General features: G+C 45.8%; 9 protein-coding genes across 11 annotated transcripts; 2 read left to right on the top strand and 7 right to left on the bottom strand.

The window, feature by feature from the left end:
- The first annotated feature begins 3,163 nt into the window (after positions 1-3,163).
- LOC117837725 (protein LURP-one-related 11) lies at positions 3,164-4,667 on the top strand. The gene is made up of 2 exons (XM_034717467.2): positions 3,164-3,901; positions 4,054-4,667. Exons 1-2 carry the CDS (start codon positions 3,551-3,553, stop codon positions 4,420-4,422), a joined length of 720 nt encoding a protein of 239 aa, XP_034573358.1. The 5' UTR covers positions 3,164-3,550; the 3' UTR covers positions 4,423-4,667.
- A 651-nt stretch (positions 4,668-5,318) lies between these two features.
- Positions 5,319-17,503, bottom strand: LOC117837724 (uncharacterized). The gene is made up of 28 exons (XM_034717466.2): positions 17,228-17,503; positions 16,935-17,112; positions 16,685-16,851; positions 15,010-15,126; positions 14,801-14,932; positions 14,448-14,625; positions 13,867-14,047; positions 12,910-13,031; positions 12,723-12,814; positions 12,433-12,469; positions 12,105-12,165; positions 11,676-11,824; positions 11,462-11,532; positions 11,204-11,374; positions 11,041-11,109; positions 10,220-10,318; positions 10,038-10,127; positions 9,183-9,258; positions 9,003-9,102; positions 8,835-8,910; positions 8,478-8,657; positions 7,835-7,957; positions 7,665-7,748; positions 7,343-7,527; positions 7,084-7,222; positions 6,940-6,999; positions 6,641-6,745; positions 5,319-6,028 (listed from the first exon to the last, which is right to left on the bottom strand). Exons 1-28 carry the CDS (start codon positions 17,396-17,398, stop codon positions 5,915-5,917), a joined length of 3,327 nt encoding a protein of 1,108 aa, XP_034573357.1. The 5' UTR covers positions 17,399-17,503; the 3' UTR covers positions 5,319-5,914.
- A 3,472-nt stretch (positions 17,504-20,975) lies between these two features.
- LOC117839979 (ATP-dependent Clp protease proteolytic subunit-related protein 3, chloroplastic) lies at positions 20,976-26,177 on the bottom strand. The gene is made up of 10 exons (XM_034720431.2): positions 25,751-26,177; positions 25,150-25,254; positions 23,262-23,384; positions 23,016-23,075; positions 22,432-22,528; positions 22,257-22,330; positions 22,011-22,064; positions 21,842-21,925; positions 21,456-21,578; positions 20,976-21,324 (listed from the first exon to the last, which is right to left on the bottom strand). Exons 1-9 carry the CDS (start codon positions 26,066-26,068, stop codon positions 21,483-21,485), a joined length of 1,011 nt encoding a protein of 336 aa, XP_034576322.1. The 5' UTR covers positions 26,069-26,177; the 3' UTR covers positions 20,976-21,324; positions 21,456-21,482.
- Positions 26,178-26,864: 687 nt separating this feature from the next.
- LOC117841034 (rapid alkalinization factor 23) lies at positions 26,865-27,909 on the bottom strand. Its single transcript, XM_034721599.2, has one exon. The coding sequence runs from the start codon at positions 27,524-27,526 to the stop codon at positions 27,071-27,073; it is 456 nt and encodes a 151-aa protein (XP_034577490.1). The 5' UTR covers positions 27,527-27,909; the 3' UTR covers positions 26,865-27,070.
- Positions 27,910-28,759: 850 nt separating this feature from the next.
- On the bottom strand, positions 28,760-32,775 carry LOC117838307 (uncharacterized). 3 transcript variants are annotated; one of them, XM_034718274.2, is made up of 9 exons: positions 32,611-32,770; positions 32,262-32,511; positions 31,776-32,027; positions 31,539-31,654; positions 31,013-31,077; positions 30,730-30,941; positions 30,301-30,448; positions 29,298-29,338; positions 28,760-29,212 (listed from the first exon to the last, which is right to left on the bottom strand). In XM_034718274.2, the coding sequence occupies exons 1-9, from the start codon at positions 32,713-32,715 to the stop codon at positions 29,088-29,090; spliced, it is 1,314 nt and encodes a 437-aa protein (XP_034574165.1). In that variant the 5' UTR covers positions 32,716-32,770; the 3' UTR covers positions 28,760-29,087. The 3 variants fall into 3 exon arrangements, with proteins under 3 accessions (XP_034574165.1, XP_034574167.1, XP_034574166.1); XM_034718276.2 differs by lacking the exons at positions 29,298-29,338; positions 30,301-30,448 and having other exon boundaries at positions 32,611-32,772; XM_034718275.2 differs by lacking the exons at positions 29,298-29,338; positions 30,301-30,448 and having other exon boundaries at positions 32,262-32,775.
- Positions 32,776-32,921: 146 nt separating this feature from the next.
- Positions 32,922-34,720, top strand: LOC117838310 (small ribosomal subunit protein eS21). The gene is made up of 4 exons (XM_034718282.2): positions 32,922-33,048; positions 33,557-33,639; positions 33,729-33,861; positions 34,448-34,720. The coding sequence occupies exons 2-4, from the start codon at positions 33,590-33,592 to the stop codon at positions 34,508-34,510; spliced, it is 246 nt and encodes an 81-aa protein (XP_034574173.1). The 5' UTR covers positions 32,922-33,048; positions 33,557-33,589; the 3' UTR covers positions 34,511-34,720.
- A 165-nt stretch (positions 34,721-34,885) lies between these two features.
- LOC140220030 (ferritin-like catalase Nec2) lies at positions 34,886-36,638 on the bottom strand. Its single transcript, XM_034718277.2, has 3 exons — positions 36,130-36,638; positions 35,738-35,963; positions 34,886-35,594 (listed from the first exon to the last, which is right to left on the bottom strand). Exons 1-3 carry the CDS (start codon positions 36,540-36,542, stop codon positions 35,190-35,192), a joined length of 1,044 nt encoding a protein of 347 aa, XP_034574168.1. The 5' UTR covers positions 36,543-36,638; the 3' UTR covers positions 34,886-35,189.
- Positions 36,639-40,614: 3,976 nt separating this feature from the next.
- On the bottom strand, positions 40,615-43,073 carry LOC117838309 (ferritin-like catalase Nec2). Its single transcript, XM_072290832.1, has 4 exons — positions 42,878-43,073; positions 41,624-42,794; positions 41,293-41,518; positions 40,615-41,172 (listed from the first exon to the last, which is right to left on the bottom strand). The coding sequence occupies exons 2-4, from the start codon at positions 42,031-42,033 to the stop codon at positions 40,798-40,800; spliced, it is 1,011 nt and encodes a 336-aa protein (XP_072146933.1). The 5' UTR covers positions 42,034-42,794; positions 42,878-43,073; the 3' UTR covers positions 40,615-40,797.
- Positions 43,074-52,985: 9,912 nt separating this feature from the next.
- On the bottom strand, positions 52,986-54,732 carry LOC117839283 (uncharacterized). The gene is made up of 3 exons (XM_034719592.2): positions 54,576-54,732; positions 54,396-54,471; positions 52,986-54,278 (listed from the first exon to the last, which is right to left on the bottom strand). Exons 1-3 carry the CDS (start codon positions 54,723-54,725, stop codon positions 53,275-53,277), a joined length of 1,230 nt encoding a protein of 409 aa, XP_034575483.1. The 5' UTR covers positions 54,726-54,732; the 3' UTR covers positions 52,986-53,274.
- Between the last annotated feature and the right edge of the window lie 5,821 nt (positions 54,733-60,553).

The following is a 60,553-nucleotide window of genomic DNA, read 5'->3' as shown; positions in this document are numbered from 1 at the left end:
ATCGCTATCATCTTGAGCACATCCAACTTGAACTAGTGACGTAAGATTCCCCATCATTAATGATAAGATATACTTGAATCCTTAAGTCACTCCATTTTATCAATCATAATAGATTAAATGCATTGCTTTGCTTTCCTTGGTAAGGCTTAGATATGATACTTCGAAACTCCCCGAATACTAGCCACTTCACCTTAGCAAAACGCACATGGTCCAAGCTGTCGTTTAACCAAAAGCTTGCTTAGTCCCTTGCTCTAGTATCTCGCTTGATTTCTTCACCTATTCATGCCACATTAAGTTTAGCTTTGCTTTTAACATCAACAATGAATTCCCATTTGAAATCCTATTCAAATGCTTGTTCTTGATTGGTAAAGAATATCCCATGAATTGCAAGCTTCCAATAATAAGACCAATATGCACCACATAAGCTCATACCCTTTTATTATATACAAAGAAGTCTTGCAATGTCCGATTGTGAATATCACTATTCTTTTCTTCATGATCCTTCACTTGTCAATCAAGCTATCACATGATTTGGAGTTATAGATTAACCATCATAGAACATATTCCCAAGTTTCACTTCACCCTTGCTTGTCATTGATCTTTCATTTGCATTATGGGATCACACACTTGCTTGCTATCTTCATTGTGAGCCATATAATACACATTCAACACATGAGACAATGTTACACCATGAATATAAGAATAAAATACTGCTCACAATCTTAGGCAAACAAGTTAGTCCTTTAATCATTTTGTCATTCAATTCACCAAAACCGACTTAGAAGCCTAGATGCACTTTCAATGATTCATTTCAAATAAATATTTTTTTACATGAGCAATTTTATTTCAGTTGAAGTTGTAGCATTTTTCTTCTCTAACAATTCCCTCTTTTAGTGGGAACGATTCCATTCTCAACATCAAACATTTTTCTTATGAGCAGGATCAAAAGGTTAGTTCTTAAGATTTTAGTTTTTCATGCTATTATTAATACGTAGATTAAAATGGCTAAAATGAAAAAAATTAAAGGACAGCGGTTACTAGGCGATAAACAGCTCCCAATCCCACATGTGTTCCACGTTGCTGATGAATAAATCGATTGTCTGGAGCCGCCTGTCTGTCCTATGACGATCCGGGTGATTCGCCGCCTGTCTCAAAGAATGTATCGTGTTCGTGTATCTGATGTGGATCACAATCAAAATCATCTAGAGATATGCTGCGGAAACGCAAGAGTTTAGGCCTCAATAACTACCAGAACACAAAAATAGCTAGCTAGTGACAGAAAGTTGAAGGAATGGTACGTACAAAAAGTTCACGATCAGGTCCTTGGATTGTACCATATATTTGTATATAATATGGGCATGGTGACGACATGGATATGCATGTCTAGTCGAGAGACGAGAGTACCTCCATTATAGTGTTAGGTCGCCGTACGGCTTGATTACATTGCCATTATCCTGATGTGACCTGGATCAAAATCAGACTACCCCTTAATGGCATGCGCTATGCCTCGCTTTGCGCATTCTTAATGCGCAAAAGTGCAAAAGGAGTCCTTGAGAAAGTGTCATCAGCATACAAGTACCTTTTGTCCTTTCTCACGGCCCATCTGATGATCAAAAGCGTGAGAGTTCAGCTTTGCTCAAAAAAAAAAGCGTGAGAGTTCAGTAAGGTGTGACGTGATCACACAACTATGTCTTATGTTCTTAACACCGGCATGCTTGGGTGTGTTAGTTTGGGCCAATGGTTTCAGCGGGTTTTGCTCGGATAAGAGTAACTAACTTGGCAACTGACGTTGGAGTGTTCAGTTCGTCAACGTCTCAAGCTCCCCTAGTTTAATGTGCCCAGATGAAGATACCGCCAGAGAATTAATCTGCTACATGAAACCGGGCACCCCCTGAATTAGCACAAAGTATATACATGCGTAGAGCGTGTCTGTGAGACTCCGAGCTATGTGTACTGTGTACAGCAACGCAATAAGAATTTAGTTTGCCTCTTTCTAGATTTGTGTAGATGTTCTCTTTTTCACCTATATTCATATAGATTGATATGAATTAATAATATCAAGTAGAAATATCTTTTAGTGCAGTATCACATATTGAAAAGAATGATCATTAGCATAATATATATTTCATTAACAGAAAAAAAACATAACACATTTGTCATCCTTTAAATTAATGAGCTGCACTAACTCAAATGAATACACCAATCTCTATACGGATCCAATGTCTATATATATAAGAAGTAGTTTTCTTCAAAAATAAGTTTGGTGCTTGCCGGCCGGGTGCTCGTAGCTGACGCTTAATGATATACTGCTGTCTATTGTGCGCACGACGAGAGCACCAACTTCTTACCGTACCAGAATTATAAGTGGAAATGTTAGGCAACTGAATCAGCATTTGACCATTATTCGCGCTTACGAATTGAATAAACATTCCCCACCCATCAAAATAAACACACGTCATTCCGGTATCGAAATTGTATTTTAACACATAATTTTAATCATTAACCAGTTTCTATATATGGTACTATATCAAATAGAATGTTACTCCATTTGTCCTGAATTATAGGTCGTTTTGATACTATATACGTAAACGTGCATAGCAAAATCTATAAACTAAAAAACTAAAATGACTTATAATTTAGGATGGAGGAAATACCTAATAATTTAATAGGAATAACTTTGCAGGCAAATACTTGGTAGAACGACGGAAGCATGCATGCAAGGCGCTTCTTTGGCTTTAATTTGTATTACACTTATGTTGTGAATTGTGACGAACGAAGTAAGCCTAGCTCAACTGGTTAGCGTGGAAGGTGTGATCGTGCACTGATTAATCAGGTTCTGGTTAGAGTCCTCTCTAACTCGAATTTGGGTGCATATTTCTTCTTCTTAATGAAAAATCACTTAGCTCCTTCTAGGTTGTTTGTGATTAGTGATGAAAAGAGAGAGCGGGTGGGCTCTTTGCTCTCCGTTGATTCCTGGAAGAAATGACGAGAGGGCGGCAATAATGCCGGCATATATCTATGCTTTGCAGACGTCTCTGAATGGCTTTCAAACACTGCATCTGTGAGGGGAAGCTGGTTTCCAATTTTAAAAGGCTGTGCTGCTGCTTGTGCGTGCATGGTCATGGTTTCAGTTACCTCATCGTTTTCTCCGTCTCGATCGCTCAGCCGATGTGATTGCGCAAAGCTGCTGCCAAAACTGCACAAGCTTTGACTAAAAGCCAACTCGATCGATAAGCATGGAAGCCTAATCAGATGCGGTAATTCAGGTATATTTAGTTTGTTAAGAGCCAATGAGAGCGATCTCCTGGCTACCCAAAAAGAACACATTATTTTTAACTCCTCGACGTGCATGTCAATGTCATCCATCTCCCTACAAGTCTACAACTACACTTTAATCAAACAATAACTTTGTAAGCGTGTGCGTATGCAAAGCGCAAAAGCTCTCTTCCTCTCTTGTTCCTTGTATATATACAGATAGTTGCAAACTTGCAATGGCCCCGGCACAATCAGCTGCTACAAGTGGTGGTTCTGAGACTTCTGAGGCGGCGCAATGTGTTGTAGCGGCGTCAAGCTGTGGAGGGCGATGGTGAGGGTGCACTCCGCGTCGCAGGGGCTCGACGCGGCCGGACCGGCCGCCGCCGTTGCTCCCTCCTCCTCTGATCAGACAGCAGCGACGACCAAGATGGCGGCGGCGGCGGCAGGGTCGTCGCAGGGGAGCAGCGAGCAGCCGGAGGTGTTCACCATCTGGATGAAGTCGCTGGTGCTCAACGGCAGCGGCTGCACCGTCTTCGACTCCGCCGGGAGCATCGTGTACCGCGTCGACAACTACGCCGCCCGCCGCGCCGACGACGTCTGCCTCATGGACCTCGCCGGCAACGTCGTCCTCCAAATACTCAAGAAGGTAAGTCATAGTAACAACTTTAGTTTCATAAAAAAAATAGTAACAACTTTAGAATTTATAAAACTATCAAGAATGATTAGTGTGAACAATAAGCAGCTGGCTAATCTGACACGCGAGCTTGATCTTTGGTCGTTGATCTGGCTGGAGTACAGAAGCTTGGGTTCGGGAGGAGGTGGGAGGGGTACAGGTGGAGCGACCAGGAGCGGCCGTGGTTCAAGGTGACGAGGGCATGGGCGTGGCGCGGGCCCTCGCGCTGCACCTGCGAGCTCATCAGGGGCGACGACGCGGCGACCGTGGTGCGCTACAGGATGGACGACGGGAGGATCGCGACGGCGCGCGGCGCCTGCAGGATCGTGGACGGCGCCACGGGGCTCGCCGTGGCCGAGGTGAAGCGGAAGACGACGGCCGCCGGGGTGGCGCTCGGCGCCGACGTGCTGACCCTGGCGGTGGAGCCCGGCGTGGATCGGTCCATCATCATGGGGCTCGTGCTCGTCCATGGCCTCATCAACCGCGCCATGTGAGACGACGAGATGATGATCAGCTGATGAACTCTGCTAACTACAGTACATACTATAAGCAGGAGATAAGAGGAGACTGCTCTCTGTCGATTTTGTTGTTCCACTGCGTTTTGAACTTAATTCGTAAGGACAGGAGAGGGAGTACGTATAATTAGTCTCTTAGCCAGAGATAGGTCTCGTTCTTCAGTTCCTTGTACAAATGGATGGAGATGATCAAACTAGCAAACAACGACGGCTTTTGCAGTTTATTATGGCAGTTCCATTTTCCTAGCACTGTTGGGTAGACATTTGCAAAATTAAAAACACGTGAAGTGATTGAGGTATTACATGGGTTGAATTGGATGGACATAAACATGAATGCTTATCATGCAACGACGACTTTTGCAGTTTATTATGGCAGTTTTATTTTTCTAGCACTGTTAGGTAGAAATTTGAACAACTAAATGAACTTCAAGTGATTGAGATATTACATGGGATCATATTGGATGGCCATATCCCTCAGAACATGAATGGTAGAATTCTATATCCATCCTTGTCCTCTAACCAAACGCACCCTTCCCTGGTGCTCAAACTTATTTCACAAGGGCTGGTTTCAGTGGGTTGAGATCATCACGGAAGAGTGCCAGCAGGGTTTTTTCCCCCGACAAAATGCGGAAAAAGGGGTATCAGCACATCATGCTAGTGCAAAACCCGGAAGGTCAACGAAAAAAGGGAAATGTGACGCGATCGGCCATGCCAAGAATGCAAGAACATTACAACTTTCACCCGTGGAGCCATGGACCGGCCGGACACGCAAAGATATCGAGCAACCACGCAAGAATGAACTGTTTACAACTTGCAACCATGTGATGCTGCCAGGCTCCAACAGACCACAATTCATGTTGACCAGGCTACCTGGATTAACAAACTTACTATGATAGATTAAGAGGATCTTTAATAGGTCGATACAATATAATCCTCAAAAAGGTGATACTAAATCCATATACAGAATAATCACGGGACATACTAAATGATTCTAATTAATTAATAAATTGAATTAGACGCTGACTGCAACAATAAGTTAATAGGCCTGATGCTCATACTGTACAATTGCACAGGCTCTACACCTTGCAATCTAATGATAAATTGTTTTTTAATGATGGAAAATGATGGTGGGCCAAGCTGGATCCCCAGGTCATCTCCAGGCTTCAAGGGGGCTGAGTACAACAAATGTGATCTGTTTTTAATTCTTTTTTCTGATGAAGTCCACTGCAGTCAAAACTCAGGGCAACCGCGAACCACACCAGCCGTTCTGTCCAAACCCATGGTGCATGGTCAGCCTGAAGGCAGCAACGAGATATGTATTTTCCCCCATTGTGCTCGACCTTGATTCTATTATCAGGACATGCATGGCTCTCTCACACAGCTGTTTTCGAATTGCGCTGAACCTGCACCACATGTTGCCTCCAACCTTTGTTGCTTTGCACCATGGCTCATGATGTATGCGCAACATCAGCTACATAAAGTAGCTTAGTGTTGTCTTTTTCCTTGATCCACCATCTCCATACAGATCATTCCATTGCACAAGCTCGTTCATGTTAATGGAATCTGAGGAAACACTCGCACAGACCTACAGGAAAGACACCACATATGTTGTGAACAATGTTACTAGCTCACATGGGTATGATGCAGGATATTTCATATCTCGATATGCTACTATCATAGACAAAGAACCATCGGAACAACTTTAAGAGCAGATAGGAGATGGAAATATGCCACAAACCTTTAGTGTGATTACGCCAGGTTATGTGTTCTATTCTTCTTAAGAAAACTATTATACTACTACATTTCAAACTGTTATACACTTTGCCCATGAATCAGTACCGTCATTCTAGTACTCCCTCCATTTCAAACAATAAATCGCTTTAATTTTGTCATAAGTCAAACTTCTCTTCTCTAACTTTGACCAATTTTTTAGAGAAACATGTTAAATTCTATAATACCTAATAAATGAGCTAACAAGACATGATTCAAGGTGTTTAACGAAACTGAATAATGTTGTAGATGCTGGTGCATTCTTCTATAAACTCAGTTAAAGTAAAAAAAAAGAAGTTTGACCTATGACAACTAAAATCACTTGCAACAGAGGGTACTAACATTTAATCATAAGAAAGCACAACTAGTGACAGAAGCACATGCTAGTGTATCGAAATAAATGAAGCAAGAAAAAATAAGGACATACCTGCTCATGCGCATGCATGAAATCACTTGTTCTTAATGCGCGGACATCACTGCTTGAGTGCGATGGAGGCAACGGCCTATTTGCTGCTTCTGCTGCTGCTCTTTCCTGCAGGTGGACAGTGCACATGAACCTCAAATGCATTTCATATTAAACAAAGCATCCATCAGTGTATACCAAACACCACCACTCCACCAGTATCAAAATAATCATGTTCTGTTGATTCTATTACTAGAACTCGAAGGATTAGAGACCGCAAGAGAAAGGGAAAATCTACAGAAATTCAAGTGGTTAAAACAAACCTTCTTCTCCTTTTCAAGAATCTCTCTAATAGGACGATGAGCAGCAGTAACACACAGATTCTGAAAATTAATTGCAGTCAGCAATCAATATTTGGTTGTAAGAATAAGTACCGTAACAAATTTTTAACATTTGTAGTAACATACCTTGAGATCACTACCCGAGTACCCTTCTGTCAAGTTAGCTATAACTTCAAGATCAACGTCATCTGCCAAATCTTCCTTGGCTAGTATTACACTAAGAATTTTTCTCCTATTTGATGCATCTGGCAAATTCACCATCAACCTAGAAAAACCATTGCTCAATAAGACTGTGTGGCTAACAGACTATTTACAGATGTTGTATTACATTATAAAATATAAAATACGGTAATCAACTAATCATACAAAAAAGAAGGGTAATCACCTCCTGGGAAGCCTCCTAACAACAGCCTCATCAAGATCAAATGGCCTGTTAGTTGCAGCAAGTACTAATACTCGTTCTTTCTCCTTTGTTCTTAGACCATCCCAGTTCACCATAAACTCATTTTTCATCTTACGCATGGCTTCATGCTCTCCAGGGTTCTCACGCCTTCCCAACATGCCATCAACCTAAAAAGAAAGGGCAGGAGAAGATGAGCAGGAAAGCTTGCACCACTATGGTATTGAGGCGAAGTACCGAACTACAGAGATGGTGCCATGGTATAGTAGAAATCAATAAAAAATGCTGTTTAACAGAATATACTTACCTCGTCCACAAAAATCACACTTGGAGCAATTTTACTTGCCAATGAAAACACAGCTTTCACGAATTTTTCTCCTTCACCAAGCCACTGGAAAATTGGTGATTTAGATGCAATAATGCAGATACTCAAAATTTGCCAAAAAAAAACATAGTGGACTATCTATCTGATGGTACCTTCGAAGAGATGCTCGACATCGATATGTTTATGAAGTTAGCACCAGCCTCAGTTGCCACAGCCTTAGCAAGCATTGTCTTTCCCGTACCAGGAGGGCCAAAAAGTAGAATTCCTTTACATGGCTGGTGTAAAAAAAAGTGTCAGGTTGCTATCAGCTAACGGTAGTGTTCTAGCATAGCTGGCCTAACATAAAAAAAAAAAGAATCTTGATATCATAAAAACATTTCAACATAACCAACAAAGAAAAAATAATATTTCACCATAGCCAACAGCAGAAAAATAATTAGTAATAAGTAGCATGCCAAAACATGCATTTGCTCTTCCTTTTTTTCAATCCAACTTGGAACAAGGCAGTCTATATTAGGTCCATCTGATGCACACAAAAAATGAATGCCCCCCACAAGCACAAGATGGTTAAAGATATGACAGTTTAAATTGTCCCATCCCAAATGGTAACAGTTGCAAGACATGGTCAATTTTGCCTCATTTGTTAACTGTTAGCAAGGATTGGATGGGTCTTATTCAAGACAGCAAGATGGAAAAGTAGTGAAATATAAAGAAGCTTTACAGAAGAAAGAATCATTCACAAAAGGTGCTCAGAATTGCTGCAGCTAAATATTACGAATTGTATCCAATATCTACCTTCATAAGTTGTCCTCGGTTGAAAAGTTCAGGTCTTTGCAAAGGAAGCATCACTAGCTCCTTCAGAGTATCCTTGACACTTTCCAAAGCTCCAATGTCCTCGAAGGTAACACCAATTTCATGTGGAGGGATAACATCAGCAAGGAGCCTCTTTTCAAATTCGTTTTCCATAGCAATGTCCTGACAATTTTAAGAGACAAGAACAGAAAGGTCAATTAAAAAAACAATTTTCTAAATTATGAAAGGCCAACATGGTCAGAAATAGTTTATAGTTTCGTATTTTTTTCACTGGGTGGTTGCAGTTACAGTTGCAATAGAAACTGAGCTGGATGTAATATATCAAAAGAAAGTGGCAACCTTGAGTGACTTCCTTTTAGAGTTGCTCTTTGAGCCAGATTGGATACTTTCAAACATGTCAACTCCATGCTTAAGGCTGCAAGGTAAATATTAGAACAATAAGCATTTTTGTGCAGATGAAGTAATTTTATAGACAAGTTGGTGAAGCACTAGATTAAAATCTGAAACCTTTCGCTGGATAGGGTAAACTGCGCACTACTTGAAGGGTCTGGAATTGTACAGTTCTTAAGTTGATGGCTCAAAGCAAAACCAATTATTTTATCAATACCTGAAAAATAACAATGAGGCCATCATGACATTGGGCAACTTTGATATATTTCATGAACATGAATATAAAATGGCACTCACACTCATTTGTAAGAATGCGATCCTTAACCAATATTGCCTCAAGATCAGCGCATTCCAAACCAACCCTCGTTAGAAACTGAAATCAATGGCAGGAGGATAAGTTGTAGCTAATAATATGACAAGTTCAATGCAGTAACATGTCCAAGGTGCAGCTAACCTCTGTTACAGATATACAAAAATGCACTTCATAATACGATCTTTCTCAATCCAGGATATCATTAAGAAAAAGTCACATTCATGTGGTTCTTATAGAGTTTGCACATGTATGACACAAATAGGGAAAGAAAAAATATAACACATTGGACTAATCCCTCAGGTCAACAGTATTTTACATTTTTAGTTTCTGCGATCTCCTAGGTGTGCAACTTTGACCATTATTTGCTATTAGCATATCTAATAAATTGATGAGGCTATGGAAGTACTTTTCTAATAAATTGATGAGGTGGTTGAAGTAGTTTTCAAGACAAATCTACACCTATGATTCAAAATTGACAGAATATTATCCAAAATGTCAAGTATTCTAGACCAGAGGGAGTAAAGCTCATAGATTCACTGTATTTTATTGTAATACACAGATAACAACATAAGATTTCTGTCCAAACCCTGAAGGCCTTGCTTGGATAGAAGGGGATTGGAGTGGAATGAAGGGGATTGAATTTAAAATGAACTAATGTCCCCTCCAATCCCTCCCATTACACTTCAATCCACTGCTATCCAAACAAGCCCAAAAGAATAGGTTATGCAGTGCCTAGAACAACCATGTAAACCACAAATTACTCGAATTCATAAATGATAATAAATAGATAATGCATACATAGTTTATAAATAAGCAAAAGCTTTAGCACTAACACTTACAGAGCGTATTTTTGAAATGTTCGCATTTCCTTTAAGAATTTCAATATCTCGGTTTAACATCTGGTTCCACCGTGAAATCTCCATTTCATCCTGTAACATTTATCCCGGATATATTAAAAATGAATGCCAGAAGAGCTACTTTAAATTAACCATACTCTTGGAACTACTTTCAAATAACATACTTGTGGTGCCTGGAGTGTCACTTTATTCGGGAAAAGTTTGGTCAGATGCTTCATTGCCTTCGAAGCTTCTTTGGTTTTATCATTTATCGAATCAATGTCCTGCATTTCCTTATATTAGGTTGTAACAAGAAAATGCACAAATAAAGTGGAAAACATATGATTAGTGCAAATAACAATACAGCACCTCTAGTTTAACAGTAAAAATCAGTGGAAGATAGAAGAGAAGACAACCGAAAAATAAGAGTATAACCCTAAACAGGGTGTGCAAAAATGATCGTTTGAGTACGACATGAAAAAAAAAAGTATTTAGGTTGTAAGACTAGTATGACAGTATACCAACAAATGGTCATGCATAATGCATTCTGGTCAGAAAACGTAATAGCCGGTGATCATACAGTATCTCCACACAAGCATAAGGTCGCAACTAAATTGGTAGGAGTAGATGGTCCATCAGAAACCTTATAAAACTAATTAAATACTTGGTCTGGTAACAAATACTTAACGTTATGAACAAATCAGGTCAAACTTTTGATACTTGGACTATCAGTATTTATCTTTTCAAATATTTAGTTTGGAAAAGATGAAAATAGTTTGTGTTGAATTTTTTTAAAAAAAAATACTTCTGTAATCTCACAATTTTATTGGATTGTACAGGATTAAAAATACAAGAACCATGACATGTTCAGAACGCCAACTACTTTTGAATGTGTATAATCCAACAACTTTATTGGATTGTACTGGATTAAAAATATAAGAACCATGCCAAGTCCAGAACGCCAACTATTTTGAACAGAGGGAATGTTAGTATAATAAAAAATTACCTGTAATGCAAGGTCAAGTATAGCTTGGCTGTATGGGAACTTTGAAAGAAAAAGAGAACCAGCATTTGCCTGGAACATAGAACTCACACTTTGTTAGGTACAAGTGTTACGTAAACAACATGACAGGCTTACATAAGCATCCAGTCTAAATTACAAGACGTACCTTCTCTTTGCGATTGTCAGGCTGGATTTGAGATCCAATAATAAAAGCACCGGCGGGAAAATGCGTGAGCTTGCTCTTCAGACCATGATAGGAGTCATTATTCCCACAAATTTTGTCTGTGTCCTTCAGAAAAAGGATTAAAGGGCCATGCTGAATTTCTTCAGAGATAAACTACACAACAAGCACAGTAAGTGTAAGGAAAGCAAAATAGCACAATAAATAATAAACCCTGAAAAAAAAAATACAACTGTTAAATACCTCAACTATCACGTCAAATGGATGTTTGGATCTAACTTCCCATCCTGGACTGTCAGAGCATAAAGAATCAACTGAAAAAAGCAACAGGTAAGAACATTATCTAAACAATTCAAGTGTGGCAATAACCATGAAACAATTAGCATAACTGCATAAGTAACATCATGCAGTTGGTTTTCATGACAACATTTGTTCAAGACACGAGCCAAGTACTAACCTGGACAAAACAAACCATGATCAGCTTCACAATTGCCTCCAAGATCGTTACCTCCTTGAATTTGTTTATCAAACCTTACACCAACCTTTGATAATCTATTTTCTTCAAAAGGAAGACATATTTCACCCTGTGAACCAAAATCTGGAGGGCTGCAGATTGAACAATTTAACAAAAGAAAGAGGCAGATATTAATACATCAAAATAGTTGTAATACGAACAATAATAAAGTTTATTTGATTTCAGCAACAAAATGACCCATATCTTTGCCAAGTCATATGTCGGACAACTAAATCAGATAAAACGGCAACCACCTTTTCTTCTACTTGTCAATAACATTTAAATTCAGGCAATATCATTCGAAATAAATGGCTTATTAACTAATAATTGTGATAAGCACATATAGAATTGATCTTAGGCAGCAAGTTGTACCTCTGTCCATCAAGAATAATGCTTGCCGAATGTAATGAACCAATGTACCTCACTCTATCACCTGAACAAATGAAAAGAACAACACCATTTAGACAGCACTGCAAAACATTAGAACCTTATCACTGTATCAACTAGGCTAGTTTGCGGGCCAACATATAAATTTGATCTGCTCTTTTCTGCATTGCCACTGGTACACTGGCCAGTGTTGTGGAGAAAATGCAAGTCCACTAAGATTGCATTAAAACTGAAAGGAGATTGCCGACATTCTAACTGAAACAACTTAAATTTTAACTCAGCATTTAAAGTTACATAGTATCAACATTCTCACCCTTTTTGTATGACTCTGATTCCTTGGAAGCCTGTCCCTGAACGACAAAATATAAATGAGTACCAAGTACAAGCAAATATCCAAAGTACTCTCCGAGTGCACACTCGAAGCGAGTTTTTTTAAAAAACAATAAAATAGAGGAAGACAAAAAAGACCAACTGTATAGATAGAGGTCAGATACAGAAAATATAGCAGTGGCATGATGTTTAAAACTTTGGAAACATATTAGTTATTGTCACAAGAAGTAGAACACAGAGAAAGAAAATGGAGGTATATGCTCAGGGTCTTACACCAAACAGCATGGAAGAATCTACAGTGAGCAACCTAGCACCAAAATACTTTGCAAGTGCTTTCACCAGATATTCTTGATAGATCTCAGTTCCTATAGAAAGATAAGTTACCACGCTTAATAAAGAAACAGTCACGATAATTGTGGGTTTTAAAGCTGCAATAAATACAATGTTTACGCATACATACCTGTTGGGCCAGATAGCAGCACTCGTTGACTCAGAGAAGATATCTCTTTTGTAAACTTGAAGTAGTTCTTGCATTCCAAATGTACATATGCTGATGACAGGAGAGCACATTTGGTATGCTCGCTGCGAGGACAAAAAGTTATTAGAAAGCAATTCTTAACAAGTGGAGAATCACCCGTCGAACTTAAAAGACTGGAAAAAAGTTAGTCCTAGAGTGCAAACAGTAAACTTAAGATATCAAAGTATTTAGACATCTCACACGAGGACAATATTGTAGATTTATCATCAAAAGCAAACTCTATATCATTGTGATTGACTATTTTCAATCATATATACTTTAGTAATATCTGGAATACTGTCTGCATCCTAAATAACAAGCAAATCAGACCATAGACAGTAAAATACTACTAGTCTACTGCCATGACCAGCATTATCAGAGTGATGTTAAGTACGACTATTATTTTCAGCATTACACTTACAAACTTCAGATGACTAAAGGAATTGGAATAAGCTTGCCAATTGTGTGAAATATACTGGAGCCATGAGGTCAGTGTACAATTTTTGTTCAGAAGGCAATAGCATGAAACATAGTTATTTTGTAAAGAGAAAAGCAACTCAAACAAAAAAGAGCTAAAATCTACCCATTGCACTTGTAGTCCAAACAGAATATCATTACAAAGATTATTCAGAAACATATTGGCTGTGCAATTCTCAGGTACGGGAACGGGCATATAACTTCCGAGAAGAAATGATATAAACCACGCAACATTAAAAATTTGTGTTGAATGAGCAACCATCTTGTCAAGAGTTCAAATTATGGTTTGCACATGACACATTATTCACCAACTCAATGCCCCTATGCAGGGAGGACTAGTATCACGTCTCTTAGCCAAACAGGTTATGACAAATCAGAAACAACACTCACATGAGGCAATGAGATTGCTGAATGTATGCTCACCTTAGATAATAGGGGCAACTATCAAATGACTCAGAGATGTTACTCGGATCAACCGTTGCATTTATCAGATCCTCCTTCAGTAGTTGCGACCGACCAAAAGATATATTATCTTCAGAGTTAAGCTGGCTCTGTTCGTCCATTGTTTTACATAAATTAAGTAGAACTGGGTCTGCTGATGATCCTGCAATAGTGTTTCAATAAAAAATGTAATCAACTGCAAAAAAAAATCATTTGGTAAGTACTCCCTCCATTCCAAATTGTAGGCCATTTTGGCTTTTCTAGGTTCATAGATATTATTATGCATCTAGAGATGCAATATATCTAAGTGCATAGCAAAAACTATGCACCTAGAAGAGCCAAAACGACCTACAATTTGGAACGGAGGGAGTATGAAAGAAGATCAATGAGAAATAAAAAAAAGGACTATGTTTGTACCATCCTGTATACGTGATCATCTAAACAGCTGTGAACTATAACTCAGGGCTAGCAAGTAAAAATTTAAAAACAAGTTTGACAAATATAAAGGCTAGCAAGTAAAAGTTCAAAAAGACGCAAAGATGACAAATATAAATAGGTCTCACCATTAGGCATCAATGAAGACCGGCCTTTTCCAAAGTAAAAGGTTGAGACTTTGCGTCCTTTAGAAGATAAATGATCCTGGACATCTTTTAAATGTGAATGTTGGCCCTGCTGGATACTATTGCAAGTAGAGGATAACGCGGAAGTGCTTGATTTCTCCTGCTGAAGTTGCTCAAATATCTACCATCACATTAAGGACGTTCAATGCTAAATGTTTACTTGTCTAAGCATTATTTATACATTATATATACTACAAACAAGTTCCATATAAATCAAGCTTCTTCATCTGTGCATAGTCCCAAACATAACTACAAGGTATCCATTAGATAAAGTAGTAGGCAATAGAAAAGGATACATAAGCATGCCTCACGGGTGAACGAAAGATAATTTCATCTCCCCCATTCAAAGTAACTTTGGTAGCCTTGTCCGGAGATTTCCCATTTACGCGAACAACTTTGGAGTCAAAGATTTCAAGGAGTGCACCTCGCTAATACAAGACGTTAGAATTGAAACAATGTATAATGACTACAACTACAGAGAAGAACAAAAAAAACTTCACAATACCTTAGCCTGCTTCAGTCTACAAACAGCTGAGGCGGTGGATGACTCGCCCAGTCTCAAATCATGATGCGCTCCATGACCAATAGTGAAATGTGATCCATAAATAGGAAGGGTAGGATGCTGTGGAAAAATAATAATGAATTAAATAAAGAGCCATCAGCCTTATGAAACTTTTCAAACAGTTTAGCTGCACCTAGGAGCTTACTCATTGAAGGACAAGCTTAAACATGTATATACACAGCATACGCACACAAGCACCAAAATAGAATGTTAAAATCTCCGAAACAATCTAGCCAACCATCACATCACACATAACCTAGCAAATAAAGAAAAATCAAACACAAAATGCAAAAAGTTTGTTATTTATACAGCTTGATTGAGGTTTTAATTGTTATGTGACTTGCTGAATGATCAAGGCTCATTCAATGGCCAGAATATACTCCTTCCACTTTTTCTACAAGGCGTGTTTTGTTTTTTTAGGACAAAGCCTTTAACAGACAGTTACTCCACTAATATTTCATTCATATGCAACAAAATTACAACCATATGAAAGTATGTTTTAATACAAAACTAATAAAATCAATACGTGTAACAAAAATTATGCTCCCACAGAGTAATTGTTGGTCAAAGGCTTGTCCTAAAGAAGCGATAGCCGAGTAATTTCAACAGAGACAGTAGCCACCAGATAATCAGACAATTGCACGATCTGTTAACGCCCTGACTGAAACCGTAACTTGAGTGTAAAATAAAAACTTACGAACCAATCTATCAAAAAAAAATCAGCATAAGAGCATCCACAAGATCATATGAGAAGATATGTAACAGTTATAGTGAATATCATATATATAGCTAGTAGACTCAATTCACTATGCAACACAGCTACACAGATCGGATGTCTAAAATTTATTCTGGTGTCAAGGATCAGGACTAAAAGTCTAAAATGCTGAAATGATTAACATAAGATGCCTAAGCACATGAACCTATGCCTGCAATATCAATCATAAAGGAGATTATGGGGTTATCTGTCCTGACAAAGTCCATTAAAAGAAATGCAATTTAGCATATTGTCTTGACCTAATCAACAATACGCCTCATTAATAAGCATATAGAATATAGTAAAGGCATATTTTCTTGATTTTACAAATATATAGCTTCAGAAGATGGTGATTGTTGTACAAGTGACTTGTTGCTTCCATACCAAGAACTAAACATTGGGCTGAAGACAAGTAACTAACGAACTCAATACCTACTCATGAAGTTACCCTCTCGATTCCATGCTGTACAACAGGTATGTGTGCTTAACTAGGGTACACTGACTGTACACTAATCAAAAAGTCAGCCCTGCAGTGACTTTGCTTTCTAGCATAATAGCCTTGGCTGTAAGATAAACTACATATGAAATTACTTTTCCACAATCTCTTGAGCATAAAAGTGCACATTGGACGTTGCTTTCTTGTTTAAGATTAGAAGAGTTGGGAGCAGATAGGTAGTACCGTAATAGGTTAGTATATTCCAAGGTGTACTACGAATACTCTCGAGTTAGAAGATGAGGTTTTATAGTAGTTACACAGAACAATTATCATGTAATTGTTGGTAACTAAGGTCTCATCCGAAACAATGAGATGTCATGATTGTACAGATTGAAGAAAGAGTGAAAAGAGCATCGGAGAAGGCGCACCGAGGCATATTGTGAAATTAGCCTGCACCAGGGTTCCTGCCGCCTGCTGGTGGCCGCAACCTGCCGCTTGTTCAACATCCCGGCCATCTTCTCCGACAAATCCTTCAAATCCTTTGCTTTCTTTATCTTCGCCGATAAATCCTTATCGTTAGCGCCGCGCTTATGCCCTACATCAACAGGGGGAAACTCAATCATACCCCCAAGGCCCCAACCGGACCTGCTGGGCACATCGGAGGGAGAAGGCTCGTACCGGCAGTATTGGACTGCGCCTCCCTTGACCTCAGGAGGGCCTCCAGCTTGTCCATGGCGCCGTTCAGCGCCTGCAGCCCAGCCGTGTTGGGCAGCGTCCCCGCCACGGCGCCGGCGCCGGCCGTCTCGGCCCCGGCCGCCGCCGACGGCTTCGCGCTATCCGCCTCCGCGCCCGCAACCTACCACCACCACCGAACGGAGGCGTCAGCAACAACTACGACGAGAAACAGATCAAAGCCAGAGGCCAGAACCCGGGAGGCCCGCATGCACGTGGGGGCGGGGGGAGATCCGGACCTTGGCGCGCTTCGGGGGCTGCGACGACGACGCGAGCTCGTCCCCCGCGCCCGCCGCGGCGCCCTCCGCCGGCGCCGGCGCCGGCGACGCCGCGGCGCCCTTCTCCTCCGCCTCCTCCTCGGCCGCCGCCGCAGGGCGCTTCGCCGCGGCGCTCCGCCTCGTCTCGACCATCTCGACGGCGACGCGAGAACACGCGAGGGGGAACGCGAGGGAGAGAGAAGGCGAAGGGTAAGACGAAAGGAAGCGGAGAAGAATACAAAACCGAAGGATTCGTTGGATGGATTAGTACTACTAGCAATTAGCGGGGGGACGCGGAGTGTAAATAAGGCGGCCGCCGCGACCACCAATCGCAGGGTAGCGGCGCGACAGGTGAGACCATGCTGTCCAGCCGATAGGGAGGGAGAGGGGCGCCTCCTCTCCTCGTGCAATTTGCCCACGACGGAAAAAGGAGATGGGGATCGCGTCTTGGGCCGCCTGGATTCCGTAGCACGGCACCACGCTACGAACCGACTGTTTGATGAGAGAGGAAATACTAGAATTGGTTCATGACGTCCGACTACAGCCCACAAACTAGCCTCGCCCTTGATCCCCTGGATTAACACGTCTAGACTTTCCTCTTTGTCATGGAAGGTCCGCATTCCTCTCCCTCTAGATGCTCTTGATGATAGTTCCAACAATATGTTTACCTCCATATGCTCTTACCTCTTAATGACAATTCCAATATTATGCTTCTATATGCACTTTATGTACATCAATTGGTTCATGACGTCCACTTATGTCATATTGATTCATATGTATTCCTTTGCTGATATTTTTTGTTTCACTAAAATTAGAAGTAACGTCATATAAAAATGTCATATAATTGTCATCTATAAGACGCTATATATTGAGTGAATTTAGAACACGTTCAAATGGGATAGAGATTATAACAATCTAAGATAATATATACATATAGATTATGAAACACAAATTATATACTATAAATAAAATAGCTACGGTTGGTGAAGAGACATAGAGGGATTATACAAGAACTAGCAGAATGACCGTGCATTACTACGGTGAAATGATAATCGTATTTTTAAAACTCGTAGTTTTTTTCTATTTCTATCACTATACATATTTTTTGCGTTTCTCTTAACATATATCCTTATACTGAAATAATTATTCATTTCTCGACAATAAATCAAAATATTTATTGTTTGATGCTATGCTGAATCGATCCACATCCCACCAATTCTGAAAAATGTAGCGAGGATACATTCAAGCAATGGAGTAATCACGAATCATGAAGCCTGCTGAACAGTTTGTGCACGAGTTCGTGTTCCATTTACGACATCGCCAGCAGCTGCCGGATCTTCTTCAGCTTCTCCACAGACTGGGCAAAAACCTTACTTGCTTTAATATTAAGTAGAGATCATGATTAGTCTCTGGTATTTAGAATATACTATACCTTAACTAAAGACCGAAATTAACTAATGAGAGAGTTTTGTGGTGTCCCAGTTCAAATCCCGAGCGAAGCCATTTTTTCTTTTTCCTTTTTCTTTTTTCTTTTCTTTTTTCCCCTTCTTCTTTGAGAGTTGAGATGCTTAGGTGGTGCGCCTGGGTGTCGACGAGCAGATGTGCTTGGGTTGATTCCGATTCTCTTCTTCTTTTGCTCTCCAATTCCGATCCTGATTCCGATTCTTCTTTTTCCTCCCTTTCCCATTCCTCTTTGCCTCTCCCCGTCGGCACCTCCGCGCCGCCTTCCTTGCCCTCAGACCCCGCCGCGTTTCGCTGCTCGCCACGCCCGCCCCAGACGCCACCACCAACAACCCCTTCGCCGCGCTCATCGCTGCCCCCCGCACGCTGTGGCGCCGCACCCTCTAGCCCCTTGGGGACTATGGCTTCGGCAAGCACAGCGCCTGGGAGGGCGGTGTTGGCCTTTTCATGGTCTTTGGGGCCGCGCTCCTCACCCTTGCCCTCGTCTGGCTCAGGGGATTCAGCTCCGCTCCCGATTCCGCAAGTACAACACCGTCTTCGAGTTCACGCAGGCCTGCGGGATCTGCGTCGGACCTGCGTGCTTGCCCATATGACCAAGGTCGGGAACGCATCGCGGAGGAGCCGTCCACCAAGGCTGAGCGCGCGTGCGTCGAGGCTCGAGGTGGAAAGCTGGTGGACGTCATGAGCGCCTTTGCGAAGGTGCTGCCGCGAGCGGGAGCGCCTCCATTGACGGCGGATGATGGAGGTGTTGCCGACGGGGGCTTGGCTGGTGGGACCGGGTTGGCGGCGGGCGCGGGCCTCGCCGGGGTCGGCAGCGGGTTCACTGGCACCGGAGAGGTGGAGGGGGGCGTGGGCGTCGCCGGTGTGGCGGCGCGGCCGGGGCCGGGGAGGGGCGGCGCGGTCGGAACGGGGACCCCCGCCGAATGAGAAGCTTTTTCCCCTTTGACCCCCTCCCTTCCCTCCTTTTTCCACCCGAGCCCTCCTCTCTTCAGAATATGGATTGCAAAGAAACTTTTTTGCAAAATGACCACGGCGGCCGAGAAAAACTTGGCAGAAGCATTACTTGCTTTAATATTAAGTATAGATATAAGTGGTTCACAGACGGCTTCGTCAACCAAGGCTGAGAAGCAACCTTCCAAAATGCAAGTTGTGCTACCACGTCGGACCACATCATATGTAGAATTTCAAATTTTTTTACTCCTTTTGTCATTCATTTTCTTATTTTGCACAATTCACATTTTAACCGCTTTGATTAAAGCATCTGATAATGCTAATTCAATAATTTGTGAAAAATACTTTAAAATTTAACGTATGAATTACTAAAAAATATATTGAATTGTTGAAATAGTATATCCAAATACTAAATTTTCCTTACAAAATAAACACATATATATACTCGTATCAACTAGCCTCGTCACGATTAAAAGCGGTCATGAAGATGGACCACCCACGGTTCGAGAGAAACATATGTTTGAAGCTATTCAGCCTAGTGAATCATTCATACTTGTGTCCGGATAGCTCCAATTGAGGTTAACACGTGTGCATACTTAGCAATCGAGTATGGGTTAACACTTGGCACATCCAAACCTTAGGTCCGTGTGTACAGTACACCCACAATTGCATAACGCGTCCTATCATTTCGACACCTACAGAATATACCACCCATCGCACGCCTCGTAGCCAATTTTTTTAACTTTTATATACCTGTGTGAGCCGCAAAAGTTCTCGCTTCTCTCGGCGTTGCGGAAAGCGTCCACCGGGAGACGGTATCCTGGCGTTACCGGAAGCAGAAGCCACGGTCACACCCAACACCAACAGCAGCAACCACAACGGGCACTAGCTCAGCTTGCTCTCTCCAGTCTCTCTGCGTCAGCGTCACAAGTTAGGCCTGGATCTGTCTCTGATTTTGCTGCAACTTGGGGAAGGAAAGGAAGGCCCTCTCGCATGCCCAAAAGCCAGCCACGCTCACCACCCTTGGACCGCCAATAATGCAAGAGCTCGGATCAACAAAAGACTCCTTTTAACAAAGACAAGCTGCAAAGCCATGACGTTGCCCATCACTAGTCAAGAAACAGCTGCGGGCGAGCCTTGTAGCTTGCACAAAACAACGTGGAAAGGTTCAAGGAGCACATCGAACCTAATTTAGGCTAAAAAATAAAGAGGTGTCCAGCAGAGCCCAAAAAAATGTAGCAGAAACCAAGTGCACTGGATACCGATCATTGTAGGTGGCTCGTAGATCGGATTCGCAGACGTCCAGATCATAAGGGCATTCTGGCAATGGAAATTTCTAGGTAATATATCACATCCCCAATCGTCATCTCGTGCTGATAATACTATGAGCTTGGCTAGTTCAACATTTGGGTCGATCAAAATGGGTGGACTATATACTAACAGTAAATACCAAAATCCGGCCTGATACTAATGAGAGGAACAACAATGGCTTCGTGGAAAGCTCGTCCCAGCTCTCATCCAGACACCATAATATCTTGATGGCCCGTGCTCTAATCTACACTTATCTAGTAATACAAGTTCCCCTTGGCTCTTGCCGACAGTCGCAATTGACAACCGAGCGTTATTGTTCAGCGACAGCTGTTTCCGCCCCCTTGCATGCTTTGAGCCTAACATGCACAATGTGTCAATGTCAAAATAGAAGTCAATAAATATTCACAGTTCAGGTGATGATATGCAATTTGTATTGAAATAAAGACTCATATAACAATGCCATCTACTGAGCAGTGAAAAATCTTACTAAGTACTGATGTTCCAGTATGCAACATCACATTAGATCAGGGCGTCTGACTCCAGCAACTTTGTCCCACTCATCTGGGGAGAGCGTATCAGCCATGTACTTCTCCTGACCGCGCCAAAGGATCTGATAATCACACAACCTTAAGAATCTACCCGTTTGGACAAAACAAGAGCCTGTATGTAGCCAATACCTTTTAGCACATACCGCTAATAGGCAACTGAAAGTTCATCTTCTAATAGGGGACAAATTTGAATCACGATTCTGTCTTATGCAAATGTATAATGCTGCCTAAACAATAAGTAGCAACTATCTGTCCACACTTCAGATATGCCAAGAACTAGAAAAAGATGAAGGCTACAAAAATCACTGACAAAGAAATAAATTACCTTGTCAATGACTCCAAACTCCTTTGCCTTCAAGGAGTCCATGTAAAATGGCCCTCTCATTACCTTGTCTATTTTCTCTGGTGGCTGTTATAAAAGATAATTATGTCCCAGCTGTCAGAAACATATATCAATACAGATACAGAGTAGCATAAGAAATACACAAACATACATTTCCCGTATGCCTTGCTAAAAGCTTGACCAATGTGTTCCTGTTGTGCACGACCTACAAGAAGCAAATAAGAATGTCAATATTAGGTCGTGATTAAAAATGTGTTCACCTTTCACAAAGCTGTAAGTAGGAAAAGTGACCGTGCGTAACCGAGTGTATGGATACATACATGATTAGCATAAACCAGCATAGAACATAGTATTCAAGAAATACAAGCTAATAAGAAACACAAATCACAGCTCATACCTCCTTTGCTCGAATAACAACATCTGATGCTTGCATCATCCCATATGATGGTATACGAGGTTGTTGAATCATAGCTGGCATGCAAGTAAGAATCTCAAAAATTAGCAGAAAATGACCAGCAAAAGAGAGTATTTCTCAACAAACTAAACTGATGTGGAAGTTGACATGTCGATACCTTTAGCATGAGGGAACATATAGCGTTTGCCTTTCTTTCCAGCTGCAAGCACAAGACAAGCATGACCAGCTGCAGCTCCTATACAGAGTGTGTGGATCTGCACAGCAAAAAGTAACTTCATCAGGAGAACTATATATAGAGAAAATAGATAAAGTTTGAACAAAATTCACACTGTAGACATTGTAACTTCATTCGCTGCAAGCATCCCATCCTAATCTTGCATTGATAAAAACAGGGATCCACCAAGTTCAAAACGTCATTTCCCAGTGCAAATACAAACAGGGTTGTTCATGACCACTCTCTTGTTGAACAAATAAATGCAGAAAGAACAGTGAAGACGATCAGTTTGTCTTTGCGTGTGCCATCCATTTCAAACAAATGATAAAAAGGCTATCCACTAATAATCTCTACCAAACAAGACACAGCGAGACTCCTATATTGCACGCATGGTAAAAATTTTCTTTGAAAACAACTATATCTTCTTTGCAGACAGTAAACATTTTCAAGAAGATTTTACTGCACTTCAGTCTGTACCAGATGATTAATATTGAACTAATGAACTGCAGATGGTGAATGTAGAGCACCTCAGCTTTCATACGCATCATTGCATCGTAGATGGCAAAACCTTCACTCTCCATCCCGACCTGACAAATGTTGACAATAATATTAAAGAACAATTTGGCTATCATAAGATTCATAACAATGAGCAAATGCTACATGAGACCTCATAGTTCATCCAATTTAGCATGAATAAGCTGTAGTCTACAGATACTTAACCACAATGTTAGAGACACTTGAGAGCAAGCCACCAACTGAACCATTTTACTTACCGGTTCACCATCATCACGAGCTGTTCCTGTTGAGTTGATGTATATATAAACAGGTTCTTTACTGTTCATCCATTCAAGGTACATCAACTGGGCAACAACAAGCTCAGTCACTGCTGGCACCAACTAGAAAGCAACAAAAGATAATCTTGTGAGGTCATGGAATATGCTTAAAGAATTATCAATCCAACTCTTACAGCATACTGTATAGAAGTTTTGTTTCATATTGAAGAAATAATTGTTATAAATTTATAACGAAATGAGTAGATGTATACTGAAAACAAAATTTGTCCAACCATCAAAATCAGTGATCTTTAGCAATTGATTTGTACATAAGCAAGGTTCCTCTGCAGTGTTGACAAAACACTGTGCATATTTACTGGATGTGATTTGTGAACTAGAGCTGAGTTAAAAGTGGCAATAGATAAATTAAAGAGCATCATTTTGTCAAAGTATCGAACTGAAAGTATGTGCCCAGTGTACACTATGTGAAGGAAATGTTTCCTTGTACAATTTACCAGTAAAAATAATATGGTAGAAATATACTAAAGGCGGTATGTACTCAGATATCAAAAGTATCCACTCTGATGAACGAAGCACTGGTGGAAAATAGTGATAAACATATGTTGGACATGTGGTCGCTATTAATCCTATTATACACACACCACTGATTCATGTGTTGAGATGCATGCCTGAAGGGTGGGCAGCAAGCTTATAACTGTTATGGGCAGGGATATTCGTGGCTGGGATATGGTGCAGGGTGTATTTGTGAGAGGTATATGGACGTGGCCCTGGACCTCGAGGCCGCAGCTTGGGTGCTGTGATCGACGCCGCAACATGGAGGCAGGGATAAAGAGAATAGATTGGGGAACTAGATTGATTCTATTACTTGTTGTTTCAGATTACAATGGCTCTCATATTTATAAGCCAGGCTTTTGCCCCACGCACAAGTACAAGATAAATATCTATCTGCTAGTAAACCAAATCCTAACCAAAGCTAACAACTTAATCCCCTGAAACCTGGACTCCTAACTTATCTGACCAAACTGAAAGCTAATCCTATGTGCATAACAATAACCAGGAGTAAGAAGGTAGCACCAAATCAGAGATATCAATGCAACTTGTGTGGTGTAGATAGAAACAGAGGTCAGGTATACAGCTGTATACTTTGCATGTGCACTCCTAAACTAGCACTACCAAAATTTGGCTAGCCAAAATTTCAGTTAAGGAATTAGCTGCCCGTACTTGGCCAAAGTCTGGCAACATTTGTACAGGATATGACCGAGGAATTGGGATTGCCAAAATTTTGGCAGGCACCGGCTAGAATTGAATTAGGTGCCAACTGCCAAAACTTCTTGGGGCTTGCCGAATTTTGGCAGGGTTGGTTTCAGCACAAACCAAACAACACCAGTCTTTTAATGTCAGGCAAGGAAACTATCACAAAGGTTTCTTCGCATGCTTTCAGATTTATGCAGGTAGCAATCTGAACCTTTGGCACCTAATTAAGTAATATGAACAATCCTTTACAAATGGCATCTTGTTGTAAAAACAATGGTACAGAATGAGAAAACACTGTTGAGGATCACTAGCGAGCAGCTTTTGTCCCAGCAGAACCCAATGGTACCGCACTCTCCCTTGCTTATACCACTATACGTCGAGTGTGGAATGAGGTAAAGTTCAAACTATGAACTATGGTGCACTGTCAGGTGGAACCAAGCTGTTGTTGTTTTACAGCTCAGAATTTTGCACTGAGTCAGATTGTTTATCCAGCCTAATAGAGCCCCATAAAGTTTGTTATCTTTGGAAGTAGCAAATGCAAAGTAATGAAATGAAATGAACAAAAGTTTCCTACTGAGAAGTGAGAAGTGAGAACCACGGTCCAAATTCATACCGGCATTCCAATATAAACAATTCGACCATGAAGAAGCAATGAAGGCAAATCTGGTGGAGGCCTTCTAGGTCTGTGTTGACTGTAAGAACTGCTAGAACGTTCCACCTGTCAATTACAAAGCATAGGTGAGTGATCATTATGTAAAATGTGGTGCAAATGCCAAAAGATCAAGACACATTTAGCAAAGATTGTGTATCCCAACCATTTCAGAACCAAAGGTACACATGAAAATACTAGTGGTAAAGTTCATAATGTATATAACGCGATTGATATCTTCATGTGATAAGATTATACTTCCCAACAGAGCTAGTGGCAAATACCAAACCTAGCATGTCAGCTAATGCTGAACCATAGCTGAGCATACAGCTGATGTGTATTGAGCTTCACGTGTACGATTACAAACTTAGAGCAACTTATTATCAGATAACTAGGAAAACGGAACGCTAAAACATTCTTAATTTGCTGCTAGAACCTAGGAGTACTCGAACGAGCATCAGCGTCTCATACTCGAGCCATCGGTTATTTCCTTTTGCTGGGACCTGCATCATATTAGATAAAAGCCGCTTCGTTTCCCCAGCCCAAACAAGCGCGGAACCCTCACCTGCGCGGGCGAGGCCATGAGCTTGGCGTTCTGGAAGATCTCGAGGAACGGCAGGTGGTCCTCGCCGCGGCGCTCGCCACCAGCGGCGGCCACTAGGTCCTCCGGTGATGCAGCCGCGAGGGTGGACAGGAAAGGGTCTCCCCTGGGGTTGAAAAGCGGCGACGGAGCTCCCGGCGCCGCCCGTGCCACCAGAGCCGAGGACGCCGCGCCGCCCCGCGCCTGCCGGAGCAGGGGAAGCGGGAGGGAAGGCGAAGAGGCGGCGTGGGCAGGGGATGGGGTGGGGATCCGCATCGAGAGGAAGGTGGACGTGGAGGCCATGGCGGCGGCGGCGCTCCGCCGCGGCGTGCGTGCGAGCTCGGGGGAGTGGGAGGCGAAGCGTGTGGATAATTTGGTCTGCAGATGAGTCGACAGCCGTCGAGTGCTTGCCGTTTGCTTGTCGTGGGCCTCTTGGGCTTTGGGAAGGTGTACAGTTATTATATGGGTCGCTGGGCTTTAGGTGTATGAGGCTCTAGAGCAAATTACCTTTCCATTACCCTGTCAGGCAAACACGTCGTTCGAATCATTTTTTTACGTCATTCAATCATTGCCCAGTGCAATTAGCACTACAGAATGCCCAATGTGATTTCAACTTAGGGTACGTGCTTAGCATTGAGTTAGGTTTTAACGCTTTAGTAATTGGAGTATTCAATGTTATCATCCATGTATAGCGCGACACACCATACTTGTTCTTTGTTCCACCAGGAAAAAAATGGTTGGAAACATTCAGTTTTTGTAGTAAAATTAGGAGCGAAATGAACAACAAAGAAAAAAAACGAAAATGAGTTGATTTTTCGCCCAAACACACAAAACAGGCATTTTCGCGGCAGAAAAACAAGGAAGATGAATACAGTAAAACAGTTAAATGCGACTGGTATCATTTCTGCGGCGTGTCCTTCGCGATTCAGTTGTGTAGAGGAATGGGATCCAACACTGTATTGCTAAGATCGTTGCAGATGATGGACAAGGCTTAGCGGCCATGAGCAGAAAAAAGCAGTGCAGCGTATCACACAAGTGATGAACACAGACAGTCAAGAATCGAATCAGGGAGCTGACACAGCAACAGACAAAAGGAAGAGAAAAGGAACCTCCAATCTATCTCGTTTAATCAGTTTCTTTCATCCGCATAATAACAAGCATAGCAGCAGGGGGTGAATCACCGAGGCACTCCCAGCTTCCCCTTGGAAGCAATGAGGCCATCAAGCAGATGGCCAGAGAAAGGCGAGAGAGAACAACACAATCACAGCAACGGAAGAGACGGCGAGCTGAGGCAGAGGCAGGTAGCTAGCCGCGGCACTGGGTGATCTCGGAGCAGCCGCGCGTGTAGGGGTTGGCCTCGGCGCCCGGCTGGCAGTTGTAGTAGGACGCGCCGGGGATGGAGCACGGCACCGAGTCCCGCATCAGCGCGCCGTAGCTGATGTACTGCGCCGTCGGCAGCAGGGTGGCCGCCGTGTTCACGTCGTAGTAGTACGCCTGCTGCAGCCGCATCCGGGCCCTCGCCGCGGCGCCGGCGCCGGCGCCCTCGGCGCCCTCGGCGCCCACGTCGTGCACGACGGGGCACTCCTCCGGGGAGCCCCAGCACGAGTCGTCGTCGGACGACGACGCCGCCGACCACGCCCACTCCGCCGCCATGCGCGCGTGGAGGGCCGTCAGCTCTGCGCCTGCCGTCGCGGACCCCACGAGCGCCGCCACGGCCGCGAGGAGGAGCAGCAGCGGCACAGCCTGCCGTGACGAGGCCATGGGTGGGCGTTGGCGCTGGCGCGGCGGTGCTTCGAGACGTGCGATGCGGCGAGCCGGCGACAGGCCGGTGCTCGGTGCAGCTGGTGGCGAGTGAGCGCGGCTTGGGCGGTGGAGGGAACAGAGGGAAAAGGCTTTAAACCAGAGGGAGTGCTGGCCTGCTGGGAACTGGAACTGGAAGTAGGAGTATGTGGTGATGCGCTTACGTTGACCTTGCTCCAGAATAGTGTAGTAGAAATTAAATTACACAAGGAAATGCCATGTATATAAACCTGCTTCTGATATGCATCGAGACTGCGTGGTCGCGTGGCAATGCACAAACATCTAGCAGTTCTGCTCCTGCGCGCGATTCTTGCTGCAGGTTGACTTAGAAATCTTCTCCCAGATTTTTTTTTTCTTTTGTCACGCACCATCAGTAATCGGCAACCGCACGGTTTCCTGCAGAAATATTAGCAGCACATAAACTCAAAAAATCCCGTTTTCACAAACTGAGATTACCTATTTTTTAGAGAAAGGAAAGAAACATTCTAAGCCTTTGCACTCAACATGAGTATATATAGTCAAAACTGAGATGACCTATGAGTATATACACTCACGTTTTGCCAAACAGAGGTATTCACACAAAACCCGTAAAGAAACATACTCCATTTAGGTACCTAACTGTATACAAATATCTATGAATCTAAAAAAAGTTAAAATAACTTACAATTTGAAACGGTGATCAGTAAATGAAAGGTGAGGAAATGAGGCCATTCATTTTGGACAATCCAGCGGGACAGCATGCGGATTCCAATGATGGCCAGGTGAGCTCCGCGCCTGCACCAAAACATGGCCCTGATGCAGGATACTCGGAAGAATCAAAACTTCCATTAGTAAAAGGAAGCAGTTTCCATGCCAGATCTCAGTTTCTTTTCACCGTCTCCCAAGGGCAGTTAAAGTGAAAACAGCACATTGTTTAGTCGCACACTGCTACAGGAACAGTCGTAAACAAACTAAATTGCCACACACAACAGAGCTCCACAGGTGATGATGAAAAGGTAGCTACGCTGGCCCATTGTATAAATAAACTCCGCGGAGATGTTGGAATATGGGAAAAGGATCGGCTACAAAATCCTTGACCCCTGAGGTTTGCAGCAACGCGATGATGGGCGCTGCACGTGCTCACGCACACAGGCACACCGACATCATATCAGTACATGAGCAAGTAGATGCTGCTGGTTGCACACACAAAAAGCATTGGGAGAGGAGGAAAACTGTGAAGAAATCTGAAGTATGTTGTTTATACAAAGAAGAAACAATAAACAGTCCACCTACGCGCGAATCAGAACAAATCACCTTCGATGTTTCTATACATAATGGAAAGAAATGGAAGCCACACACTCATACTTGATACAGAGAGCTATCACTGTGTTACATGACTGGGAAAAGTTAGTCGAAGTCGTAAAATCCTGCCCTCCAGGAACTACGAAGAGCAGACGAATAGCCTCTGGCTAGTTCCTAAATCGTTCATCCACTATTGGCTAGGCTGAAATGTGCCTACATGTTTCAGAATCAACATTTATCCTCAGTCCATGTAGTGAGGTGTTGTTTGGACTAGAAGCTCCTCGTCCTCATTATCATCGTCGTGATCATCAGCACCTACCCAGTTGCTCGGGTGATGCTGCGACCTTGGGATAGCACTGAGAACTTCTGCAACAACATAAAAGCATGTTAGCAAAATATTATCAGTAACAGATGACGTAATGTAATGAATGATTGTGTTGTGATAATTAACCAGGATGCTCTTCCAAGTGATCCATTTGCAAATGCTGCATTCTGTGGTACAAGTTAATTAAGGAAACACAAAGCAAATAATATCATTCCAACATCTTATAGCTAGTGAGCTACCAAGTTATGATTATGAACAAATGAGGTCTGTCAACATCAAAACACATGCATGAATTCAGAATGTTAGATACAATAGATCACTTTTTCTCAGTAACACAGTAACTGATATTTCCCCACATAGTTATTGGCTATGCAAGTTTTATGGAATCAACACATTGTCCTAGAAATTTTCCATTAATCAAACCCAGCGACTGTATATCAGCATAGCTTCTTCAACTAGACCACTCAGTGCAACTATACAAATAGAACTAACATGATTGTAAGTTCATTCCTACTCCCTCCGTTCCAAATTGTAGGTCGTTTTGATTTTTCTAGGTTCATAGATATTATCATGCACCTAGACATACACTATATCTAGATGCATAATAATATCTATGAACCTAAAAAAGCTAAAACGACCTACAATTTGGAACAGAGGGAGTACCTTATAAATTTGGCACAATCCAAAATGTTTGCAACAAATTTTGCTTCTGCAAGCCAGAGTGTACAATAACTTTAACTGGTGAAGGCGACATTAGTATAAACACATTTACTATGATGAAGGCAGGCATGCCCACATAGACTATTAGGCTTTGCTCTGTCAAGATCTTTAAAACACAGGGCAAAAAGGTTCCATGTTGAGGGATGCTGATAATCGCAGATAAATCATGCATAAAGTTTTCAATTTCCTTAAGACGCAGACAACAGAGAAAAACATTTCTTTTTTAATGTGGCTAATGAGCTATAAAAGTACTGGTAGGTTTACCTTGATAACATATGCTGATACTAATTGGAGGATTGGAAAGAAATACAACAAACTGAAAGTTGTGAGTCCATAATTTCATGTGGCAACAAGTTATAGCATTGAATAGAAATTAGCAAGGATTAAGTGAAAACGACTTATAGGATACGTATTGTTTGCATTATCTGCAACTGGTGGCATGCGTGGAGCATTTGCAACATTGGGCATTGACGTGTCGTTCAGCATACTAGTGCTTGCATTACTCTTCTTCTGGGCATGTGTTTCTCTGTTAGCTTCAAAGCTTTTGGGAGTATTACCTGTTTAAGAAAGCTTTGCTTATGTTTAACTAGCCCAATGGTTTAGCAATAAGACAGTGCTAGGATTCAGAGATGAAAGTAGTTTTGCAGTCACCAGTTAGTTTGATTACACCAAGCATGTCACAGTCCATTCATTGTGGCCTGACACTGGCAATGCACCAAAAGTAGCCATTACATCTGTACAGGCCCTTTGGTGCCCACTTGGACACAGGAAAGCATGTGTGTAGCGTAACCATACCACTGGTAACTTAAAAAGAACATTTTACTAGGAAGATACAAACCTGAAAGCTCTGACCATATTTTAGTATGGTTCAAGACTGATGGTGTAGTAGCAGCCCTTGGTTCTCCGTTGTGTTGTGCTGATGTAGCTGGCTGTTGGGCATCATTGCTGTCGGCTAGTTGTGATACAGTCATGGTGGCCAGAACTAGAGTAGCTTCAAAATCAGATGCTGATCCATCATCGAATCCAAATCTTGGAACCAAAAGAACAGGTCTGCAATTCAATGAAAACTCAGGTTGACCGATTCAAAAAGATAATGAAATTCCATAAGCAAGGTAACTTACTCGCCAGTCTTCTCAAAAAATAGGAGAATTTCAACCTCACACCCTTCACAAAATGTCAAAAAAGCCTAGTATGGAACAAAAAAGAGAGAAAGAAATATGTGAAGACTCTATTAATATTACTTGATGAGAAAGGCAAAGCAATTATCCACACAGATGCCAAACACGATGCATCTTTTCTCAAACAAATCAACAATAGAACGTTTGAACTTTCTAAGCATGCCACTAGTCATGAAGTCATGAAGAAACATACTTCCAGCAATTATGAGATATAAGAACTAGCAAACTTATAGCAAGGAGAAATCCGTAGTTTTAGAATGGCACTGAATGGAGTTTTATCTTGCTTTTATGTTTATTTGTATTCACAATAGTAGGGAGTTACAAATGTAGCACATGTGCTGATGCAAACAAACATATATTTTCCATATTTACTAGCTGCTTCTACAAAACTATTCTAGGATCCAATCAAAGGCGCACTGTATTCCAGTTCATTTTCCATTACAAGAGCAAAAGACAGATCATAGATCACCTTCAGTTCTTTTACCCCAAAGGTTACATCCACTGGATCACCAGCATGGACATACTCCACGAACTCCTCAGCAGGGTCAATCCACAGCTGTGTGTGCAGTCTCGTGTCACAGTCATCTGCAACTCCAGAAACCATTCCAATTCAGAACCCAATCACCAGCCTAAACGCTTACCTCCACAACCAATCCAAGAAGAATAAAAGAGAACCATACTGCCACGACACACCAGAAGGAACTACCTTTCGCAGGGTCATTGTAGCTCCGGAGCTCAACGGCCTTGCCCCCAACATCCCCGCCAGCATCAGGCAGCACTGCAGCAGGATCTGTGGCAATGATTGTGAGCTCCTGCAGCGAGGACTGGAAGTTGGAGAGCAGGCGCGCGAGCTCCCGTGGCCGGATGGCGAGGCGGCTGGGGAACCGACCCCGGTCGAGCGCCAGCGACTGCACCTCGGGCTCCGCACTGCACACGATCCAGTACGTCTTCCTGACACCTTATCAACGCAGCAAAAGAAGATTTGGGAGAAATTATAGTTCACCACAGCTACGAGAGAAAGGGGCAGCCGCCAAAACCGTAAAAATGGCGGGAATGCAGAGAACGGCGCGCCAAAAGCACGGAATTCACAAAATTGGGGAAATGTTCCACAATCACAGAAAATTCCTAGTGCAAAACCCTAGATAGGATAGCCGGATAGGAACGAAGGGGCAGGACAGGTGTGCATGCGCACCGTTGAGGCAGTGGAGAGTGAATTGGAGCTTGGGCGCATCAGGTTCTGGGAGTGAGATGACGAGGCGGTCGAGCGCGGCGTGCGGCGTGCGGAGGACGGCGAGCAGGGACTTGAGGAGGACGCTGCACTGCAGCGGCGTGGATGACGGCGCCGAAGCCGCGGCGTCGAGGTGGTAGTGGTCGAAGAAGTCGCGCGCGAGGGAGACCGAGCCGTACGCCGACCGCGAGCTGTTGAGCGTGTGCAGCTCCAGCTGATGAAAATCATGAAACGTCAGAGGAAGAGAACGCGTAAGAATCAGTTGGGGAAACCCCACGCGGCGGTCGGGGGACGACGAGATTGGGCGGCGAACCTTGGCGGGGTGCGCCTGGAGGACGAGCTCGGAGGCGACGCGCGCGAGGAAGGTCACGCACCGGCCGAACGTCCGCAGCGAGCTGCCGCTCATCGACAGCTCCATGGCCGCAACCGCCGCCGCCGCCGCCGCCGCCTGCTCTGCTTTGGTTTGGGAGTGGGGAGGGAAACGGAACAGGGAGGAGGGGGGAGGTACCGTGACGTGGGCCGTTTTCGCGTTTGGGCTGGGCCATTTACTGATGGGCTAATTGGTCCAAAAAGGCGCACGGTGACACAGCCCAATATAGGGAATGTGACGCTGCCGGCGGGCCCAGAGACAAACACTAGGGTTTACGACCCGCCGTCTCATATAAATTGCACCAGCCCTCTCGCGCCGAACCCTCTCACGCCGCCGCCGCAGCTGTCTTCGGTCTCCCGCTCTCCCCTTCGAGAAATCAAGGTGCGCCTCCTCACCTCTTCTCCCCCCGATTGATCTGCTGCGTAATCTCGTAGAGTTCGTGCTTGCGCGCATCGCTGATTGTTAGTCAAGGGTTGTCTTTGGGATCTCCTCCTCTGGTGGTTTGCGAGGAATCGGTGGTTTGTGATTATGTTTACTGCTAGCGTTTCAAGTAGAATGGTGCTACCATGTTTCGTCCCTTAGATGGAATGCATTAATGAACTCTGGACGTTTGGTACTTTCGCTGCATGGATGAATTCGTTCCAATCATTTTGCCGAATTGCAAAGAAATGCTTTATCCAGATCTGATCTTGGGAGTCCTGAATTTAGCCGTTCGACAGCAGTTTTTGCACAGTTACGAATAACGTTTAGACTCGTTTATCAAGTTGGAATTGTTACAGGACTTCATGGAAAACCTCTTTTGCTTCCTAATTCTCTATGTAGCAAGTACATGGTGATGTTCTTTTGAAACCCATGTGCCTGATGGATTGTATACTTCTGTGCTCTGTAGTCGCTGCTGCTGTAGTCCCCCCAAGCCGTCACCATGCAGAACGAGGAGGGTAAGATGGTGGACCTCTACGTCCCCAGGAAGTGGTATGGTTGCCTCATTCTCTAATTGAAATGGTGTTGCTCTTAGTTGTTGGTTATGTGGTGTGCTAAGCTTGAAGTTCCTGTTCTTGCAGCTCTGCCACTAACAGGATCATCATCGCCAAGGACCATGCCTCTGTCCAGATCAACATTGGTCACTTGGATGAGAATGGCCTGTACGATGGTCACTTCACCACATTTGCTCTCTCTGGATTCGTCCGTGCTCAGGTGATTGTCACATATCCTTGTAATTTGGCTTATGCTTATTGCAGTATGTTTGTCAAATTCAGAGCTAGAATGTAATGCCTTGTTACTGTGAATTTGCATCACTCTGTCTCAAAACACATTGTTGGTCATCTGCTACGGGTTGCTACTATGCATGGATATAAATTTTAGAAGATTATTCCAGCATCTCTTGGACCTTATCAGCTGAAGTGCACTTTTCATGATTTATTTTATGCCCTCAGTATTGGTTATAGTCCAGTGTTGAATTTTCTGCTGTAGTTCGGAATCAGAATTTGTAATGAATACACAAAGTTTTTACATCTATGTGGTTTCATGGACTCAGGTACACGAAAACACCATACATTTGTTTATGATGTTTGTAACTAGTGCTGTTAGCTAGCGTAAAGTATTTCTTTTCTTTGTATGAAATGAATAATTTGTTGGAGATAAACTAAAGATTGAGACAATCTTTGACACTGTACTAAAACTATTTTCTGTGTCCTGTTACTATATTCTGCTTGACTCTGGATGTAACCATGCTTCTCTATCATTGCATTATAGGTTCTGATTTCATATTTTGTTTTGACAGGGTGACGCCGACAGCTCGTTGGACAGGCTGTGGCAGAAGAGGAAGGCTGAGATCAAGCAGTAGATCTTGCTCGTAGTTTCGCCCTGAATCGACTCTTGAGGGATCCTTCCTTAGCTATGTTTTGATTTCATGTCTCCAGACCATTTGGATGCAATGCTGTGATTTCAGTTGGTATCTTACATCTAAAGACTTAATGATCGTTTGTTGGGTTCCTTCTGAGTATGATGTGCCTTGGTAACAATGTTGTCAAATCAAAGTATCTTAATTCCCTTATGCTGTGGCATGGAGTTTCGTATCTAGAATCTGCGGTGGTTTTGGATTCAAATTAGATGCTAAAGTAAGGAGTCAAATTATATGATAAAGTCAGGGTAGCACTGTCTACTTTTGTTCTTCATTCGACACTGTTTGCGGGCATAAGAGCAACTCCAACTCCAAAACTAACTCCAACAGTCCACCCAACCAACCTTCCCAATTTTATTAAGAAGACAATCACATTGGGCCCACCTTATTAAGAAGACAATGTTTGCACCAACGTGATCAGTTCTCGTAGGCACAAATACCTTTCTTGTATGGTCGTATAGAAAATAGGCGCACAACCTTGTTCACTTGAAATTAAGGTTCACAATACATATATTTAGGCTCACACAAGCTGATCCTTGTTCACTTGAAATTAAGGTTCATTATTCAATATTCATAGAGATACCATGAAGCTACCAAAGGTCCGGCCGGCAGCTAGCTTAGCTTAGTTTTTAGGCGACTCGTTGGCGCCACGTGGTTTGCCAAGGAACGACCTGGCGATCTTCCCGTTGGCGCCATCCGGGTAGAACCCGCCGGGCACGTGCTCGTCGCCGGTGAGGTAAAGGATCCTGAGAAGCTCGGCGGGCGTCCGGGAGTAGGAGAGCGAGTCCCTGTCGGCGGAGAGCACGTTGGTGCAGATGGCGCCCTCGGCGCCCAGCTCGCGGGGCACCGTCAGCCCCTCGTCCTTCACCCCGCACCGCCCCAGCCGGTTGCGCAGCGCCGACACGCGGTCCGTGAACTCGGCCACCGTGACGTTGTACGGCGGCACGGCCTCGCCGCGGCGCCGGAAGAGGAGCGTCCGGAACGCCGCGTCCTGCCCTGCCTCCACCCCCAGCAGCCCTGCGACGAGCTGCACATGCGTAGGTTTCAATGGCGTCAGCTGCTTATTGGTGGTTCACTTGTTCTTATATGGCTTGAATAAGATGCATGAATGGTTAAACATCATGATCAAAAGTCGACAAATATTTTTGATACGGAGGTGGTATACGTTACCTCCTTGGTCTTATAGCCGTCGATGATGGGGTTGGTGCCGACGTAGCCGTTTATGCCGAGGTAGGGGATCACGTAGCAGGCCAGCAGGAAGTTGAGGCTGTTGGTGTAGGGGTCGAAGGGAGGGTTCAGCCGGTACCCAAACGCATTGTCCATCACCCTGGCGAAGTTGTCGGCGCTGAGGTTTAGCAACGGCCGTGGAAACCCGCCAACTGTTTGCTGGATAACCCTGCCATGCCATGGAAAAGCTCACTAACTGGTGAATAGCAAGTTTCAGCAGTTCACAAATTAATCATGGACAGAGATCGATTGCAAACTTGCAGTTACTCTCAAGAAACGAGGAATATATTACAACGTGAGCATCTGATCTCCTCGCTCGTCAGTCGATCACAAACCTCAGGTGCCCAACTTCCTGGAGGGCAAACTCCGAGACGACGCGCCTCGTCTCCTCGTCGAGGTTGGCCTTCCTGGCGCCCACCGGCGGGGGCCCGCCCCGCGCCAGCCCCGGCGCGGCCTCGTCGAGCCCCGCGCCGTACGCGCCGTGGAGGAAGAACTCGGCCTCGGTGTACTCCAGGTTCAGCGCGAACTGCACCAGGTCAACGTCGTGGGGGAACACGGCCACCGGAACGCGCGGCGCCGGCGGATTGCACAAGAAGGGTCCGCCATTGGAGAGCAGAGCCACCGCCGGCAGCCGCTCCGGAGGACAGGTCTGGTCAATGAACTTACTGGGCAATGCTAAACCCGAGGAGCATAGTTGGAGTAGCAGCACGAGCAAGAATGGAGCGGCAGCAGCATGTGATGATGCCATGTTCTAGCTGAAGCTTCAGCTTGCAAAATGCACGCTGGCTTCGGGTCAAGCATTGTGATGCTACCTGAATTTGTAGTGTATAACATCGCAGCGTTACCTCGCAGGAACACACTATTATGCTGTTAATGTTGGGATATTTAATTATTTGCCATCCGGACATTCCTTGAGGTGCCAGCATATTTGTCATCGGAAAGAAATTTTACCAACACATTTACCAAATCACCTCTCCACGCTGGAATCTCCACACGAAATGACTCCCATGCCCCTAGCCTTGAACTTCTGCTCCCCTAACGGAATTTTAGAATGAGCACTCCCTTTTAGAATGGCACCTATATATTTGTCACCGGAGATAAATTTTACGCATTTACTATTTTCTCCGACGTGTCATGCCAGATTACCCCTCCACGCTGGAATCAACACGCGAAATGACTCGCATGCCCCGCCCGCCGCGTCCCGACCCGAGCCAGGCCAACCATTCTCTCCGTGCGGGCCCGCAGAAGGATAAGGTTAGGGGCATGGGAGTCATTTTGCGTGGCGATTTCAGCGTGGAGGAGTAATTTGGCAGGCTACGTCAGAGAAAATATCTTGATAAAACTTCTCTCCGGTGATAAATATGCATGTGCCATTCTAAAAACTGGAGTGCTCATTCTAAAATCCGGTTAACGTTGGACCGTACCGAAACGGCGACTAAATAGGATGATATCGAATTTTCAAGCGGTACTCCACCCGAATCAATACATATCGTTTAGGACCATGACATGACGGACCGGCGGTGAGCCTTTGACCAATATTTTCTACGACGATACGACATTTCAAATAAAGAGAATTAAATATTTGAAAAGTACTTTCTCACGGTGAATCGCAGATCACTACGGGACACAGGAACATTGCCAAGTGCCTGAAGCACTCGGCAAAGCCCCAAAAACATTCGGCGAACCCTATGCCGAGTGTAACACTCGGCAGTGGGCACACGGCAAAAAACCTGCCGGCAAACAAACTTTGCCGAGTGTTTTTTACCGGGCACCCAGCAAAAGTTTTGCCGAGTGCCTAAAAAACACTCGGCAACAATTTCAGAAAAAAATTAAAAAAAAACCAGTCGCTGGCCACCGCCGACGCCACTGCCGGCCACCACCGCCGCCGCCACCACCACTGGCCCAAGCCCTCCCTGGATCTCGCCGCCATCTTCCTCCCCCTGGCCAGCGGCGCCGCCATCTCCCTCCACCTAGCCCGCGCCGCCATCTCCCTCCCCCTCCATGGATCTCGCCGTGCCAACGCTGTCTCCCTCCCCCGGCCCGCGCCGCCGCCGTCCCCTCCGCCCCTACCCACGCGTGCCGCCATCTCCCTCCCCCTCCTTGGATCTTGCCGTTGGGGGAGGGAGGGAGGGAGGGGCGGCCCCGGCCGTCGGATGTCGCCGGTGGGGATGGGGCGGCCGAAGAGGGAGGGGGAGGGAGAAGGAGGGGGCCGCCGCCCGGATCTCGCCGAGGAGGGGCGCGGGGAGGGGGCGGTCGCCGGGGGAAGAAGTGGTGGCCGGCCACCGCCGGATCCGCCCCCCCCGCCCACCATGGCCTCCGCCGGGGGAAGGAGTGTGGTGGCCGGCCACCGCTGGATCCAGCCCCGAGGTGCCACCACGCCCCCCGCTCACCATGGCCTCCGTCGGATCCGGCCTCGAGGGGCGGCACAGCAGAGGAGAGGGAGGGGAGGGGCCCGCCGGAGGAGAGGGAGGGGAGGGGGCGGGGCCGCCCTGGGTCCGCCGGAGGAGAGGGAAGCGCGCGGGGGGCGGTCTCGGACGCGAGGGGTTGGGTTGAGTAGATATTCTGTTTACCGAAGGTCCAAATGTAGACACTCGGCAAAAAATTTGATTTGCCGAGTGCAATAAATAAAACACTCGGCAAACTTTTTTTCCTCATTTTTCTTCATTTTATAACATTTTTTTCTCCATTTATTTCGATATATTTTAAAACACTCCATCAAATTACCTCAACAATATATATTTGATTGTTCTACTCATATTATTTCATTATTTTATACGGTTATAGTTCAAATTCAATTTATATCAATTAAAATTCTATAATTGCACTTAATACATTAAAATTATCTAACGGTTACAAAAAATTACAAAAATTTCACATGAAACAATATATGTTCTCTACTACCTATACAAAAAGTTTTGTAGTCAAAACAAAACTCGACAGTCACTGTAACTCCAATTCTTATCGAATCCTTCTCAATGCTACTATTCTTCTTCTGAGATGCTTCGGTTTGTAAACATTGTACGTGACAAAATGTGCGAAATCTTCTCAATTTTTTTCCACAGCCTCCACGTATGATATCATCACATTATCACAAATCTCATGATTTTTAGACTTTGCTTGCTTTTTTTACAATTTAAAAATCATTCGGCCACACGTTCGTGGTCGTGTTTCCTGAACAAAATGTTCAAAATTTCTTTTCATTTTGTGGGTCATGTTTCAAATTTGGCTAAATAACATGAATATCATTTACTCATTTTATTCTATAATTTGAATCACTTGCAGTTCAAATTTGACTTATACCAAAATTTTCCTTAAAATAGAATTAATTAAATAAATATAGCAAATAAATCCAAAAATATACCAAATTTTAACATGGAGTACCACATGTTGTATGTGGGGAGTAGAAAAAATTTCAAGGTGAAAAGGGGAAAAAACTTATATTTTTTGCCGAGTGTCAAAAAAAACACTCGGCAAACCCCCCTCTTTGCCGAGTGTTTTGACACTCGGCAAAGTCCCCTCTTTGCCGAGTATTTTTTTTGACTCTCGGCAAAGAGGAGGGTTTGCCGAGTGTTTTTTATTTGACACTTAGGGTTTTTTCTTTGCCGAGTGTTTTTAGCTTGGCACTCGGCAAAGAGCTTGTTTGCCGAGTGCTCGAAAAAAAACACTCGGCAAAGAAAAAACACTCGGCAATTTTTAGCTTTCCCGTAGTGGATGTGAAACTGGTTTTGCGCAAATTAACTTCCCCTTTTCTATAAATTTCACAAACAAGGAAAACCTTGCCTACTTAGAGATAATCAGGGTTACACAACCATAAATTATCACGAAATACATCTTAAATTACGAAGAAAAGATGGCCCTGTGTGCTTGCTTCAAAACTTCTGCTAATATGTTGGTGACACTAGCAGTTTTCATCAACACGTAATGCCAGTGAAAATTATCCCAAGCCTACCTAGAGGAGCTTTTAGAATTCCAGTGAAAATTGCAAGCAGTTGGCTGCAGTTCCTAACTAGTATTGTTGTAAGTTCATATGGTCGTGCACCCAAAAGTATGGTATGCTATGTATCTTGATTGTGAGATGGTATGCTATATCAGCTGGAAAATACTATATATCAGTACTCCGTAATTGTTGTACCCCAAAAGTAATCTATTAAATCAAGTCAAAATGTACTTAAGAGGTTACTTCTTGTATCCGAAAACTCGAAAAGCAATCCACTAAGCTCAAGTTTCGTACATAAAAGGAATAGCGTTCTGCGCACCCCATACTCCATTTGTCATGCGGATTGCGATGGAACTGCAACCTAACTTTCGTCATTTAGACTATGCCACGGCTAGGTGTAAGCGTAGATAGGGCATTTATCATTAGATTCTCGTTTATTCAGAGTTCACTTTGTCAAATTTTCGTAAGTACAGTAGTAGACAGTTGTGACTATAACATTTTGTGAGTCTGATCTCTCTTGTAGCTAGGTTGCATGTGGCCCTGTGCTGCCACTACATAATTTCTTCCCTGAGCTCGTTGCTGATCCCCAAATCTAATCACCAGCAGAGCTCCAACTTCGAGTCTTCCACAGATCGACCACAGCGTGAACTAGAACGTGTCATCTATTATCCCAGGTTATGGATTCTACGGCAGCCGATTTTACCTTGCTTAAGATGCCCATTAGCTGCCTGCCTCTCTTCGTTACACACTGAACCACCCGAATCGCATATCTGTACGTAATCATGCAGCATTATTCAGCAACTCTTGCAAGTTGAACTAACCGTATATATGCTCCGGTTGCAGCATTCTACGCTTCTACACCTTATACATCATGTACTTATAGTTCGAGCTGCACATAAGCAGTGCAATATGTACTTCAATACATAGACAAACCAATCGCACGCTACTCAACACTTCACTCGATCAGATTAAAACTCATAATTCATGGACATAAAGAAGCTACCAAAGCAATGGCAACTATTATTAGCTAGTTTCCTGCAGGCAATTCGTTGGCTCATGATGTGGTTTATTTGCCAAGGAACGACCTGGCGATCTTCCCGTTGGCGCCATCCGGGTAGAACCCGCCGGGCACGTGCTCGTCGCCGGTGAGGTAAAGGATCCTGAGAAGCTCGGCGGGCGTCCGGGAGTAGGAGAGCGAGTCCCTGTCGGCGGAGAGCACGTTGGTGCAGATGGCGCCCTCGGCGCCCAGCTCGCGGGGCACCGTCAGCCCCTCGTCCTTCACCCCGCACCGCCCCAGCCGGTTGCGCAGCGCCGACACGCGGTCCGTGAACTCGGCCACCGTGACGTTGTACGGCGGCACGGCCTCGTCGCGGCGCCCGAAGAGGAGCGTCCGGAATGCCGCGTCCTGCCCTGACTCCACCCCCAGCAGCCCAGCTAGAAGCTGCACACATGCATATTTGCACATACGTGTATAGTGTACTGCACGATGTTTTTATTGACCACAGATGTGCGTTCGATCTTGAAAGAAAAGGATCATGGAATGTGTTCTTCAGATGGTCACCTTCTTCGTCTCGTAGCCGTCGATGATGGGGTTGGTGCCGACGTAGCCGTTGAGGCCGAGGTAGGGGATCACGTAGGAGGCCAGCAGGAAGTTGAGGCTGTTGATGTAGGGATCGAAGGGCGGGTCCAGCTTGTACCCGAACGCCTCGTCCATCACCCTGGCGAAGTTGTGGGCGCTGAGATCTATCAATGGCCGAGGAATCCCGCCGACCGTGCGCTGGATAGACCTGCATCGAAGGCAATCATACATCTTCAGCTGCTGCATGAAACTTTGTCATATATATAAACGAAGGTATGGTACGGTGAATTATATCTGGTCCTCGCTCATGAACCTGACGTGGCCAACTTCTTGGAGGCCAAACTCGGCGATGATGGGCCATGTCACCTCATCGAGGTTGGCCTTCCTGGCGCCGACGGACGGCGGGCCGCCCAGCGCCAGCTTCGGCGCGATCTTGTCGAGCCCCACGCCGTACGCCCCGTGCAGGAAGAACTCGACCTCGGTGAACTCCAGGTTCAAGGCGAACTGCATCGGGTCAACATCGTAGGGGAACACGGCCACCGGGATGCGTGGCGCTGGCGGCTGGCATGACGGCTCGCCGTGCTCGGAGGACATGGCCACCACTGATGGCCACTCCGGAGGACAGGTCGGGTCGACAAGGTGACCGCCGGGCAATGCTTCACTGCAAGACCATAGTTGCAGGAGCAGCAAGAGCATGAACGAAGCCGAAGCATAGGACGCCATGGTCTAGCTGAAGCTTTAGCATTGTCTGGGGGTAAACGGTGTGTTGCTTACCACATATATAGTGGGAAGCGTAACGTCCAGTCATCAGCTGGCAGCTACTCCTCTTCTTTTCCAGAAGGCTGAGGCGAGCAGCTTAGCTACCATTCTCGGCAGTGATTGTTGCCAAGTCTTTCTGATCCTGCAAGATAAGACTGACGTATCTAGCTGGAAAACAGGTCACTTATATTTGAAAAGTAAACTGTTCAAGTCGAAATGTACTTAATTGTTATAACAACTTTCTATTGGGCTTGAAATTTGATTGTCCTGGCTCCATCCTGAACTGACACTTCAGCTTCTTTTTGATGCTCCACGCACAAGCTGCAGTTATGCCAAGGCCAGGTGGAAGGTAGATACGGCCTTCATTGTCATTTTTTCAAGATTCAGACCAGTTTGTCAAATTCCCTGGCGATGATGGTAACATACAGATTGTAGTGTCCATCATTATGGTAAGTGGCAGCTCCTCCAGGCTCGCACGAATGCCGTACCTAAACCTCCTAGGACGGTCTAGACAGTGAAATTGATTGGTTGCTGCCAAGATTTCCTGAGGATGCAAGCAGCAAGCTTTCCTTATTTGAGGTCTCCCATTGAGATCGCCATTTCCTTTATCGGATGCCTTGAGTTATCTGACAATCGTGTCTATAGTTCCAGCCACATGCATCAGCTAACTTGAGAACCGACTTCGCACGCAATTTAACAGGAACTACACTGATCATGAGGGCCACCTTTTCAAGATAGGTGAAAAAGGTCAGGCACTGCACTTTACCAACTGAAACAGTTCAAAAATGTATTCATGATATGCTTGTACCTTAAGAATGAAAATATCATGGCACGCCGATAAACAACCAAACCACTTCTTCTTTTTTCCTCTGTCCAGTCATACATGCACTGCTATAGATGCATCCAGAAAAGCAAGCAGGAGAGGAAATAAATGGTTGAACTGAATAATTGAAAAAAAAATCAATCTGTTTAACTTTGTGTTTGTAAGTGCAAATCACTTCGTGCAATTATATGACCTAGCCATCTAGACAAGTGAATTTCTATATAGCTTCTGTTAGGTAAGAAAGAAGTGTGATACACAAAAACTCCATATGAATTTTAATGGGTAACGTACCCATCTTGACGTAAAAGTTTGAGTCTCTAAAAGTTTTGCGATGCTAGCCTTAAGATAGTCAACATACTAGGTAAACTTGTCTGTCCATGAAATGAACCACAGATAGAGTTTCGATTCTAATTTGCATCTGAAAAAGGGAGATGAAATAAAAATAATGTATTACATTTCCATCATATATTATCATCTGAAAGTGCTAACCAAATTAGATTTTGTTTTGTTGTACAATGGCCAGAGCTTTGCAGAACTCTGAGTTAAATGAATTATTACTAGACACGCCAAAAACACTTAGCAGATGTCCCTGAAAGAAAAACAAAATGATGCAAACTTCTAATATGGGCATCCTAATATTAGCACAAATACATTGATGACTATCATGCTAACCAGCTACTCAGCTGAGACCTAAGCATCCCAGTGTTCTGTAAGTGGTAGCTCCTCCAGGTTGGCACAAATGCCGTACCTAAACTTCCTAGGATCGTCTAGTCCGTGAAATTAATCAGTTGCTGTCAGGATATCCTGAAAATGCAAGCTTTCATTATCTAAAGTCTCCCATTGGGATCGCCATTTCCTTTATTAGATTTCTTGAGTTATCTGACAACCTTGTCTGTGGTTCCAGCCACATGCACCAGCTAACTTGAGAACCGAATTTGCACGCAATTTAACACGAACCGGACTCATGAGGTCCACTTTTCAAGATACATGAAAGGGACAGGCGCTGCACTTTACTAGCTGAAACAGTTCGTGAATGTTTCGTTCAGCTTCTTGTTTTACGAACTGTTTCGAGAAGTGTAGTTACATGCCGATAAACAATCAAACCACTTTCCTCCCCTCTCCAGTCTTACATGTTGCCTCATTCAATTTTAAATGTGCCCAGCAAAGCAACCAGGGAGAACTAAATGGTTCCACAGAATAATTGGGAAAAGTCAATTTGTTTAACTTTCTGTTCAGAAGTGCAAATCACTCCATGCAATTATATAATCTAGGCAAGTCAAATTTCAATATAACTTCTGTTAGGCACAGAAAAAAGTACGATACACACAAACTCCATTTGTACCTTAATGGGTAATGTACCAATCTTGACGTACAAGTTTTGCAATGCAAGCCACTAAGATAGCCAACACACTTGCTAAACTTGTCTTTCCGTGAAATGAACCACAGATAGAGTTTTAGTTCTAATTTTCATGTGAAAAAGGAAGATTAAATGAAAACAATACATTACATTTCCACCATACATTATCATCTTAAAGTGCTAACCAAAACAAGATTCTTTTGTTGATGTTGTTGTACAATGGCCGAAGCTTAGCAGAACTTTGAGTTTGATGAATTGTTACTAAACACACCAAAAAACACTTAGCATATATATGTCCCTGAAAGAAAAGAAATTTGTTGGAAACTTGTAATATGAGTATCCTAATATTATCACAAACACATTGATCGCTATCACACTAATCAACTACTCTGCTAAGGCTCAAGCATCCCAGTGTTCTGTATCTGATGCAGGCATAAAGAGTTATAGGAACTCAACAGCATGACTGTAGCTTCAACTGCGAGTAGTAACTGAATTTTCAGGCGCAACGCTCTTGAAATAATGCAGCACATGCAATGTGAAAACCATTTTCGCGTTTTTCCTCGTTCAATGCTACCATTTATCAGATTACATGATTCAGCTAAGCTGCCTGAGTAACCAGCAGGGATGCAGCACGCCATAATTTTCTTCTAATGCATCACGACAAGTTAGTGCATTTGCCCTCGATTCAACAACCGTTTTTCTAAACTGAATCTATGATCCAATTTCAGAGGCCCGGAGAACTCCGGACATCAACCCAATCATGCAATAATATAAGATGCATACGCCAGCAGTCCAGGAAGCCATAGGAAAACTGTAACCCCTGCCTAAATCATTTTCAAGGGAAACAAGAAAAAGGCAAACGAAAAAACTCACTGTTGCGGGCACGCGGAAGGCACCGTTGCGGAATGCGGTTGGGATTTCGCCGCATCGACAAAGGGACGGCGCGAGGAGGGCGACAGCGACGCGCGTCCTGGGAAAGGCAGGGGTGTCCACACAAAGAAGGAAGTTGTTGAGGTGGTGGTCGGGGCGGGCGACAGCGGCTATGGAGGAGCGGGATTTGATATGCAGGCGCACGGAGGAGGGGAAGGTGCTGCCACGGCAATGCTTTCCCCACGCGTAGCTCCGTCGGCGCCGGTGGCCAGCGCCGGGCGCCGGCAGCGGAGGCGGCCGCCGTGCGTGACCGTGCCACCCGCGAGGCCGTCCGCGCAGGCGAATCGTAGCCGTCCGAGCTGAAACGAACGGTTCAGAAAGAAAACGTACGGCGGACGTGGGATGCGTATTCGTCTACGCCCTTAGGTGGGCTGGATGCTCCGGGCTAGAATTGTTGGCTGGCTGGCTGAGCTGGTGAAATTAGTAAGTGCGCTACATTGTTGCGGATCAGCCCAGAGATACGTGTAGGTGAAGCCCACAACAATACTGGGCTATTATATTCCATTTCAAAACTGAGCTATTTTAGCCCATAGGAAAACTGACTTCTGTTTCTTTTCGTTTTCTTGCGATCTGCGAGAGCTTGTTGACTGTTCCGTTTCTCAGAAGAAAAGGAGTAAACGAGGAAAGAAATGGGCTACTCGGAGCTCCAAGAATGTCTATATCTCCGGGACTGCGACCTCCCGCGATCTTCTTCATCTTCTCCGCAACGCAAAAGCGATGGAAAAATTATTGCAGGTTGCCCTAATTAACTGCGCGAAACCGTCGACTTTCTGTATAGCGAAAAGCATTTACTCTTGCTGTCTTGCACCCGAAGGCCAGGTCCCGGGAAACGGACAGCGTTTCACACCATACACCAGGCCGGTCACCAGCAGTCCAGCACACCAGCGCGGCGGCGCTCCGATTCGTCGTCGGCCGGTGCGTGCACGGTCACCAGTGTGTAAGTGAATTGCTCACTTCTCCCCATCAATTTTAAGTTTTTGGGTTGCGTTGGTTGGTACATGCAACTTAATATGATATTAGGGTTAGAGGTCTCGAGTTCGAATCTCGAGTGTTAGAGTATAAGTGAATTGACACCTCTCCCTATAAGTTTAAGCTTTTGGGTTGAACTAGTTGGTATGCATGCAACTTAATAGTCACGAGGCTTGAGCTAGCTACCACGAAGAGGAAGAAGAGAAACACTCAACTGCGCGTTCAATGCGACGAGGTGGACGTCTCGCGCGCCGCCGCCGCCGTCGCGGCGACATGGTCACTCCGGAGACAGGGAATTATTGCGAATTATTGGGGGTGCGGAGGAAATGCGGCGACGACGACGGCCGGCTTATTGGAACCGGTGGCTCTTGCCAAAGTATCTTTTTCTTTTAGCGGGGATTGATCTGAAGGATCTCCAGGAGTGGGACGACGCTGCTAATCATTTCGAGTCGTCAGTGCGTGAGGTCTCCTTACTGAAGAAAGAGAGAGGGGCAGATCGTCAGGGAATAGTGTCATCATGTGATGCACATTTTCAGGTTTGGCATGCCTGTATCAGTAATTCATACATCATTGCACTGGACTTTTCTGCCGGAAAATTACCAGCTGAAAAGCAGACGCGACGTGGTTTTCACAACTTCACATGCCGGAAGAGACGCAGACGTACGGGTACGGCACACACATGATTCTTGCTGTACACAAACGGCGGCCAAGCAGCAGGTAGTACGTACAAGAGAGCCACCACACAAATGCACTGCCTGCCTAACCCGTGAACCTGATGCTGGGCTGGCACAACTTTCACCTGCAGCTCCGACTCCGAGCACGCTGCTACTCCAGACAGCACGTACAGCCCCCCATCGCTTTCTCTCCACGACTCCACGTCCAATTTTCTCCGACGATCAAATCCTAACTTCGTGGCCTTTTCAAGTCTGAACCCGCACGGGGGCTTCCTGCGGGCACGAACTTCCAATTGAAAAATCAAATATTCTTTCAACATGCCCCAAATGAAAATGTTGGGTCATTCAACCTTCCACAGGCACAATTAAAAAATACTCCCAAATTGAAGCACCGTGGTCTACTCCTAATCTGTCAATGAGCGCATATGACACCGATGCCAGGCTTAGCATAATGCAGAAACTGTTCGTCCTGCGCCAAGAAACCTGCCCCCCGTTGGTGAACTCGCGCGTTAACTACATTATCTCCCCGGTAAACACCGCAGTAAGATATGCGAGACGCCGCGCTCGCCGGGGCCGGCGGCGGTTTGCGGCTGGAAAGGTCGCCGCATCTCGCCACCCGGGAAGAAGCTTCTACCCCCCGGCCGGGCCGCGGCCTGCTGCCTGCTCCCGGAGCCCAGCGCCATGGTCACCGACGTTGACCCGGCCCAGCGCGCGTGCGCTGAGCCGTGCACGCAACAGGCAGTCGAGCAATGTCACGACTCACGAGCAACCGGGGCTGCGGCCTTTTAGCTGTAGGGCCATGCCCTTGCATCAGAATGCACCAAGTGATCATCGCTCTCGAGCCGAAATTAGAACCGGGTCTGATTAGTTTACTCGTAAAACTACCATCTTCTCAGTCTCTGATCGATCTTGCTTCTGGACTAAGACTCCCTGGGACGCACAGGATGATCGGGCTCAAAAAACCGAGGGCTCTAGCCTGTAAAACAATGCGCCAATGCCCATGCCCGGCAGGATCTCCTTTTTCTCGAAAGCGCCTTTCGGGAATTGTTAAGGTAGCGAGGTTGAAGACGACTGCTAGCTGCATGCCCCGCTTTCACCGCCTACGCAGATCCATGTCAGCCCCGTGGCTGCTTGCAGGGCAAAGTCGCCACCTACTCGTTCTGGAATGTGCGTGCCCATCCGTCTGATTCAGCGCTGAAAGGATCTCCCTCGCCTACCAAAAGGTTCTCTCTCGGCTCTCCAGCGTCTCCAGCCTGTGTCGAGCTCACGAACTTCGTTTTTTATTCGGAGATCATGGATTAGGTAGATTAGAAAAGTGTTTCAGAGGCTTATGGAACAGAAGTTCAGCAATTTACTACTAGTTTCTTCAGAAATTAAAATTGCCCGTGAAGGGAGACAGCATGCATTGTTTCTTTTTTGAAACGTAAAGGGGCAGGAGCACTGCCATATCATATAAGGAGAGAGATGAGTGAACCGTTTACATAAATAAGATTACATGATGAAATATAAACTCCGATCTCATAGCTCTAAGATGCACTATGCTGCTCCTAGTCGACACTCGGCGTGCCACAGGCCTTCTGTCGAAGTTGAATTTCTTCTTTGATAAAGAAGAAAACTTGCAGCTCAGAGCACTGAATTCCATCGAAAATCCTCCTATTACGCTCTTTCCATAGATTCCATGCCGTGTAAATGAGAACTGCTGCTGTTGCTCGTCTCTTTTCCTTCGCGGCCGCATTGATGGATGAACACCACCATGTCTGAAGCTCTGAACCGGCCAATGGCACAGTAACCATACCACTTGCCCAATCACTGACCTTTCGCCAAACTTGCAACGCGAATGGACATTGGAGACACAAATGTGTAGCAGTTTCAAGCTCCACCTGGCAGAGAGGGCAGACAGGGTTGCATGGCCAATTTCGTGCAAGAAGCCTGTCAGCGGTTAAGATCCTTTGTTGCAGCAGTAGCCAAGTGAAAAACCTGTGTTTGCCCTCAGTTTGCGCCCTCCAAATAGCTGCTGGTTGGAATGTGCAATAGGATCCTCTGAACTGAGCTAGATACGCTGTCTTGGCACTGTACTCTCCGTTTGCAGACCATCTCCAGGTAATTGCATCAGGCTGATCATTTAGAGTTATGTTCTGAACTGAGTCCCACAGTAAAAGAAACTCTGCCATTTCTGTAACTGAATTCATTCTCCAGAGCCCTCTAGTCCAATTGTGCTCAATGATCTCCTCATAGACTGTCTTATTCTTTCTCCACGCAAGATTGTAGAGATTTGGGGCGATGTCTGCATGCATTGTTTCCAACAACGACTGTTTGTCCAGTCAAATAAAAGCCAGATAAGGTACATGATGCAGACAGAAATGCGTCGGTCAAAATGCACAGTGTCTCTGTGTCTGCTTAGAGATAGCAACACTGTCGATGCCTCGAATTTCCAAACCCTTTCCAAGAATAGCCACAGTTTCAGACAATTATTCAGTAAAACCTAGCTGTAGAAGCCTGAAAATCACTACACCGATCACGATTTTCCGTCAGACGACCTGATCAACACGAGGCGCACGTAACCGGTGGAGTACTCATCTGTTCCGTAGGGTCGAGAGCCATGAAATATTGGACAGGGAAAATGCAGCACAACCATTCGTGCAAAGGCCCCCCATATTTGCCTCTTAACCAAAAGTTTCCTTTCCTGAAATGACACAAAGTTTCCTGGACACGCATCCTCGACCGCCTAATCAGCCTGAAAACTACACTCATTGCCAAATGGTGCGGTGTTCTCAACATCGCTAACAGTTTTTTGAAGGAAACATCACTAACACAATTTAGAAAGCAAGACAACCAAGAACCGCACTATGAGTTGCGTACTGAGAAATGAACAATTCACCACCACGGTAAATGCAGGCAAAAAAAAAATCGAGCTGCGCGAGGCGATTGCGGCTCGCAACTGGACGCTACAGGCAATTTTAGGTCATGGGGGAGATCGAGATGTTTCAAGCTTTGGGGAAATTACAAACCGCTTTAGTTAGTACGAAAAAAAGTTTTTCCGGATAGGTACATGTGCACTTTGGTAGGGACCAATTGGTTGAGTACATGGGAAATCATTCTGGCATTTTGTCCCTACTCACTAATTTTTGTTGTTGGTGTTTTTCTTGATGGGCATTAGACAAGCGCACATTCTGAAACGAGGTGGGTTTTCATGTTTGGTCAGCTGTAGCTGTTCATCCGATACGGATTTCAAGTCATATTTTGAGTTTTCTTTGGTTACACCCCGGAGAAGATACAATTCTAGCCCTATCTGAAAAAATCATGAAAGGCGAGAGATGGTTCGCTGAATCTAGAGAAAGATTTTGCTCTAGTGGAAAAAGCATGGGCTTGAGATTCAAGCGTTTCAGTCCGGCTTGAGGTTTAACTTTCCAGTAGCTTGTTACAGTTACCTAACACAAACCTTGACCAAGTGATTACAGGCCGCAAAAAGGGTGTGTGCCATCTAACAACTGTATAGGAATATAGCAGTTGGACCATGCTAAAATTGCCAACCGAATCCCATTACCGTGACCTCGCGCGCATTCCCTATCATGCACACAGCAAAGTGAAATCGAGCTGCAGCATGAGAGAGGACCAATGGAGAATGGATGACTCAAAAGTTACCTTTTGATGCAGGTCCAGCGTGTGATGCCGGTGGTTTGCAACATCTACCAGCATCATGCGATACCATGAAAATAAGGCGGCGGCCGTTGCTTCCACAGATATTCTTCTGCCCCATTGTTGTATCTAGGTAGTAAGATTATTAGTTGCAGCATAGACCTGCCATCATAGTTAACCGAAAGGCCAGAACCTCACGCCAAGAAAAAAAATAAAGTTGCCATGGACACTTTACGTTGCTAAAGCCAAAGTGCCAGAACAGATTGCCCATGACTGATGAACACATCTCGGCAACCTCAAAGGCTCCACCGGATCTCTGGCGATCCCGGGCGAATTTGACCTGAGCCGGACACGTTTGGGGCCTCATGGCCGGCCCCGTTCGTCCCGAGGAATCCGAACGACGCCTCCTGCATCGCCCGCTCCCCACCGGCGACAGCGACCCAGCCGGTGGATCGGCGCCGGCGGCTGCCCACGCTGAAACTGTGTGAAATTGAGGGGGGGTTTCTCTCTCGCGAAAACGATAGAAAAATGGCAGCCAACATCCATCGTGCCGAGGGCTATTGCACCAACCATATCCCTATCCCCTTTGTCCCCTGCTCCCCGCCCGGAATTGGGTTTCGTCCAGCGCCGGCGTGGTGTGTCAACGGAAATGCTGTCGCTGTTGGTGCTGAATCAGTGGTGCGTGCACAACGCACAAAAATCAAATGGGAGGCTCGAACAAAACACTGCCCGAATGCGTAGGTGCGCAGTGGAAATCTGGCATTGGCACATACGACCAAGTGCCAAACTTTACACGTAGATGGGTCGTCCTGTCCTGAAAGATGGTGAGAGAGTGGGGTATTCGGTTCAAGCTTTCCGGTGTGCCTGTAACTCAAAACTGCTGACGGTGAGGTCATTAGCAAGGCATTTTCGTTCCAACACTGGGCACACTGTTAGGTACTCGGCATTTTGGCAATTATATTGGCACCATGCTGGCAACCGCAATGATATATTCCTGAATTTTTGTCCTGTAGGTAGGAACTTTGTTTGATGTCAATCCAAGAAAACATTCGGCCAAATCAACGAGGCAGCGAAACCGCCGAATCTTTTGCTGTTTGGTGCATGGCATGCCATGTGCCGCCTCTGTTGCACCGAAAGGAAGTGTACAGCTATGGCAGCAGTTTTTTCAGGTACAGTGATAGCCAAACACTAATCACAGGTCTTCGCCCACGTACGCTCAGAAAGAAAAAAGAAAACACCTGCTGTTAGAGAAGTCAGGACAGACAGCAAGTCAGCAACCTGTGTCCCATGCTGGATTGAATAGTGGTCACAAGAGTTGTCAAGCAAGCAAGAGAGGAGAAGAGAATAGTAGTTGCATTACACACAGATAGAGGCCAAGCACAACCAACCCACAGGGAGGGCAGGGAGCCCAGCCAAAGCCAGCAGCAGGGACGCATGCTTTTGAGTCATTTGACAGGCACAAACAAACCACCAAAAACCAGAGACTGTGACCTCATCTACCTAAGCACATTTCCCCAGTGGAGAGTTGCCCTACTTCCATCCCATCCAAGTGCCCGATTAACAACTAAGCATCGGTTTAGGGCCACTTATTCTCTACTAATATCTGGTACGGTCCCGTGGGGGTCCCACTCCCCACTGATTTGCCCTCCACTCTGCTCCCATCATGCTCCTCAACCCACAATAATTAGATATAGATTAGATTAGATTAGATTTTGAGGGGGTGTGATTAGCGACCGGACACTTAATAGTATAATCTTGTGATGAGCCTGGCTGAGGCACGCAGGGGTGAATCATTGGCATGTGGACAAGCCCCACCTGGTGTTTTCAAAGGCCTCCAAACAAACCGGCCAGCTTGGCCGGGCGCCCTGGCCTGGGAAAGTTAAAAACCCCGCCCGCTGAGCTATCACCCCGGGATTAATCATCATTATCGTGCTCGCGTCATGGATCAGCGAAAAGAAGAAGGGTTAGCATCACCCGATTAAATTATCGCGCGTGGTAGAGGTAGCGCGAAGTCTATGGGACTCCAGCTCGTGTCACGTCTCTCGTGACATACCGGTCGCTTAGCGCATAAGGGTCACGGTTTATGAGTTACGACCATGACCATGGGATGTTTGGATAGGAGGGATTGCTCGCGAAATTCTTAAGGTTTGGCTCAAGTTTATTATAAGTTCTTCAATCTGAATGTTCTTATCCACGGTTGCATGAGATGTTACATGTTTGATTCCTAATAGAATATCCTTGAGAGGACCGAGCTCGTCCTGAATATACTTCATAGCTCATACCTCCATCTAAAGGGGGGCTACAATTTTTGCCCTTTCCAGAAAGAGAAATGGGACTTGGAAACAGACCACAATGCAAACACTGGACTTCTAAAAAAAAAATTCTCCAGCTTACGGCAGCTCCAAAAGCCTGATGTCTCAACTGACGAGCAGGATCAGCAAGAATATTCTCTAGAGAAGACGCCTTTGCATTTCTTTCTCTATATAAAAATCTTTATAGTAGTATAATCTGGCATGCTCTGTATTAGTAGCCGGCATAGACGTAGTGGAATTAACTACAAGTAAAGGGCGTATCTCATTACAATTTACATGCTCTATAATTACTTGATTAGAACAGTAAAAGGATAATAAAGAAAATGGAAAAAGAGGAGAGGCTCTGTCATGGAGAGAGGTTTGACCTCTTAGTGGAAGAGAGTAACAGGCTACTCTACCTACAACCACAGAGAGGTCTCTATTGCGGTTGCGGTGCCGCCTCCCCAACTACTTGCCCACGGCACGGCGGCCGGCGGCGGCCGGGGCGGGCGCGCCGGTCAACTCTCACATGACGCTGCAGGAGTTGGGGTTCTCGTCGTCGAAGATGCGGTACGAGTCCTGCATCGGCGGCGGCGACGCGTGCATCCCCGGCGGGCTATAGTAGTCCTGGTGGTGGTACGGCTCCGGCGCCGCGTGCGGGTACGGAAGGTACAGGTACGAAGGCGACCACTGCCGCATTTGCTGCTGCGGCGGCTGGTGCGTCGAGTACGCCGCCTGCGGCTGCGGCTGCTGCATGGAGTACGCCGCCGCGTGCGGCTGCGGCGCGAAGTAGGACACGCTCGCGCTCGGCTGTGCCGCGTGGTAGCTCAGCACCGGCTGCGGCGTCGGGTAGTAGGGGCGGCGGTACTCCTCCTCGTAGTACGCGTGCTTGGGCGCCGGCGGTGGCGGCGAGGACAGGGACCTCTCCGTCACGGCGGCGGGCTCTGCCTTGCCGGCGTCCTTGGGCTTTTCGTCCTTCACCTTCTTCGCCTCGTCCTCATCCTTGGTAGCGGCGGCGACGGCCTCCTTCGCTTCTTCCTTTGCGGGCTCTGCGCCCTTGGCCTTGGGCTCAGCTGCCTCGTCATCACCGCCCTCCTTCTTCGCCTCCACTTTCTTCTCCGCCTTCGACTCTGCTTCCGGCTTCTTCTCTGCGCCGGCGCCCTCCTGCTCCGGCTTCTTCTTCTCGGGGCTCTCGGCCTTCGGCTCCTTCACCGCCTCCTCTGGCTTCTTCTTCTCGGGGCTCTCGGCCTTCGGCTCCTTCACCGCCTCCTCCGGCTTCTTGTCCGCCGCCGCCGCAGCAGCAGCATCCTTGCCGGCGTCACCGGCAGGCTTCGCCGCCGGAGGCGGCAGGGCCTCCGGCGCCGGCGCCGGAGCAGGCGCGGCCTCGGTCTTGTTGGCGGGCGGGTGGCAATCCCAGGGCACCCCCTTCTTGCCGGACTTGTGCAGCCTCTGGACGAGCGTGCTGGCGTCCACGGTCCCCGTCACCGTCACCTTGTGCTGCGCGGCGTCCACCGTCACGCTCTGCACGCCTGAAAAGAAAACCAGCAACCAAAAACCACCGCGATTCAGCCAAAACACCACGAAATGCATGCGAACCGGACTCGCTCGAGAAGACATCTGTGTATTCAGCTAGGTAGGCACCGTACCTTCGATGCTCCTTAGCACCTTCCGGACCTTCTTCTTGCAGCCATGGCAGTGGATGGACACCCTCAGCACCACGGTCTGGAAAGGACAGACGGATCGAGAGGTTAGCATTCAGCTAGCAACCAAATTGAGATCAAAGAGCATTCGAGTTCTTGGGTAGGGAGGAAGGCACGACCGCTCACCTGAACGGCAGGGGCTGCCGCAGCTCCTGACGCCATGGGGAGCGCTCTGGAGAGTGGTCGCTCTGTTCGGCTGCTCGCGGAGCAGAGGAACACGGCTTTGTGGCTTTGGCGCCGTTGGGAGGGGAGGGAGGCGGCAACCGGGGTGCCCATCTTATAGTCGGATGAGGAAGAGACGGGGCAAAAGGTACGGGGTGACTGACACGTGGGTCCATCAGTTCAAATGGGTTCAACTGCAATGCTGCGAGCTTAAAGGACAGGCTGCGGTTGTTAGCTTTAGCGGGCCTCCGGTTAGCCGCCGGCCTGCGGGCTTGATAGTCCAGCACTTAAATCCGGACTGTAGACTAACCGTGGAGAAGGTGAACCGGGAAAACAAAAAATCAGTTTCAGTTGTTGTTTTATGGATTTTTGTCCACAAACGCATTGTTGAAAGGAAAAAGGTGGTCTGGTCTCTGCGATACGATGTCCTCTTCATACAAATTCACTTATTCACAGTGTCAACGGTTAAAATCAACGAGCGCGATGTTTTCAAAATCAAACCATATCTTTTCATTAGACAAGTTATCTTTCTTAAAACATACTCCATTTATTTTAAATATGTAATGTTTCAAACTAGTTAATTAGTAGTTTGTCCTAAATTATTAAACCGATTTCTTCGTGATTACTAGAAAGAGGATGGGTTATAGGTTGATCTATGCATATACTCTGGTACAAAATTACAGTTAATTGATTCAAAGATAAAAATAAAAGAGGTTGTGAAGCTAGAATTGGATATTGTCTTCTTTTATCATATCCCAAGTATGAGGAAAACAAAAAAATGATCTATAGCTCCCAATATTAATGTATCATGCTGACTGTTGGGTATATTGTCATCTTTTATCTTTCAAGGTCACTAACATTACAATGTGTGGTTCATTGCCTACGATTGTTGATTTGCGAGCATCTTGATGCTAATGTTGCACGGTTATTTGTAATGTTATCTAGGTGCACAAAAGGGTTTTTAATTGAGTGTGAAACAAGTTTTCACCTACAACTTTCATCATACATGATGTTTTTTCTGCTAGGTTTTTATTATGCATGTTACTATTTAGGTCAGCTCGTCTCAACTTGACAAACCATTCATCCATAATATTTTCATGGCTAGGTAGGAACAACCGAACAAGTTAGGTTTGTTCGTTTGTCTTCTTACTGTACGAGTTAGGAATAAATTCATTAATTTGTAATGTACTATTTTAATGAATTTATCCCTCCCCTTTAATTTGTTATGTGGTAACATTTCGAGGTACTTCGCAAGGTGCATGTCCTGACTATTTGTTGAATTTGAATTCAATTTCAAAATCACCAAACACATGCTAAAAAAGAGGAAAGATTGTGCTCATGGTGCTCGTGCATTCTTAATGGAATTGGTTTGCATTTTTTGCCGTGACAGAATGAGTTTAAATATACGTTTCAGGCTATATATTGATCATGTGGCACACGATTGGGCTTTTCTAAACCATCTATGAGCAACCGATTCTTGATATCTGTAGTTCTGTACTCCACACCACTCGACGGCTCCACCGCGGAACGCACACGGGGCCCCACCAGTACAGCCGGCCCCACCATTACATCAGCGCTGGTGGCGGGGACCCGCGGCGGGCACCGCTGTCCATGTTGGGCACGCCGAGGCTGACGCCATCGCCACAAATGCGTCCGGAGGAACGATGGCAACGGATGATGATGGCACGCTGGACTGCACCTCGCCCGGCGAGCACAAGCAGTCACTGAGTCACTCCACTGCAAATCTGCAATTTTCGAGCTCAGCTCGATGGGGAGCTCGGAAAGCCGGCGAGCCCCACCCCGCCCCATTATTGCCGCCTTTTCTTGGCCCCCGCGGCCTATCTCGATAAGGCTCGAGCTCAGGTGAAGTGCACTGCTCAACAATATTGCCACCCCTACCGCTACACCCTTCCTCGTGTAGGAGATATTTTAATTAAGAAAAAATATCGAATCTTTAACATTCACATATGAATATCTACGACCACAAAGAAACCAATCTACCTATATAGTCGGAAGATACACGAATACTTAAATTCGAAGCATCAAACTGAGGAGGACAGAAAACATGAAAGAAAAAGACTAAGAAAGAAAGTTAAAAAAACTAAGCTTCAAACATGTTCTATGTCCTTGCTTAACCTTGCTTTGATCTTTGTACAGCAACAAACACTTCACGTCCGATATTTTTTAAAAAGCTTTTGATGTTAAAATCGTTCCACGTGACAATCATGTGGTACATGGTAAACCACGATCCTCGAAATGCGGGAGGTGAGAGGGGGAGGAACCCACGGTCCTCGAAGTGCCGGCAGCAGCAACCGGCTTCCAAAGATTTCAGATAGCTCCTCTTGTGCAGGAGATAGAAAGGGAGGTTGGCAAGCGGCTCAGAATTCAGATAGCTCCTCGCCTGGCTTTTGCTCGCCGCATCGATGTGCAAGTCACGGTCCCGTCCGGAGGTCTTGCGCGCGGATCGGCATCGGGATGGCGTTTTCAGTCCCCACGGCTGCATGCTCCGGCCAGGGGAACGGAGCGGAGGGCAGCAGCGCTCGTTTCACAGCCGCTAGCTTTCCACCCCGGTTTATCGTCGGAGAACCTACCGTCACCGGATAAAAACGGGGGTGTCCGGCCGTCTCTTCCGTTTTTTTTTTCTCTGGCCCTGGATCGACGACGACGTGTCGCGCCGCGCGCCCGCGCCTGCTGTGTAATAAATCGAGATGTTTGCGTAGCTGTCTGAAGCGCTCGTCAGCTAGCTGCGCGCGAGCGCGCAACTTGCAGCTCGCTCGTCGCGCGCTGCTCGTCGTTTTCGTGGCTCCGATGGGCATATGTGTACGTACGTCTCCGTGGATCGTCGGCCACTCGGCGTGGCGTGGCGTGGCGTGGCGCGCGCTTGTTAATTCATGAACCGGAGGAGTCTTGGTTTGTCAGGGAGGCAGAGGCAGGCCTTTGAGTGCGGCGAAAGCAAAGGCTCGGCTCGGCTCGGCTCGGCTCGGCTTGGCTGCGAGCGCGTCTGTGGACGCACGGGGTTAGGTTTCGCTCGTCGCGGCGCGGGGGGCCGGGGCAGGGGAGCGGAGGAAGCGGCGGGCACGCCTCTCCCTCTTCGACTACTCCTCGTCGCCGTGCGCATTGATGAGGACGAGCCGCTGGCGTGTTGTCCTGGCTTGCTAGTTCATCTTGCTGGCGGTGGTTGCTGCTATCCAGGAGCAGCAGTGGCGCTCTAGCAGACTAGCACTGTAGCCTGTAGCAGTGTGGTAGCTACAGAAAGAAGTGCCGGCGGTTCTGAGCGAACCCGGAACCCGACGGCAGTCGCTCGCTCGATGCGCCGCTGGATTGCATGTACTGAAGACGCAGGACCACAGTGTTAGGCGACGTGGCGCTCATCGCGGCGTCGTCAAGCGCTAGCCGCCAGAAGCACTCGAGCGGACTCCACGTGCCGTGGGGCGTGGACGGCCATTGTGTTTGGGCCGCGCCTCTCGAAGATCGGCGGCCATGTGCAGCGTGCATGGTCACCGGCGGCATGGAAGGGACGACGGAAGCAGGCCGGCAGCGAGCGGCGCGGTGAAGTCCGTCAGCTCACTAAGCCATCGATATGAATGGATATATGATCGATAGGGCGCGCGTCGGGTGTGGGGAATCAGAGGGTTTGATCGACGGCCGTGCGTGTGTGGACGCTGTGGTGGGGACGCAGTGATGGCACGGGCACCCGTGTACCCGCCGCGCCATGCATCGCCTGCGTGCGCGCGGCGGCCGTCTCAATACTTGGTGACGGTCCCGAGGCCGCAAGGTGGGGTGGGTTCAGGTTTGTCGCCGGCGACCCGGCCAGCGGAGGAGCTGCGTGCCGACGGCGGCCGCTCACACGGCTTCGGGTTGGTTCATGCATTCCTTGTTAATTACTGGACTCGGTAAAACTTACTGTATTTTACACCGGATCTTTGCAGCGACCTTGCACTCTTGGATTCCGCCAGACAGACTAGCCGTAGAAGCAGCGGCCGAGGGATTATAACACGTCCACAAGTTGGACTCCCATTTGAGAGCTCCGCGACGAATACGAGAGGCGTCGAAAGCGGCGACGGTGGGAGACTGGCAGCGCATATTGTACATACGTACAACGTACTCCCGTCCAGAGTGTTTGCTTTCTCGCATACGTACGGGGCGGGCGGTTGTTTGAGCCTCGCCCGGTCCAGCCAGCCCGGCCCCGTCCGGCCTTGGAATAAAGCATCCGGTGGAGACCTACCTTCCATCCAACATTTTTTTCCTAACTAATATTTTTTATCAAGATCTTTAGTCCCGGTCAAAAATCCATCATCAGCGAAGGACTCTTTAGTCCCGGTTGGTAATATCCTAATAGGACGAGGGGATGTTTTATCCTAGTTGCGTCGGGTGGCGCGGGCGGGCGGGCGGCGTCGGCGGGTAAGGGCCCGGTATGGAGCGGGCCCGGAGCGGGTGGGGCGGCACTTTTTTTAAACTTTTTTTTAACTTTTTCAGTCCCAGTTGGGGATACCGGGATTGAGGAGTCTTTAGTCCCGGATGAATAACTCAGGAGTAAAATTTTTTTTATCTCGAAAATTTAGTTTCGGATAGATTTTCAGAATCTTTTAACTCCTACCAACCGGAATCCGTTTTCCACGCCCCCGCCTTCCGGCGGCCCGCGGGGAATTCCCGTCGTCGCCGCCCGCCGCCGCTGTGGCTCCGTGCATGCATGCTGGCGACGCTACTGCGTGCGCATGCTTGAGGGTGTTGACCGCGTCAGTGCCGCATCATCGCCGTACCCGTACAGCGGTGCATCATGGGCCAGCACTCCAGCAGTGCCTGTGCCGCCTACGCCTTGACTTCCTATTCTCATACGAGAAACAAGGTCTTTTTTCTATCTGATGCGGTGCTGCTATTCGTGCACGGACAAAAAACAGAAGAAGACTAACTCGTAAACTGTGCTGCTAAAGCAGAATGCTACTTTTTTTTAAAAAAAATCAGAATCCTGGGACCCGTCGTGGCCGATGATATAAGATGCACTCTCAACTCTGAGAGCAGGTGATCACCGGAAAGCCATCTGTAAGCACGACACGACGGCGCACTTATCACGTAACCCCCTGCATTGTCGCGGCGTCATGCACGTGTATATACGCAACTTGCAGCACCGGCGGAATTGTAATCTTGTCTGTTCTGTTGTCGATCCCTAACACCATCGATCGTGCATCCTAATCTTCTCCCAGTACCCTTAATTGATACTTATTCTAGTCAGGTCAGGTGGCACCTGGGCGTGAATCGACCAGCGGGCAGGGCAAGCCAAGACGACAAACAATATACATTCATGGGCGACCTGCTGACACCAATCGCCTCAACTGTTTCGCCTTCCACAGTGACGCCAGGCATTAGCATTTAGCTCTGGACAAAAGAATCTTAGAGAACAAAAAATTAGATTAACCTAGGAGTAGTTGGACGATTTTTCTTTTTAAAAAATAAAATATGCATCTAAATTCGAGTTATAGGAGACTCAAACTTCGATGATTAAAGTACACGATCATACTTCTTCACTCTAACCAGTAGACTCATTTCTAAAAGAATATCAAAGAAGAGAGATTGCTCGCCACGGATTGGGGCGTCTGATTCTATGCTACTGTATAGTGATGATGCAAGCGCGCAAAGCCGTTCGAGCGCTTGCCTCTCGCCGAGTCGCCCAAACGATCGATAGTAACTTGGCGCATGACTTGGACGGGGGACTCTGTACTGTTTCCCGTGGCCCGTAGCCCCATAGTCCAGATACTCCGTAGATAGTAACCGTGCCGGGAGCACTCGACGTCTGGGATTCACATTCACCCGACGTTCTCGTCCGCACGTGGTGTATCGTACCATCGGCGTAGGCCGGGAGAAATATCGCTAACAGGTCGTGTTGGACTTTGCTTGCAGTGGCGGAGTGCGGGCGTGCGGCTGCGCGACAGGCGCGCGGGGCGACC

Source organism: Setaria viridis, chromosome 9 (genome assembly GCF_005286985.2).
Source record: "Setaria viridis chromosome 9, Setaria_viridis_v4.0, whole genome shotgun sequence".
Taxonomy (NCBI): Eukaryota; Viridiplantae; Streptophyta; class Magnoliopsida; order Poales; family Poaceae; genus Setaria; species Setaria viridis.
The sequence above is the reverse complement of the archived record's forward strand: the minus strand, read 5'-3'. Positions and strand labels throughout refer to the sequence as shown.

What these genes read in the sequence shown, in the direction of transcription:
- LOC117841034 (XM_034721599.2), bottom strand. Translation starts at nt 27,526, where the DNA reads ATGGCCTCGTCACGGCAGGCTGTGCCGCTGCTGCTCCTCCTCGCGGCC.
- LOC140220030 (XM_034718277.2), bottom strand. Translation starts at nt 36,542, where the DNA reads ATGGCATCATCACATGCTGCTGCCGCTCCATTCTTGCTCGTGCTGCTA. An exon ending in CAGGAAGTTGGGCACCTGAG is followed by an intron (nt 35,964 to 36,129) that starts GTTTGTGATCGA and finishes ATGGCATGGCAG; the next exon opens with GGTTATCCAGCAAACAGTTG. An exon ending in ACGGCTATAAGACCAAGGAG is followed by an intron (nt 35,595 to 35,737) that starts GTAACGTATACC and finishes ACGCATGTGCAG; the next exon opens with CTCGTCGCAGGGCTGCTGGG.
- LOC117838309 (XM_072290832.1), bottom strand. Translation starts at nt 42,033, where the DNA reads ATGGCGTCCTATGCTTCGGCTTCGTTCATGCTCTTGCTGCTCCTGCAA. An exon ending in CAAGAAGTTGGCCACGTCAG is followed by an intron (nt 41,519 to 41,623) that starts GTTCATGAGCGA and finishes CCTTCGATGCAG; the next exon opens with GTCTATCCAGCGCACGGTCG. An exon ending in ACGGCTACGAGACGAAGAAG is followed by an intron (nt 41,173 to 41,292) that starts GTGACCATCTGA and finishes GCATGTGTGCAG; the next exon opens with CTTCTAGCTGGGCTGCTGGG.
- LOC117839283 (XM_034719592.2), bottom strand. Translation starts at nt 54,725, where the DNA reads ATGGGCACCCCGGTTGCCGCCTCCCTCCCCTCCCAACGGCGCCAAAGC. An exon ending in CGGCAGCCCCTGCCGTTCAG is followed by an intron (nt 54,472 to 54,575) that starts GTGAGCGGTCGT and finishes TGTCCTTTCCAG; the next exon opens with ACCGTGGTGCTGAGGGTGTC. An exon ending in GGTGCTAAGGAGCATCGAAG is followed by an intron (nt 54,279 to 54,395) that starts GTACGGTGCCTA and finishes TTTTCTTTTCAG; the next exon opens with GCGTGCAGAGCGTGACGGTG.
- LOC117837725 (XM_034717467.2), top strand. Translation starts at nt 3,551, where the DNA reads ATGTGTTGTAGCGGCGTCAAGCTGTGGAGGGCGATGGTGAGGGTGCAC. An exon ending in TCCTCCAAATACTCAAGAAG is followed by an intron (nt 3,902 to 4,053) that starts GTAAGTCATAGT and finishes GCTGGAGTACAG; the next exon opens with AAGCTTGGGTTCGGGAGGAG.
- LOC117837724 (XM_034717466.2), bottom strand. Translation starts at nt 17,398, where the DNA reads ATGGTCGAGACGAGGCGGAGCGCCGCGGCGAAGCGCCCTGCGGCGGCG. An exon ending in TGACACTCCAGGCACCACAA is followed by an intron (nt 10,128 to 10,219) that starts GTATGTTATTTG and finishes TAAATGTTACAG; the next exon opens with GATGAAATGGAGATTTCACG. An exon ending in ACTCGGGTAGTGATCTCAAG is followed by an intron (nt 7,000 to 7,083) that starts GTATGTTACTAC and finishes ATTAATTTTCAG; the next exon opens with AATCTGTGTGTTACTGCTGC.
- LOC117838307 (XM_034718274.2), bottom strand. Translation starts at nt 32,715, where the DNA reads ATGGAGCTGTCGATGAGCGGCAGCTCGCTGCGGACGTTCGGCCGGTGC. An exon ending in CACTCTCCACTGCCTCAACG is followed by an intron (nt 32,028 to 32,261) that starts GTGCGCATGCAC and finishes TGCGTTGATAAG; the next exon opens with GTGTCAGGAAGACGTACTGG. An exon ending in TTGGGGTAAAAGAACTGAAG is followed by an intron (nt 31,078 to 31,538) that starts GTGATCTATGAT and finishes GTTCCATACTAG; the next exon opens with GCTTTTTTGACATTTTGTGA.
- LOC117839979 (XM_034720431.2), bottom strand. Translation starts at nt 26,068, where the DNA reads ATGGCCTCCACGTCCACCTTCCTCTCGATGCGGATCCCCACCCCATCC. An exon ending in TCATGGCCTCGCCCGCGCAG is followed by an intron (nt 25,255 to 25,750) that starts GTGAGGGTTCCG and finishes TGTAATTGACAG; the next exon opens with GTGGAACGTTCTAGCAGTTC. An exon ending in TAGCAAGGCATACGGGAAAT is followed by an intron (nt 21,926 to 22,010) that starts GTATGTTTGTGT and finishes CTTTTATAACAG; the next exon opens with CCACCAGAGAAAATAGACAA.
- LOC117838310 (XM_034718282.2), top strand. Translation starts at nt 33,590, where the DNA reads ATGCAGAACGAGGAGGGTAAGATGGTGGACCTCTACGTCCCCAGGAAG. An exon ending in CTCTACGTCCCCAGGAAGTG is followed by an intron (nt 33,640 to 33,728) that starts GTATGGTTGCCT and finishes CTGTTCTTGCAG; the next exon opens with CTCTGCCACTAACAGGATCA. An exon ending in CTGGATTCGTCCGTGCTCAG is followed by an intron (nt 33,862 to 34,447) that starts GTGATTGTCACA and finishes TTGTTTTGACAG; the next exon opens with GGTGACGCCGACAGCTCGTT.